The sequence below is a fragment of the Empidonax traillii genome, unplaced genomic scaffold (assembly GCF_003031625.1).
Source record: "Empidonax traillii isolate 1590-97213 ecotype Southwest subspecies unplaced genomic scaffold, ASM303162v1 scaffold725:size316836, whole genome shotgun sequence".
Classification (NCBI taxonomy): domain Eukaryota; kingdom Metazoa; phylum Chordata; class Aves; order Passeriformes; family Tyrannidae; genus Empidonax; species Empidonax traillii.
The window spans coordinates 166,881-238,969 of record NW_020955918.1 but is presented as its reverse complement, the minus strand read 5'-3'; the positions used below and the strand labels follow the sequence as shown (position 1 = coordinate 238,969).

General features: G+C 38.7%; 3 protein-coding genes across 3 annotated transcripts in view; 2 read left to right on the top strand and 1 right to left on the bottom strand.

Annotated features, from left to right (window-relative positions):
- Nucleotides 1-8,021, top strand: part of SLC9A2 (solute carrier family 9 member A2) — a 32,501-nt gene extending 24,480 nt beyond the window's left edge. The window contains exons 8-12 of the mRNA XM_027900422.1: nt 289-450; nt 1,033-1,129; nt 2,023-2,154; nt 4,006-4,096; nt 6,142-8,021. Coding sequence (XP_027756223.1) covers nt 289-450; nt 1,033-1,129; nt 2,023-2,154; nt 4,006-4,096; nt 6,142-6,512 — 853 coding nt within the window. The 3' untranslated portion in view covers nt 6,513-8,021. The remainder of the gene's footprint in view (nt 1-288; nt 451-1,032; nt 1,130-2,022; nt 2,155-4,005; nt 4,097-6,141) is intronic.
- A 7,526-nt stretch (nt 8,022-15,547) lies between these two features.
- On the bottom strand, nt 15,548-23,745 carry MFSD9 (major facilitator superfamily domain containing 9). Its single transcript, XM_027900423.1, has 6 exons — nt 23,631-23,745; nt 21,646-21,733; nt 20,285-20,328; nt 18,966-19,095; nt 16,976-17,185; nt 15,548-16,448 (listed from the first exon to the last, which is right to left on the bottom strand). The coding sequence occupies exons 1-6, from the start codon at nt 23,730-23,732 to the stop codon at nt 15,664-15,666; spliced, it is 1,359 nt and encodes a 452-aa protein (XP_027756224.1). The 5' UTR covers nt 23,733-23,745; the 3' UTR covers nt 15,548-15,663.
- A 9,976-nt stretch (nt 23,746-33,721) lies between these two features.
- On the top strand, nt 33,722-54,277 carry TMEM182 (transmembrane protein 182). Its single transcript, XM_027900420.1, has 5 exons — nt 33,722-34,080; nt 34,504-34,603; nt 35,947-36,045; nt 44,205-44,342; nt 53,283-54,277. The coding sequence occupies exons 1-5, from the start codon at nt 33,940-33,942 to the stop codon at nt 53,504-53,506; spliced, it is 702 nt and encodes a 233-aa protein (XP_027756221.1). The 5' UTR covers nt 33,722-33,939; the 3' UTR covers nt 53,507-54,277.
- Nucleotides 54,278-72,089: the final 17,812 nt, after the last annotated feature.

The following is a 72,089-nucleotide window of genomic DNA, read 5'->3' as shown; positions in this document are numbered from 1 at the left end:
ACAGAGAATTAAAAATAATATTTTCTAATAACACATAATACCTTAAAGTTAAAAATTGCTGCTATGGAGACTGTCCATTATCATATTAACAAAAACACGTTAAAACTATCTATCTGAAGTAAACATGAAATTGACCCTGTCTTATGTTACTCTGCGTGGGTTGTTAATATGAACAGACACATTCCCAGAGAATAAACTCCTTTAAAATTGCATTAAGTAAAGTATACTGGCTTTCCTTAACTATGCACAGTAAAATTAACTGGCTGGGCTGGTTTGCCTCATGTACAGGTTTAAGAAGTTTGACAATAAATACCTGCGAAGACTTCTAATCCGCGAGAACCAGCCTAAATCCAGCATTGTTTCTTTATACAAGAAGCTAGAAATAAAGCATGCCATCGAGATGGCAGAGAGTGGAATGATAAGCAAGGTCCCTTCATCGGGCTCTCTCAGGTAAGCAAGAGATACCATTGTGGCCAAGCATTTCCTCTGGGTCACATAATTTATTTCACAGCTCGGTCTGTAGGCAGTATAACCACTTTGACATAGGACACTTTGTGTCTGAATATCACCAGAGCAGTAAGAGGATGTGAAACAAGACCCTTTTCTTTGTAGCTCACTTGGTGAGCTGTGCTCTTCCGGAGTGTGCAGTTTTACTGGGACAGCTGCTCACTGGAACATTGATTTGCTGTTTAGAACAGAGCTGGTCTTGAACATGTGCCTGCCCATCTGCTGAGAATAGCTACAGGGGAAGCCTGAGGGGCATTTTGAAAAGTACCTAAATCAAACTTAAAATTTAATGTAATTTGTGTCACATTTTGGAGACTCAGTTTTGCTTCTTACCACTGACTCAAATGAAATCAAGATTTCATTTCTCCATGTTATGTTTTCACCTGTTCCTCGGTTGTTTTGAACTGTTGTTTCCAGCTCTAACAAAGGAAATAGTTAAAATGTAACTCCCAGTCATAAATATAAAACCAATCTTTTTCTCTCTCTCTCTTTCCTCTACTTTTTTTTTTTTTCATCCTGCAACAGTGAATATCATGAAGGAAAGATAAAGCCGCTTTCTCCCACTGAAATGGAAAACATGCGGGAAATTTTAACAAAGAATCTCTACCAAATACGACATCGAGTAAGGATGAAGTTTTTCGTTCTTAAATATCCCACTGATCTTTAAATATGCTGAATATATTCCTAACATATCTTTGGGCTAGTACATCTGCTCTACCACACAATAATAATTAATGCTCTTATTTACCTCTGTTGCCTTGAATCTGTGTGCTATCATATATACAGTAGCATATCCATACTCCTTAGTGTAAATAGTTTTCTTGATCTTATACTACTGATAAAGCTTAATGTTTTTGTCATATTACCTCCAATATACTTATAGTATTAAAATAGGCTCATAGGTGCAAATTCGACCCAACACTGTCTACTTATATCAATATTTTGGTCACTCCATGATATGGGATTAGATTTCCTATTTGCCTCCAGTTGTGAAGTCGTTTGTATTAAGAACAGAGGTGATGAGCTGGAAAAATAGTGAACTAAAAGCAAAAGGACATTTCACATTTACCCTCCTGTGGCTAAGTAGTTTGAATGCCTGAGCCCTTGGAAAACATTCAAAAATGGAGCAAGCTTCAGCTTGCTGGAGGTAAAAATGACTTCCCCTTAGGTGACTCATCACTTTCAAATATGCGTCCTTGACATACTGACCGAGCTACTACAGTGTGGGGGTGAACACTGTATTAAGCCAGCTTTTTCCATTTTGTCTTTCATTATAAATATCAGCAGGTTAAATAAAAAACAAAGCAGCAAACAAAACAAGTGATGGTGAAGCAGATGACTAAAAAAATGCTGGCATAATTACTCTTCTTGTTCCTAATCATCTGCAATATGATTTTGTTCACAAGGATTTATGATGCTTATTAAAACATTAAAAGCCTGTTTTGCCCTGTTCATATAGTTCAACACATTTGTCATCATGCTTTTCAGGCTGTGATCACTGCTTTTGTATTTCAGACAATGTCCTACAACCGACATAGCCTGGCTGCAGATGCAAACGAAAAGCAGGCCAAAGAAATTCTGATCCGTCGCCGGCACAGCCTTAGGGAGAGCCTGAGGAAAACAAACAGCCTGTCAAGAGAAAGACCGGTACTTGCATTTATTTTTTTTTTTTCAATATAGAAAGCAATTCTTTGTAGCTAATTGTCAGGCAGAAAAAAAGATCTTCTGACAGGCAGAAAAAAAAATCCTGAATTTGGAAGACAACTGTACATATAATGTCACCCTTCCACCTTGAGTTGCACACATGGGCCCCTTATTTGTGTTGAACACTTCAGCAAAGCTTCAGTCTTGTAGAATGTGATATGAAAATGGGATCTGATGACATAATTTTACCTTAGAGAAGTTGAACGGGCTCTGTACACAATGTACTTCCAAGGTCAGTATTCTCTATGAGTATTTTGAAGATGTGTGGATAGTTGAGATAAAAGATACTTTAAAATAGAAAAACTATTTACAGTGTGCCCCAAATTATGGGAAAGAGATCTTTTAATTGAGTCATTCAGAATGAACTTTTCACTCGAAAAATGGTGTAGTATTCATAAAATATAGTCAGGACTTCAGGTTTTGACACAGAATAGGGACACACCTTCTACCTACAAGAACTGCTGTGGCATGATAATATTTGGCTCTCTGAAGCAATCCTGCAATACCCCCACTGTAAACTTCTGGCCGTATTTGAATGGAGCACAGTGAATCAGCAGGGAAGCTGATCCTTCAAATCATATCAGGTATCAAGGAAATTAACCATCCTATAAATACATATTTTCATGTTACAGTAATACTTAGTATCTGTTGTCTTAATGCATACACTTGTCCATCAGCTGAGGCTGGAATAATGCCTCCAGAAGTGCTGTATCTCATTACGAGGGCTACTGTGGTGTTAATTGTGGCAATAAAACTGTTCCTGAATGATTTTTTCCCTCTCAACCACAATTACATATGTTGTCTTTGTCATACAAGTATATGATTTCTAGGTGGAATAATCAGGAGACTCAGTATAATTTTTGTGTCGGGGAAGAAACAGGGTGACTTAAAACTTTTTAAAATGCACAGGTTTTTATTTTAAAAATAATTATTTATACATAAATCCACCATAAAGGGAAGAAGAAAAAGAGAAAAGAGAGGAAAATAAGAAAAACCCAAAGAGGAAAAATATCTCACGGAAAATAAATTTCCTGTCCTTTGAATGTGCCACAATTCATGGTACAAACAGAGGAGAGAGAGAAGACTGTAAAGTTTTAAAAAAATCTTTGTAACAAATTTAGGAAAGGATGTCCTTGAGAAACTTTTGAATTTAAAAAAAAAGCAACTTGTCCTGGAAAGTACCTCTCATGTTCCAGGAAGTATGAGGTGTTCTCTGCTCCCAGGGTCTTTAAAACTTATTCTGAGGAAAACAAGAATTTTATGCTCTGAACTGGTAAATGATCACGCTAGTGCCTAACTTCTCCATCAACTTCACTGTGACTAGTCAACTGTATAAAGTCATTTATATGTATAAAGCACTTGCAGAATGAGAATACAGATTAGTTCTTGTGCCCAGACTTCAGTCTCAACCAAATTTTTGCAGCTGACTAATAAAAAGTTTCTAACATGGAGTTGCATGAATTGCCATGCTTGCAGTGTTTGCCTTCCTTAGGAAAACCTGTAGAGGCAAGGTTGAAGTTAGAGACCATACATTTATTAACTCTGATCTCAGAGGGCATATCACTAGGCTTTCATTTGATTAAGCTGTATGAGATTACTCAGTCTTTGCCTTAGTTAGCACAGCAATCAGCACTGAGTGTGTAGTAAAAGATCACATATTAGCTAATCCCAAACTACTTCCCAGCCCTTTAGCTACATAAACCTGTTCAAGCCTCAGATGTGTATCTTAACACACATTATGCATGTACACTGGTCTGCAGTAACTTAACATTTTTTGTATTTTTTCACACGCAGGCTGCTGCAAATACAAAAAGATTCCTTTCACTTCCTAAAAATACTAAACTCCCAGAGAAACTACGAGTGAGAAACAAAACATCTTCCAGAGGTAATGAAAAATTTTCTGCTGTCTCTTACTGTGCTGCAGTCATTTTGCATACATAGAAGGAAAGTTTTTCAAGGAATGATGTAGAGAAACCAGAATATTAGAGCATTAAAAGAAGTGGGTCCTAAAGCAGGAATTTGAGTGTGGAGAAATGCCCTGGACAGCAGCATTTTGTGGGGCTTTCTCACTTCCTATTCCATAGTGGCGTAGTCTTCGCAACATATCTCCTCCTGTGAGCAAGCTGCAGCCTGAAACACTTCTGCACCAGGAATACTGCTATGGCTCATTCTCCTTGTCTTTATTCCATAATGTCCAGATCTCTCTCTTGGATTGTGAGGCTATTTGGTTTCTATTCTCACTGGGGTCAGGGTGGAGGACACTGCTGTGAGAACCAAACCAGAGAGGAGAATGAGAACACCAGGTCTGGTTTATTGTTCTTGTGAAGAACTTCTCAAAATGCTCTGAGTTACAAACAAGTGCTTAATTCCTGCCCCCCGCCCCCTGCCCCTGTGTAAATTCACAAATGTTTTATATTGGAGTTCTTGAATTCTAACAAAAAAAAATTAAAAACAAAATCTGAAGGAAGACGTTAGGTGTGGAAACTTTGCCCAATTCTGTATATTACTTTTGATTATTACTGGTTGCATTAGCATGCTTATACCGTGCTCAGGAGCATTTCCTTTCATGACAATCTACTATCATGATCTCTTGCTGGGAAGATTAAATCTCTGCACAGTTACTAAAATGTCTCCACCCTAATTAGTTTTTCACTCTTCCCAGTTAATTTAGCAATAGAGCATGGTTTTGTCTTTTAATAATTACATCTTTGCTCCCCTGAATGTAGGATGCCGTTTGTTCTGTAGTTATGTCTGCAGAGGTCACCTACTGTCACCTAGAATTAGAGAGGAAATGTGCCTCCAGATTATTCAATTGTCAAAAAATATATTATTTGACATACTTAGGAGGGGAAAAGCCTGAAAACACAGTCTGATGAAGACCTTCCTTGATATATAATTATCTGGGTGAATGGACAATTACATGGCCATATATTTTGTTGACCCCTTCTTCACCTTTTTAAAAGAAATAACATGAAGGCTCCTAATGGAAGTTGTTATTATGACAGTTGCACAGTACAGTTCTTTATTTTGGTAAAAAAATAAAATATCATATCTGACTTAAGACTAAGAACAAATCTGAAGCATTCATAAATTACTGTTAAAATAATTATCAAATTACTCAAATGTGCAAGTTTTGATGAAGATGTTAATTCATTTTACAGAAGTCTGATGAAGAGATAATATGCACGTGTGTACATCCAGGCATTCTCCAGCTTGGTTTACCTGATAGTGATCTTCTATGAGCATTCCCTTAAACAATCATGCCATCTTTCCCTTGACCATTTTCTACCCTGCTGTGAGCGGGAGAAATAATCTGCTCCACTTGCAACCTGTAGGATTTGCCATGTGTATTTTCTTTCATGTCTGACGTTCAGGCATATTAGGGATAGGATATTTCCTCCCACCTATACACTGACCTTGAAAGATCCTTTGCTTGGTAGACTATTGATGCTCCTTTTCCAGTCACATTTCTAGAGCCCCTGTACATGTTAAGCTCTGGAAGTGCCTCTCAGTTTAGATTTCATGGGCTGTGAGAGTAAGAAATCTAATTTTTGTATCCTGCTTGGGTGTAAGCAAGGGATAGACCCCAAGTACCTCAGAAAAAGACAGGTTTTCCATGTCCAGAGCCAGAACTGGGGAAATGTCAATTTAAACAAGGAGGCACTTGGCAATCAAGGAGCAGCTGAGTGAGGCCTTTCTAAAAATCCCAGTTTTGAGGGGAGAGGTATTTGTAAGTCAAATCTGTCCTTTATACTGGTTATAGTTGAGTTAAGAGGCTTTTGTTACTAGGTCTAATCTAAAAGCACTGAATTTAGGAAAAACAGGAAAGCTTTCTTCTATGGCTATTAGTGCTCTGTATGCTGTTATTTGTATATTCCTGGAACAGTTATATTCTGCACTTAAAATTTTAATTTTGTTTTCAATTAACAGTGGGTGACAGCAGTGACTCTGAATTGGATGCCTCTACTACAGTGCTCAATCTAAGACCCAGAGCAGGGAAAATCTTGAGAGACCAGAGACTGAGACAGCAGAGGCCACTGCCTGAGTTTAGGGTGGAATGGAAGAATGAAGTTGATGGGAGCCAAGATGGACGAGGAGAGCAGCAGGAACCAAGCACCTTGCCTCAGCCATCCATTGGGTTCAGGCAGCCACTGCTCACAAGACCAAGATTTGGCACTTTGAGCAGGGAAGATTTGACTGCAGACCACGGGTCAGCAAGACCTATGCCACCACCACGGTTAGTTAGGCAGGCGTCGCAAGGGGAAAGGCAGAGAAACAAGCCTGAGAACCAGCCGTACTGATTGTAGCCAAAAGAGAACTATTGCTAATAAATCATGAACATAGTGAATTGGGATTCTACACTATCTGATCAGACTGCGGGATCCATTAAAATAACCAAACAAGCCTCAGTTTGGGTCTAACCACTTCCATTTGAGTAAAGTCAATGTCTTTAACCAAGTGAAAGGAATACTGGAGCAATTGCAAAGCTGAAGATTAAAAAGAATCATCTCTTTTATAAATAACTTATGGCAATGCTTTAATTTAATTACATTATTTCCACTATTAAGATAGTATGGAAATGTGCCTTATTGCATTGTATTTTATGGAACCAAGTCTTGGAAGTTCAATACCCAGTTATCCATTGAAAATTATTGTTCAAAGTCCAGTGATGAATGGATTCTTAAAAAAAAAAAAAAAAAGTGTATCATTTCATATTTTATTTATAATCAATAATACTTGTTTTAACCAGAGCTTTAACATGAGTAACACTGAAAATTGCACAATGCACCTATCATATAGACTTCTAAAGAAGAATAAATATATTCCTGAAGCCTAGTTTGTTCGAGGACCTGTGATGAAGAAAAAGAGGAAGAAGAGAAGGAACAAGCTGTAGGGGCAGAATTGCAAATACAGCTTATAAAAAGGACTTGCAACAGAGACAAGACCTGAATAGCTTGAATTTTTACTTTCTGAATTTTTGGCAATATGTTACCTTTGAAAGGTACTAAGGATCACCAAAGAAAAACTGAATTACCTTGGCTTTCACTAATGTCAGCAAGAGCTGAGAGCAACTAGCGGGACACCAGAAGGCCTAAAAAAAGAAAACTTCAAGTGGATAAATAATGTTCTTAATCAAAATTGCTTTTTGCACCTTAGTTTCTTGGTTGCAATGCAAATACAGCAGTAGAATAGTTGCAGAGCACTGCACATAGACAAAGCAAGCAGTCTCCTGTTTGAGTCAGGGACCACAGAGATTCAAGAAAGCTTGCTCACTCATGCTTGTGACCCTGGTCAACTTGTTTTACTTTTTGTTTCCTCATCTATAAAAGGGGAAAGATAATCTTTTCTTTGTCTGAGCTATGCACTCCAAGGAACAGAAATGTTCCGTCTAATTTGTTTTTACAGAAAAGTAGCTGAGAAGGGCCCTGGAATCAGATGAAGTCACTGTGCACCTTAATTAAGATGGACTTCTTGATCCTAGTGCCAATGGCTGCCATTTGAAGGCATATGGGAAGGGAGGGTACAATAAAATAATCTCAACTGTAGCTCTCAGGAATTTGCACTTTCTGTCCCACTTAATCTAAGTACTAAGCTTGCTTTAGCACAGATACACATTTCAGCACAATGCAGAAATCATTTTCATCCTACTTGTTACAGCATTGAAAACTTTCATTGAAGAATGTACACTGTGAAATCATAACTATTCTCTTTCATTAGCACATTTCTAAATCTGTGGGCAATAAGATTAATTTTTTTTATTATTTAAGCTTGTTTTGAAAGACCTATTAAAAATCAGTTTTCTTTTAAAATCACAGGGTAGATTTCTTTCATATGATTGTGGGTGGGGTTGATAAATGGGGATTTAAGACTTTCTTTCTTCTAACAGCTTTTCCAAAATATTTATTTCATGTATGTATTGGAAATGTCAAATCTTCCTAAGCTCATTCCTTGGCACAGGTCTTTTATTATTTTTTTTCTCTGTTCCAGCTGCACAGGTTTTTTATTATTTTTTTCTCTGTTCCAGCTATGGAAGTTTCTGCTGTGTGGCAAAATGCAAAGTCTAAGCTGCAGAGGGATGGCTTTGTGAATGCTATAATCTCAATCGAAAGCTCATGGCTATTATCAACAAATTATTTTTGTGGAAATCAATACTTACCTGTCCTTTCATGATCATCTCTTGTTTGGAAATAAAATTGGGTTCAAGCAAAGCCAGCAAGTTTTAAAAACAAATTTAAATTTGTTTTTCAACAGGAAAGTATGTTTCATCAGTAAAATCGTCAGTGAATGCTCTGTCACTGCATTAATTGGGATCATGTTTAAGTAAGAAAAAAGCCTTGAGTTTGGATTTCAGTTTTGAGACCACATCCTCCTTGCAGATCAGAATGCTTATATTAGGTGCTTTATATCAGGTCCATCTGAATAAATAAATGTGAAATGTTGCACACTGACATTTAGGTTACTCTCTGTGGAGTTTTCTCATCCATGTGCTGGTAATGACCAAGCATTTGGCTTCTGTCTGGGGAAAACTGTCTTTTATTTTTTACAAATGGTTGTTATTTTTTATGGCACAATTTTAAATAATGAATGCAGGTTTCAGGAACCTTACTGCTATGCTGGTTGCCCATTAGTGCAGTGCATGCTCAGATCTTGGTACTTAAAGTGGGTGTCCCATAGTGGAAGCACAACAGATTGAAGGTCATTTTTATGAAATACAGTTTTAAACTCTTGGTGCTTCAAAACATCATAGCATGTTGTTACCTTTCCAAATCACTTTGGAATCCACAGAATACAAGCATCAAGAGCATCAAGGCACATCTGCAGCATGATTACACTGTGAAGCAGAATTGCAAATCTCCTGGGACTCTGTGTCCTTACAAGTACGCTCTGCCTTCCTCACTCCTGCTCCTCCCACCCTTTTCAGGCTCTGTTCTGCTACTGCTGAATCAGCTCCTTGTCATCTCTGGGAACTGATTTCCTATGTGTTCTCTTTTTCAATAGCAATGACAGCAGCAGGTGACACAGTCAGTGTCTAAGGAAACCCGTCTCATTCAACTCTTGCTCTAGTTCAGGTCAGAGTTTACCTTTTTATATACTTTTTTTTCTTTTCCTGCAAGGTCAAAACAAGTTAGATAGCACTTTTTGAGTTTGCAGAGGAGACACTTTATCTTGTGTCAACGAGAGTTTGTCTGCTGGAGATGAAATGCCCAATAAATCTGTCCTCGAGCACCATCTGATGGGGAAAGTCATGTATTGACTGGGGACACGTTTCTCACTTTTTCAGGAAACCACATGTTCAGCAGTGATGGGGAAACATGCCAAAGCCACATACAAATGTTGCTTCCAGATGGACTACCCAGCACAATCTGTAGTACAAGTATTTTAGTGTGTTTTTGATGAAACAAGTCCAGTTTTATAGTTTTAGGGAAAATATATATGTTCCTCTCTGCATTAGGGTTTTCTGAGAATTTCTTTCCCCCTTCAGCTGCTGAGTGGCCTATAAATTGAAAGTAAATACATCAGAAAGTAGGTATAGCAAGGGCTAGAATAGATAGACATCCAGTTATGTTTTAAGTAGATATATGAAAGAGAAAACACTATTTTGCCATGAAGGACAAAATTTTAAGGGCTGTCCTACTTGGTACTGAAATATAATGCAAACTTCACTGAAACCAGTTCAACAAAAGAAAACTGTGCTGCCTAACAATTTAAAAACTTTAAAATATCCTTCTCCACTAATACCACACAGAAATCACATGGAAAAACAAAGTTTAAAAATTTGCCAAAATAATATGCCTGTTGTTATGAAGAGTATCCTGGGCTCTCTGGGAGCAAACACACTTCACCCTTCACCAACTTTTTGAAGAATTGCCAAGTCCACCAATTCCAGACATCAGCTGATGCTGCAAGAAATGCACCATTTCCAAAATTGTCCAAGTTCTGCCAACATCTCCCGGCCTATGAAAAAAAGATGAAAATTTGTGAAATTGGCTGGAGCAATACTTTTCGCACTAGCAGAGCTCTGATCCTATAAAAATATCCCTGTAAATATGCACAAAACATGGCATCTGCAATACACAGTCCCAGCCATGCCAACAACAGATCAGAGGCTCAGGCCAGAAAACATGGAGGAGGGGGTATCAAGTCCAAGAATGAGTAGGAGGAACCACTTTAGGACACAGTATAGGTAGAAATCATGACTACCTAATTCAGGTGCTGTTTAAATCCAGATTAGTAGAAGGACTACCAGTCCTTTTTTTTTAGCCTTTTTTTCAGCAGATATAACTTACACTTTCAAGATAAACCTGCAGCTGTGCTTGACACTGTCTGTTGTAACAATGGCCATGAAGACTCTCTTAAAACTTTAAAGTCAAAGAGTTTCATCTCCCTCCTGGCCTACCTATTAGATGGCCAGACCATCTAATAAACAAGGGGAGATTGGTTTAGCATTATTCCTTTCCCAAGATGGCAAACCCTGATATAGTTCCCACAGAGCACTTACATGTGGAAACCTTTTTATCCTGTGAGACTTGGCAGAATATGAGGGACATAAATTGCAGAAGGGAAAGCAGTAGTTAAAAGGCTTTGCTGGTGACCCTCAGCGGTTCATGTGCTCAGGTTTAAATTTGTCATTTGTTACAACAGCATCCTTATTGCCACAGGTTTTGTTTCAAGAAGTAATTTTTTTTTTTTGCCACAAAAAGGAAAAGTCATTTTAAATACTCCAGTTTACTGTATTTATTTTTCATCTATTACACATTTGGAAGGATGAAAGACTTTCCTATTGTGAAGCACATTTCAGAAAATAGTTCTTTGATGCTGCGATTTAAAATAATTAGAAATTTGGATTAATTTCTCTGAGTTAACACATAAGTTTCTCAAGACTTCCCTTTAAAACAAGCTCTACACTCTTTAATTTTTAAAAGCAGTCTGACCTTCACTCACAATAATTTAATTCTCAAAGCTCAGGCTCCAGTATACTCATTCATGATCAGCTCTTTGTGAATGAATCTTCAATATTACAGCAGTAACAGCACCGGCAAGTCTTGTGTTTTCAAATGCTAAATTGCCAAGCTATAAAGGATCATTTACTCCAGGGCATCCCACAACACCCATAACCAAATGGGGACTGGCAGCACCTCCACATACCACAGAGGTTCCCATCAGCAGGAATGTGATGGCACTACAAAGTAGTTGAAGTAACAAAGCAAGTCAGTTCATAAGCAACACTTGTCCTGTTTTGTTGCTGCCTTACCTGCTCAATAATCAACCTGTTTTCAGAAAATGAGGATGGTAGTAACCTTTGTGATGATGCTGTGTTGAGTAAATTTAGAGGAAAGAAAACCAGATAAGAAACTGAATTCTGCAGAATTGATGTACTGGGTTTGCATTGCAAGGTTCTAGTATCAGGATGGCTATAGAGGTGCTTCTCCGAGAAGCTGCCAAAAGCTTCCCCTGTGTCCAACAGAGCCAATGCCAGCCAGCTCCAAGATGGACTCGCTGATGGCCAAGGCCATCAATCAGTGATGATAGTAATGACTCTGGGATAACGCATTTAAGACAGAAAAAAAAAGAAAAAGTTATTGTGCAGAAGTAATTGTGGCCAGAGAAGAGAGGAGTGAGAATATGTGAAACCATTCTGCAGACCCCAAGGTCAGTGAAGGAGGAGAGGGAAGAGGGGCTGCAGGCACCAGAGCTGAGATTCCCCTGCAGCCCATGGTGAAGCAGCTGTCTCCCTGCAGCTCCACAAGGGAGCAGATATCAACCTGCAGCCGATGAAGGAGCCCTGTGCTAGAGCAGGTGGATGCCCAAAAGGCTGTGACCCTGTGAGAAACCTGCACTGGAGAGGGCTCCTGGCAGGGACTTATGGACCCAGAGAGAGTGGAGCCCATTCTTGAACAGGTACACTGATAGTACTTCTGACCCTGTGAGGGACCTGTTCTGGAGCAGCCTGTTCCTGAAGGAGCGCACCGTGTGGAAGGGACCCATGCTGAAGCAGTTCATGTACTGTAGTCTGTGGGAAGGACTCACGTTGGAAGAGCCTGTGGAGGACTGTCTCCCATGAGAGGGACCCCATGCTGGAGCAGGCAAAGGACTCCTCTCCCTAAGGAAGAAGCAGCAGCAGCAACATGGGATGAATTGACTGTAACCCCCTTGAATTGCAGCAGGGGAGGAGGTAGAGCCCAGAAAGAAGGGAGGGGTGTGTGGAAAATTAGGATTTATTTTACTTCCCATTATCCTGCTTTGATTGATTGGTAATAGATTTAATAATTTCCCCAAGTCAAGTCTGTTTTGCTCGTGACAGTAATCAGTTTGTGATCTTTCCCTGTCCTTATCTTAACTCACAAGCCTTTTGTTATATTTTCTCTCCTCTGCCCAGTTGAGGAGGACAGTGATACAGTGTCTATGGTGGCCTAATGTCCAGCCAGGGTCAACCCACCACAATTGGTATGTTCATAAAGGATCTCTTCAAAGGTACACAGCCTACACCAGCATGAAAAAAAAAAAAAAATCTTACATTTGCTTCATCATTTAAAAGCAACAAAATCAATACATATGCTGCCAGCTGTTTTACAGATATTATATTCCTATATACACAGTGTTTTCAACATGGCCTAATCAAAATTGTCAGAAAAGTCACTTTTACCAAAGTGAAAACTTTTAAAAGCAAAAAGCAAAAATCCACCAAACAACCAAAACCAAATCAAGCCCCTACCCTTCCTACATGCCCAAGGAAACCAAGCCAAAATAAAGTAACAGCAAGTAAGAGAAAAATCTTAATTTCCAGTGATTTGCTGGTAGAAACTCTCTTCCTTTAGCCCATATTCAGATCTGTTTTATTACAGTCTTCAGATAGGAAAACTGGATTCAAGAAACTTCTTCGTAATTCAGTACTTTGCCCTCTAGACTGTAGCCAAAAATAGCTGCAACTGCTCCTCCCTCAACTTGAAAAGGGGAGTCACATCTCATCTCTGGGAACATCACTGAATCATCATTCTCTGAACTCGCACAGTTATGGCAACTAAGAGGCAACACAAGGGACACAAATGTTGTCTCCAGGCACTAGGAACAACAGCTTTAAGCACTTCATCTCAAAATTGCTAAGTTCTTCTTGGCTGAATCCTTGGTTCCTGTGCTTTTTACGTGAAATGGAGGCAGATTCAAATGCTCATATGAATCATAGTTGGAAGAGAAAAAATTATCTGCACTTCATATTGACTAGAACACTTCTGTACTGTGCTGTAGTTTCAGCAGAGGAAGAGGGGAAAAAGCACAATGACAAGATGATGCATGTGGAATGCCACTTCATTTCTAATAGTTTAAAAAAAAAAAAAAAATAGTGTGACTTTTTTGAACCTGGGGCTGTATAAAGAAGGTGTGTTTCTGTGGCACTTCAGAAATCATTTTGGCCTAAAAGTTAAAAACTTATCTTCTGTAATGTGTATTGCAACATGCCCCCAAGACCACAGGCTTCCATAGATTTCTCAATTTTAGTATTTAACTTCATTTTTATTTAGCTTATATGGAGCACCATTTTTCAAAATAAAACAAAATTTGCTTAGAGGGGAAAGCACATTTTTCACTTCTATATAAACCAGTGAAGTTGTAAAAATTTTGTAAAAAATATTCAAGCAGCTGTATGTGTTCATAGAAGTCAGACTTAATCAGTGCAACACCTTAGGTAAATGTTACCTCACATAACCAACAAGTATTGGAAAAATTACTAAATCATTCATATATACTAATTTTTGAAGCTTTTTTCCTACTCTTTTCCTTCACCCCTTGCTAGAGACGAAAAACAGAAGTTTCTGATTTACAGTAAGGTTTTAGGTAAAGAAAAAAATAAGGAAAAGATGGAAAGAAAGAAAACAGGAAAATTAGAGCAACAATGTTTTGAGGCATCTACCAAACAAGGCAAGAAAAGATAAGACACTTGAAAATGCCTCAGGTTCCTAGGGAGAACTGAAACACAGATTATTGTAATAAAGAACTCTGAGGTTATGTACTGGAATCATAGCAGTAATAAGACACCGATTACGTTAATTATATAAAATTGAACCAATTCAGTTTTATATATATATATATAATTTTTTTTTCCATAGTGATGCCACTGGAATATTTCAACAAATATCTGAACACTGGCAGGCACTGGAAAAGGTAAAGAAGAAATGAAAATAAAAAATGCCAAACACCATCTATGACTCACCTGGAGCAGCAACAGTGTTTGTACAGATGTGTTCAAGAAGATAACTAAATTGTTTTTGGCCAAACCCTCCCTTAACCCAACAGTTACATATACTTGACTTTGTACTTTCATCAAGTATTATTAGGAAGAGCATATGGAACCTTATCAGTGAAAAATACATTTTTCCTTTGTTTCAAATGAAATACAAACACTGGTGAGTGGCAAGTAAAATGAGCTTGAACAGTTAATAGCACAGCAGTGCTACAACTTCCAGTATAGCTCTGAGACTAACCTCTCATTAGTTAAGCCATGCAAACAATGACTAAAATACAAACAAAAATTTTTCTCTTGTCACTGAAATGTCACTTATGCCTGAGATGAGAGAGGATTATTCAATATCCATGAACTACTGCTACTTGCTCCAGCACACCTTTACAGTCATTCAAAAGAATTAAGAGGGAAATTTATTCTTAAAATGAAGGCTGAAAAATTGCACAGGAAATATTAACAAATATTTTATGACAAAATCGAGCAGTAGAAGTTATTACTAAACAAAAAACACCAGTTCAAAGTTCAGTAAAACTCACATTCAGCCTCAGTATCAGTCTGAATCGGCTTGTATTATTTTAAAATTATCCACTTTAGGTCTTCTAATACACAAAGTTAGCATATACCCAATTCTGTTACCTGGGAAAGACCAGGAATTGGCAGGGGTTGGATGAACCCAAAGTGCTTGATCATGGTGCACAGCAAGTTTTGTAGACAAAGTATGCTTCAAAAAAACCACATAAGCAAACATCTTGTTAACTGAGCTACTGTCACAGCAGACAAATGGCAACTGACCACAGCATAAAAAATTAAGGCCAACAAGCATATTGCAAATTCTCCTTCTGATTAAATAACAAATATTCACCTTTGAATAAATAACAAGAATTAATTTCTGTATTTAAACAGTCTCTCAATCTAAAGACTGTTTCAAATGGAGCTACAAGCAGGATTCGTGCTTTCATGATACTCTTTTTTCCCCTCAAAAAGGGTTAAAAATCCATTTAAAAAAAAAAAGAAAATCACAGCCAGTACAATATAGCAACATAGGTCCCTCTTACAAGTTCTAGTGGTACCAGTTAGAATAACATTTATCTAGAGTTAACATCCCTGCAGCAGAAATACTTGCCTCCACATGAACACAATGTGCCCTCTTAAAAGATCATGTAACCACTGTACAAGCCTGGCATGTCAAGATACATCTGTGCAATCCAAAATTGTGCCTACTGATTTTTTAACTTCACGTTTCCATGACTACAATATTTTTGTTTGTTTGCATTCATTATCAGAATAGCTACTAAAGCTAGTCCAACAGCTAGACTTGGAGGGCCACAAGGACTGAACTCCTGCGCAATTCCAGAAAGGAGTGGTGCAACTATACGTCCCACTGATGTCACGGACTGTCCAACACCTAGAAGTGTGCCACTGGCCTCATTCCCACCAATGGTCAATTCAAGATCAATGATACAAGTACGACCTATAGTAGTTGAAAAGGCTAAGAATGTGGAAGACAAAATGACCATCCATATGTTCAGTGCTGACGCGTACAGGAGAATCAGCGTGCAGGTGAAAGTGCTGGAGTGCAACAGAATTCTGTAAGTGTTGTGCTGATAGAGCCTTGTTATTGGTCCGAGCAGACAACCAGCCAGGACTCCAAGTGCACTGCTATAGCTTGTTAAGTATCCAGAGAACAAGGGTTTCACCCCAAATCTCTCCTCCAAGGCCAGAGTGAAATTGCTATAGTACAGCAGTATAGCCACAGACATCAGAAACCGCACTAAGAATATATCCCACAAGTTAGAGCATGCAATCTCTTTAATCTTCTTCAACACTGTTGCAACTTGGATCCATGGAGACTGGAAAACATTATTGTTTGTCACAACTCTATTAGCTGCTGATTTCAAGTGCAGGTCATGATTTGCTTTTGTTGAGAAACTATTTGTTCCCTTGTCTTGATGTTCCCGGTTGGCAGTGTTTTCTTCATTCCAGGGTAACATCCAAACAAGACCTATGTAAATCAAAAAATCATTTTATTTCATTTGATTGCATCAACTTTCCTGTAAAGACATTAGTTTGACTGTAACAATTCAAAAAAAGACTTCAACAATAATTTCACTTAAAAAATTGCAATCATTAAGGCTAGTGTTATTCACAGTATCAGTTCAATTTTTAATACACTGAAAGCAACAAAGGAAAACAGTGGGATGCCACACTCATAGCATATGAACAAATCAAAAGACTAAAGTCAAAATTTTGAGTTCCAGTCTTGATCTTTAGGCACATCAAACATTCCTATTTGTGTCTGAATGTAAAGGGGGATATAAGCAACACAAAGAAGCACCTAGAGGCTAACTGTTCCAAAATTCCCAAAATTCTTTCCACTTAGGTTCAAATTCAAAGAGTAGTATCGGTATACAGAACATTTATGCCACAGATGATAAACACACTATGAATTCAAGGTATTACAGATGGCATTAAAACCACAAAAGTACTGAATGAAAGGATCCAAGATGCAAAATGCGACATATAACTTACCACCATTCAGAAGGAAGATAGAGGCACAGATGAAGGATGTTTGATAAAAGCCACCTTCCAACTCTGCAAGGTAGCCACCAACCACAGGCCCCAGAATGAAGCCCACACTAGAGGCTGCATTGAAGCGTCCCATTACCAAAGGGCGGTCTCTCTCCGAAACCAAGTCAGAAAGCAGGGCTTTAGAGATAGACAGTGTGTGTTTGAAAATACCTGCAACACAATATAAACAAAATAACAAGCATGTATTGTTCAAAAGATTAAAGATGACAGAAGCTATCAGAAATATCAATGGTCAAAATCTGTATGATTTATATTTTTAAGATCCCATTAATCACAAATTCTTCAATGCTAGAGCCATGCAGTACACTGGGCCATGACCATAATCCTGGCAAGGATTTGGACATAGGAATCAAAATTATTCAGGCATCCGTGTCAAAGAGTGCTCCTGTAGCCCTAATGAAAGAAGAACTAAGTCATGTGTTGAAGCACTCTAGGAATAAAATAGCTGCTAATACAGGAACCTTGATGGAGTAGAAATGTCTTCTCTGTTTATGGACATAACTCTGTACCAACTTGGCTGAATATGAAGAGTGCCAAGATTATAACACACCAAGTTCATACAGGAAACTGGTGAGTGGCAAAAGAAGAGCAGAGAAGCTTAGGCATTACTGCAAGAATATTAATAATGCAATTCTTTATGTGGTTTTTCTCTGACCATGGCAATGCTGTCACAGTCACTCTGATGTTAGGATTAAAAACTACTACATCTACTACTCATCTAATCAAATTTCAACCAAGCAATTCATTAGCAAATTGTCTTTAAATTTAGAAATATTAGGAGTTCTAAAATCAAAACTATGGGCCATAACAGTGCCCTTTAGTAATAGCAATGCTTATTGTATCACGATATGCTCAGTAGGTGTTCAACTATTTTAAGAACTCTGATACATACCCTGGCACAAAGTTCACTTCTGTGCTGCAAACATACATGCTTTTTACAACATAAATGTTTGGTTGAAGCAATGACCTCAAACTTCAGCCAAATTTTCTAGTATCATTTTGAAGTATATTTTCAGCATAAAAAACCCACAACACATGTATCATTCCATTCTCCATTGCAACTGCAGGCCAAGATTTCCAGCAGTCACCGGGTATATTGTGTACCTGTTATGACTAAATTTACAATAGCCTCTTTCAAGATATTGTTGCACTCCAGTTCTCGTGAATTTCAGCCATTCAAGGTGGCATAAAAGTTGTGACAGTTGTTGAGTATAGATTTATCCTGGTTTCATCTGGATAGAGTTAATTTTCTTCTTAGATGTAGGATGAGAATAATGTTGATAACACTATGCTGTTTTAGTTGTTGCTGAGCAGTGCTTAGCTTAACTCAAGGACTCTCACCCCATCCCACCAGTGCATATGCTGGGGTGTACAAGAAGGTGGGAGGGGACACAGCCAGGACAGCTGTCCCCAGCTGGCCAAAGGGAGATTACATACCATATGGTGTTGTGCTCAGCATATAAATAAAAGGGAGAGCTGTGTGGGGGCCACTGCTCAGAAACTGCCTGGGTACTGGTCAGCGAGTGGTGAGAAACTGCATTGTACATCACTTGCTTTGCATATTCTAATTCTTTTTTATTATTATTACTATTTCTTTCCTTTTCTGACCTATTAAATTGTCTTTAATTTCACCCATGAATTTTACTTTCTTAAATTATGACTGTCTCCCACATCCCGCTGTGGGAAGGGGAGTGAGTAAGTGGCTTTGTGGAGTTTAGCTGCCCGGTGGGTTAAGTCACAACAACATTTCAAACTATTTTCAGGAAAAAGTCATGAGAATTCTTGATTTGTAGAGATTTTTCCATTACTAAGGTTCAGTTGGTGCTGCTGGGTGATGATGTAGCCATCCATATATGATTTTTTTCCTGTAGTAACTCTCAAGCTAAGACTAGAGGGAATTTAAATTGCAAGATGCCAAGTGTTTACTCACCTACAGGGACTCTAGAAATGGCAAACAGCAACACTGTGGTGGATGTTCCAAGAAGGAAGTAACCCAGTGCACTGAGAAGAATACAGGCAAGCAAGGAATACTGTCTTCCTACTATATCACTCCAGCAGCCCTTTTACAAAGCAGGAAAGAAAGATTAGTTTTTTATAACACTAAGCTATGTACAATGAACAATCAGTACTTTTAAGTTAAACTGAGAAAAGAGATCAAAGGATTGTCAATGAAAGCTTAATAAGTTTATTGCACAACATTCCTAAGTGCTCAAAATCTGGAAGTCCCCAGCAGAGTTCTGGCCTGTTGGCAGTGCACCTGTTGAAACTATGATTACACTTCATGTTATGTATAGAGCTTTTTAAAAAACAATTTCTCCCTTTTAAAAATAGTCCTGCAATAAACACCCCAAAATATTAGCAGTAGGGGCCTTCTGAAAACCTTATCATGACCAACCACAAATATCTGTTTGCATCAATGGCTGATGTGTACTAGACACTTGTTGAACATCCTAAAATGATCTTAGCTATGAGGAGTTTGTCATCTGAGCATGTAGGTAAGAAGTAGTTATGCAAAGGGAAAACACAAAACTTACAATTAGAATGCTTAAAAATCAGCATGATTTCAAAAATGAAGTTTTTTTTAAAGAAAGTAGACAATGGTCTTGCAGTTCCAAGAAAATGCCACAAGGATGGCGAATTATCCCAGATGGCCTGTGTAACAAACCCTGAAACAGTTTTTTTCATGAGATGTTCAAAATCTGTGTCCTTGAAAGTTAGAAAACTAGTACCAGGGTAATATTAGGATGTAAAAAACCAACAGCTAATAGAAAACAAAACCAAACAAAAAGCAAAGATGCAATGCATTAATTTAGACCATATGTTGAATTACAAGGCATTGCTCACTAGGCAGGGAAAGCAAAATAGATAACAGGCTTATGAAGGGTTGACTCACTAGACTGGTTTTTGGACAGGCTACTGCACTGAAGGCAACTGCTTTACCAGCACCAACGCTGAAGATAACCCTCTGTGACTCTGATGTGCTCAGTAACATATCTGAGCCTAAAACTGTATTCTAACTTTTGTCTAAAAACTGTATTCTGTTTGGGTCTGAGAAATCTGGCAATTCACTATAAATGAAACAAACATTTTTCACACAAACTAAAAACTTGTTCCTATAATCAAAAATGCTTATAAGAGCACTTTATGCATTTTCAAAATGTCAAGAAACACCATTATTAGCCTCATCGTTTTTCCCCCTACAATCCATAGAAATACCAACATGCTCTGGAATGCAGTGTTGGAACTTACCACAAATGTGCTGGAAAACAGCTGCATTACACCATAGAGAGATCCTAAACCAAATAAAATACCAGTGTTGAAAATTAAACTTTTTTTTTTTTTAAATGAAAACTATACAAAATTTTAAATGATAAAAAATGAGAGAAATTCTGGGAATAATTTACTGGAAGAATGGGAAGAGGGAGCATTAACAAACCAAAAGTGGAGTTTAGCACATAATCAAGGAAATAGTTTCAGGAATGACAAAAAAAAGTGCTGAAAACTTGTAAAACTAATTAAGGTAGAATGATGTTGCTCTGAATGGTGTAATAAACAAAACAGATATAGGCATTTATAGTTGCTTTCTCAGAATTAGGAGAAAATTTCATTACTGGGAGGGACTAATTATTTTCCACTTGGCACTTCAACCAACTACAAGGCACCACAGATACTTTGAACAAACCACAGACCCTACTTTTTCATTTTGGAGACTAGAAATTTATCAGCAGTTAAGAGATAAAAAAGAATGAACAAAGAGAAGCAGACAAAAATATCTGCCAGACTGTCTTATTTATAAGAATATAGCTTGAACCCCAGTTTTTTTTAAAGTTAAAAATCAAACTGTTGAAGACATATTTCTAATTAATTGTTGCTTAAAATAATACTGTCAAGTCAGTGTAGAACAAGAATTATTTCATGAAAAGTGCTAAAATAGAAAAGCAATATAATAAAAAACTGAATAACAGGGCCCATGTCAACCACACATAGCTATAAAGAATATCATACTTGTACCACTCCAAATCATAAACATTACCATACAACGTACTTTAAAGAACTTTAAACCCACAGAACTCATCACTTAATATTTTAAGATAAAATTCCCAATCTTCAGAATTTACTTGTAAACACTCCTTAAAGTGAATAAATATTTTGCCAAGGCAGGTGCAAGGATTTGAATCAAACTGGGACCAATCATGGCCTTTGGAAAGCTTTGGAGAACCAGATACAGAAGTACTGCTTGCAGAGTCTGTAAATAACAATAAAACTAGAAGCAACACCTCTGGCTCCCTAAATTGCTGAGCTGTGAATTCTTGAATGCTGGAAAAGCATCTGTACAAATGTTACTGCAAGCCTTCCTTGTTCTTTCCAAAGTGTACTCTTACCCGAGCATGTGCTTTTGGCTACTGTCAGTATGCACACTTGGACAAGTCTATGGGTCTAACACAGTATTTCTGCCCTTACAGTTTTACTAGGGAGTTGTCCTTACTTTTAATTGTGCTTTTAGCAAGGAAGAATTATGTTACAATGTCCAACTTGCAGTAAATTGGACTTACTGCATAATCCAGACCTTATCTTATTCTCTGGTAAATCAGTCAAGAACTACAACTCACCTATTATTCCAGCCACCGTATGACTTGCTCCGAGAGATTTAATATGAAGATTCATTAAAGGAACAACCATGCTCACCCCAAATAAATCCTGAAAAGAAGGTAAGGAAAGTTTTAATAACTTATACAAAGATGATGGAAATCTGGATAATAATAGTCAACATTTAAAAAAAGAAAAGAAGTAAATTTCCTCCATATCAACACAAGGTTAAAAGAAAATTAATTTTTCATGTCCAACGTGGTATGCTGTAACCTCTATAGTGCATCAAATACGTACAAAACATATAAACTGAAAGATACACATTGCCTCACACAGGAGTTAAACTTATGAAAACTTCAGTCCTCTCCCTCCCTCCAGATACAATCCTTCTCAAGATACACACTTAAACATTAAATATTTCTTTAATATATATTAAACTTTACCCTTTTAACAAGAAAAGTACTTGATACTATTATTTTAAATTCAAAGTTGTCCGTGATTTCAATTACCTAAAAATGCTTTTTACTTGTGCAAAGAAAGTCTATTTTGAAAAACTTCACTATTTCAACTCAACTGCAACAGAGAAGAAGCTATGATCTAAACTTACCTACACCTTTGTGTATAGCTTAAATGTAGTGAAAAGACAGAAACATGAAAAAAAAAATAAAAAAATAAAAGCATATGTGAAAAACATTTTGGAAGAGAAGGGAATCTGGCACAGCATCTAGTGTGCCTTGGAGAAGATTTATTGGAGCAAGATCACCTTTCATCAGTGACTGTGAACTGAACTAGATTACTCCAAAGCCTAATGGTAAAAATGTGTATCACTAAATTCTCCCAGTCTGTCATTAATTTATCTTTTGATGCTTGAAATTGAGACTGACAAGTTTAGAATCATCATTAAATACATCAGCATTAACAAACAGAGTACATGACTTCCAAACACCTGCAATAACACAATCTTAGGTGTCATTTGCAAACCCAAAGAGAGGTTCAATGACCTCATCCAGGTTATCAACAGAGACATTAAAAACAACAAGTCTCAGAATATACCCTGGCAGTACTGAACTTGTCATAAGAGTGCAGGTAAGATCCATAAGCAAAACCCAATAACCACCATCCTCTCTCATGGGTAGTTACTTCTCATTTCATGTATAATTTCTTATGATGAATGACAGACACCCTGTATTTGCCCGGCTACAGGAAACTTGCATTACAAGCAACAGCTCCATATTATACTACACCTCTAAAAGGACACTTTGATGATACCTGTGCGTGCTCCAGCTCGGTGTCAGCAAGACATTACAGTGCTGGAGAACCAGAGTGTGTAAAAGTAAGTTAAGAAGCAAACCTTGTTCTAACACACACCTTTTCCTGGAGTATCTGCTCCAGGACACAAACCAACTAGGTTGTTTCTACTGCCCAACCTAAGGGTAAAACAGTATAAGACAGCATATCGACAGCATATCAACGTTTCACAATGCAAATTCGAACTCACTTTGTATTCACTTTCCAAGTAATCCCTTTTAATTTCAAATGGCACTTTCCTAGGGCTAGTGAATCAATACAGAATATGACCCATCTTTAAAGTCTATCTTCTCACAGGAACGGACTTTTTTTTTTTTTTTCCCCTAGAAAACCCCGTTTTTAGTTTGTGCTTTGTTCTCGTTATTATTTTTACTTTATTTTATAAGTTTACATCAATCATGGGTATTTCACAGGGACAGCTCTCTTCGCACAAGGCAAGGCTCACCTTTAAGGGCGCTGCGCTATTCCACGGCACCCACAGGATAAAAATACGACTCGTGTATCAAACTGCAGGGCTGTTCGCCCGGCTAAAACAGCACAGCCGCTACACACCACTATCGCTACAAACATCCCAACCCCCCGAGGAGCAGCTGCAGCGATGTACCCCGGAAACCCAGCAGCCTTCATCTGGAGCGGAGAGCACTCCCCTCCCCGGCCCCGTGGGAAGGCCCCGCGGCCCTCCCGCCGCCTCCCCGCTCACCAGGAATCCCACCGCGTAGAGGCAGCGCACGAAGCGCCCGGACGGCGCCGGACACCTCGCGGCTCCCGGGCCTCCTCCATCCTCATCCTCCTCTTCCTCCATGCGGGGCGGCGGCCGCGCCGGGCGTGCGCAGTGCCGGCGGCGCGGCGGAAAAGCGGGGGTGGCGGGGCAGGGTCCGGTGTTTTTGTTTGCTGTAATCACCGTGCTCTCCGAGTTTCCTTCTTTTCAGGCGAGGAGGAGGAAGAGTAAAAAGGTCTCCGCCCCCACACCCGCAGGACTTTGCCCTTCCTGCAGCTTGCGTGTTTGTACAGGGGAGTTTTGCAACCCGCCAGCTCAGGGCCTGAGGCCCCAGAGAAGGCAGGAAGAGCGAGATGGAGCCGACAGGCAGAATATGCCGTAGGATCGTGGTGCTGGATCCCCTGCACCCTTCTCGCCGTCGCTGCAGAAAGATGGCTTTTGAGCCTGTGCACCTCCGAGCTTGCCTGCTCCACAGGGAATATCCGTGGGAAAAGTGGCCGTGTCCCACCGCCCCTGCTGGTGCTTGGCCCTCTCACGGGCTCAGCGCGGTGCCTGCACCAAGTTGTTTCTGGCAGCAAAGTGTTTTCCTCCCTGGTTATGTGGCTGGTGGTAGTGGTACTGCCCAGGGCAGACAGACATCCCTTTTTCTGCTTAGCCCGCACACTGCTGTGCTGTATCTTCATCAAAAGTCAGGGATAGCTGGAATTGTTGATGGCTATTATGTTATAATGCATTTGCATCCAGAGAAGTAAACCACCATTCTTAAATTTTTCAGATGCACAGGTGGAAGCTTTTGTCACATGCAAAATACCTTTATGTTGGAGGCAGAGGTGTTCTTTTATATAGTTGCTTTGTCAGGGATCAGTGAAAGGGCTGCAGTTTTAAATACTAAAAAAAAGAATGCACATGGGAGCAGGAGGTGCTGTAACTTGTGTTTAATTATAAGTAAGAAGAAACTTTTTCAAAATTTTGATGACTTTTAAAAGCTAGCACCAGTTTGTAAAGTTTGAGAGTGATCATTCCATAACTGACAATAGCATAACTTCGTGTTTTCAGAAGAAATAAATATCACAGGGCTGAGGATCTTTGACACATTTAGGTCACAAAAAAGGAGGGGTGAATGTGGTTTTCCTTATGGTTATGAAGAATTAAACTGAAAAAAACCCCAAACCTGTAAAGCAAGACATATTTCTAGGTATGCAGCTTATTTGTAAGATACCAAGGCAAAGCTTTAGACTAGTATATGCATAGGGACAAAGATGTTATCACTCAATTGTTTAATGTCCTAGTGACTGTGATGTTTTATAACTGGGTTAACCAATACATCCTATTAATTTATCTCTCTGAGGCCACTTTGAAGAAAAAATCCTCTCAATGAGGTTTTTAAAATTCTGGATATAACATTAATGGATCTCACAGTTGCATACAGTTCCTCTGAAACGGGCAAAATGGTGACAGGATACTGAAATATTAGAGCATCATGGGAATTGCCACTACATTGTCTGCTCAATATTGCGCTAATTTTACACTTACTCATTTTAACTCTGATAGAAGAAATGGAAAATGCTTGAAAATTTATCAGAAGAAGCTATTAAAGAGGTGAATGATTAAAAGATGTTGCAAAGATTTAGGTACTTTTCCTGGGGTCTGAGGCACATTGACTTTTGTGCAAACACTAAGCCCGAGTGAAATTTTTGAGCTTTTATGTAAATGTTAGTCTCTGCCATAAGTCTGAGAAACCAGAGTTAGCTATTTTGCATTCTGAAGATCAGAATGATCAAATATAATGGGGACAAAATATTGCAGGCAGGAATATTGAATTCCGACCATGAAAACCCTTAGTTTGTATGTTATTTCAAGCTATCTCTATGCAGAATGCCTTTTAAAGCAGAGAATAACCAAACTTTATAATGTTCCAGTAACATTGTCAGTGCAAACTGTTCACAGAGAAAATATTTTTAGATATCTCTTCCTTTAACAGATCTCTCACTGGTCTTGTCCTGTCAAACTCAGTCACATTGTTAAAAAAATTTTGCATATTACGTGATTACTTTTGCATAATTTGTAAGAAAAAGGCATTGATTAAAACGATACTATCAACATAGTACACTTCCATTACTTTAAGGTGTTTGACTTGTTACTGAATGATTCTTAAAGACAGTAAGGCCATACATACTCAGAAATGGCAAACAGCATGTGTTCAGAATTGTCCAGTATGTCTCCAGAATGTTTGTGAATGGATAATCTTCCCTGAAGGAGGGATATGTCTATGTGATGGTTTGGACACCACAGTCTAGATGATCCTTTTATTTCTATCCCTTTTTCTATGACCTAGTAGAAGCAATAGAGTTAAAATGACCAATCCAAGGAAAGTGTGCAGACACTACAGTCACTGCATAGCCTGAGTACTCAGCTTTCAAAATATGCAAGTATCCTAAGTGTAAAAGCACAGCTAGAAACAAAGCATGATGCACGCTGAGGAGCTACACCTCTCTGTTGTTACAGTCAGTGATTATGAGAGGAAGTTGGTAGTCACAGTACCTAGCCAGCCAATAAGGATGTTCCCAGTAAGCCAAGAAGCATGTTCCCATCTTTTGATAAACAGAAGAAACAGAAGTAGAAAAGCAGAAAAACTTCATTACATTTATATCAGTTCTTCAGTCTGCATACTAATACAACATTGTGCCTACATCTCTTGGCCTAATTGAAGATCAATTTTGAATACATGGAAGTGGGTTTAAATTAAAAAAAAAAAAAAAAAAAAAAAAAAAAAAAAAAAAAAAAAAAAAAAAAAAAAAAAAAAAAAAAAAAAAAAAAAAAAAGAGAGAGACTCTTAATGGCAGAGGGAATGTTTCTTACAGTGTTGGGCTGCCAGAGATCAGACTATCCTCAGCCTTAGTAGGCTGTTCTTGCCTCAGATTATTAATGGGGGGAAAACTAGTCTGGGGAGAATATCTGAGGTGCAGTTTGTTCATGAGAGGAAGGGGTGAGAGATCTGCAGGCTTTTGCTGAAAAGGGCTACTGTAGCCATTCAGTGTCACCTGCCAAGCTAGGGTTGAGGCAGTCTGCAGCTGCCCTGCCTCAGCCAGCTCTGGCTGTGTGTGCTCCGAGCCATCACATATGAAAGAACTGATGAAGTCATATGAAATCTAACAATTTTAAAAAAAAAAAAAAGATCCTTTCGTTCCTTCAATAGGGGAGAAAATTTTGAACCTTATAAATTCTTAAATAAAGTCTGTAAAATACTTTTGTAAGGCAGATCTAAGACAACTACAGCAATTTATTCCAGTAAATTGAACATATTCTTGGATTGCTACATTACCAGTGGATAAGGTCAGGACCCCCAAATGTACAATTTGTCATCAAATTTATTGAATCTAACAATGACTTAGTTCATTCGGGTTTATTGCTTCAGATCATTAGGGTAACATTCAACAGTCATTTCAACTTTTCATATACAAATTGACCCCAGTAGAAAAAGTGACAATCCAGTGGTTCAGAACATTTTAAGAGGTACTTAAATGAACTTGAGTTTGGAATCTGTTGTTAATCTTAAGGGCATTTAAAGTGTAATCTGTCTGAAAAGACCTGGAGATTTAAGGAATGTGGAAAGAAACCTTTTAATTGACTCCACCCTCAAAGCTATAAGTGCTGGTGAGTATGTCAGAGTGACTTTGAAAGTATTTATTAAAAAAACCCCAAACAACTTGTTAAAGAGAGGAATTATTTCAGGCATTGGGCCTAATTCTTCCCTGCTGGAGATTCCATGGCATAATTAAGACCACATAGCTTTCTATGTTTCTTTCAATTAATGTTTAACAGATGAATACACCAGGACTAGTTTAGATATTATTGATCCTGCTCTTGATCAGAGGGTTGCCTGGATGACTCCTGTTGACTCCAGTCTATTTCTTGTTGTATTATGGTACCCTTGTATCACACACACATTCCCCCCTCCCTATACCTAGTCTATGATTTTTAAAAGTTATTTATTTATTTTATCCTCAGAAGCTCTGTAAAAGCTGGAAGGGTACAGAAAATACTGGAGTCTGGTTGCTCAGACTTCCTGAATAAAATCCAAAAATATGTACCAAAAAGTATCTGCAGTAAACGGAGGGTGCTACAGCCTCAGAGTGAGGTTCATAATAGCTTCTTACTGTGGAAGGACCCATGTAGGACAGTAATAACAATGATGAAGAAAGGTCCAAGTCTTAATTTCTGACTATTTCTTGGGTGCAGGTGGATAACTGCTTCCATTGAAAACTGCCTGGAATACCTCCTAAAATTAGGGAACTCATTAATTTCTATGAAAATTGCTCATGGGATGTGTCATTACTTTAAAACAGTGCAGGAGACATTCATGTGTTGGCCTGGGATTCCCTATAATTGTAAAAATCATAAAAATTTGGAGCACTCACTGGGGATGGTGTTATGATAAAGGAACTCAGATACGTCCTCTTGTACCACTGATGATTCTAGTTATCTTGCTTAACTTGCAAGGACATGGATTCATCACACCTTGAATCAGTATTTATGGCACACTTAAAAAGAGTGCTTTTCCATATTTTTCCTATTGTATCCAATGTAGATTTAATATAGGATATGATGCAGAATGGAATATATGAAAGAGTGACCCACTCATAGTTGTACTAAAGTTTTCCCTTCTGTGGCTGAATAAATCTGTGATTCTTTGTAGAGTGTCAAAGTCCTGAGGACAGAGAGGGTATGAAGCAGGGTCCCTATGGGATATACACCCTGCAGCTTTGTTAATTGGGGTGCCTGCAGATGTGTAACAATAGATCCTGGATACATAAAAATGTGTAGATGTCATGCCTCATAAAGAAGATTTTTCTTGTCGGTTTATTAGAATTCCTGTTGAAGCTGTTGCTGGGATATGTGCTGCTCATGTCCCCTATTTTCTTAACATATTCTTACCTATTTTCTTAGTATAGCTCATGCAAAATGAATGACTTGCTGATACCTGTGTTCAGAATGGCTTAACTTCACCATTTCTAGGGGACTTCAGCACAATCTCTACTGAGGTTCTATTGAGTCAAGCACGTACCCTTGCTGCAAAGGGGGTGGATGTTATCCTGGTCTGCATTAGGCAAAGCATTGCCAGCAAGTCGAGAAAGGTGATCCTTTCTCTCTATTCACCACTGGTGAGGCCACACTTGAAGGGTTGGTTACAGTTCTGGGCTTCCCAGTACAAGAGACACATGAACATACTGCAGAGAGTGAAATGAAGGGCAACTAGGGTGATGAAAGGACTGGAGCATCTTTCCTATTAGGAAAAGCTGAGAGAGCTGGAATTGTTCTGCCTGGAGAAGAGAGAAGGCTTAGGGGGATTTTTATATGAATACCTGAAGGGAGGGTATAAAGAAGATAGAGCCAGGCCCTTTTCAGTGATGCCCAGTGACAGGACCAGAGACAGTGGGCACAAAAGGAAGCACAAGAGGGTCCCTCTGAACATCAGGAAACACTTTTTTACTGTGAATATGACCAAACACTGACTTATGATGCCCAAGGCGGTTTCTAGAGTTTCCAAGCTTGGAGGTATTCAAGGGCTATATGGTTCTGGGAAACCAGGTGGTCCTGCTTGAGCAAGGAAGTTGAACAAGATGACCTCCAGAGGTCCCTTTGAACTTCAATAATTCTGTGATTCTGTGGTTTGTTGTCTGATTTACTATAGTATTAAGTGGTCGTATCTCAAATTAGTTTTTCCAGACCCTCTCTTAGTAAGTGAGGAAAACAAAACAAACAATAAGAAAAGTAATTGTGCTTTTAGGACACAATTCCTTGCACATTGAAGTAGTCATCCAAAAATAGGTCAGATGGACTGTGCTATAAAAGTGATGATGTGACTGTAGAGGAAACCCGAGGTTACCAGCTTAGTTGGAGACAGCCTCCCTGCAGCTGTCTAGTGTTAGGTAAGATGAATCCCTGCCAGAGAATTAGTGGACAAGGTGTACTATATTCTGTATGTCTGCCCTTTGCTGACAATGGATCATGTATATGCAATAGATAACATACTGCCCATCTGGGGAAGATGGACAGAATGAGGATTGGTATCAGCAGGTGAGACACTCCCATTGCTGTTCAGAATGCTTTCCTTCAACAGGAAGGACTGTTACTTTCAGTAAATGGACATTGAGGTCTCAGAAGGACTCAGCTCTGAGGCAGCTGCTGAAATTGTTTCTTGGTGTTCAGTAAGACATGCAGCCAGTTCTAAAAGGCTGTTTTTAGATCATGGACATATCTGCCAGAACAGATAAGGAGCTGCCTGCCAATTCCAAACATACGCACACGACATTTACTCAATCACACACAAACATAAACAAGCAAATAAACAACCTCCTCTTCCCATAAACTAATCAAGTTTTTTTTCCCCTTCAGATGCAAAAGGAAGAAATACACAGCCTGCTATTATTTTGGTTTCATGTTTGGTGTTTTTTTTTTTTTTTTCTGTTTTTAAATACAAGGAGAGGCTCAGACACTATATTGAAGCTGGAGCTATTTAGATACATAAACAAAATATGCAGATTCAGGAGTTAATTTAGCTCTATCTTCTGGTGAATAAGCAGAAATAAAATCACAAAACTTTTGCCAGCTTTGTTAAATGAGATTGGAATCCATCCATTATGTTGGGGCCTTCAATCTTCACTCTATAAATCAACAAAATCAATGAATGTTGGGCTTAATTGGCCAAATTGATTGTTTATTAAAACTCATTTAATTACTTCATTGTCATTTTAGTAGGGATAAATTTGGCTAAGTCATTTTGGTTTAAAATGGCAGCATTTCTGTAGAAATTTAGGAATTTTGGAAAGATTTGGGGAATGACCTTGTTTAAGATTGAGAATAATGATTGTTTTGGCTTGATAACCCTGGCCCTATTTTCTCTGCCTTGAAACTTTCTCTCTTCTATTGAGAAATCTTCCGAATTTAATTTAATTAAAGAAAAAGTGCCCTGAGACTTTCTGTGAATATTCAAGTAGTGGATAACATGAATTTTTAAGCTGACATAACAAGTCTTAACATGGCTTCTGATTCATTCCTGACATAGCTGGGCATAATACTGGCGATGTTAGAGTATTTGGAAGATAACACTGCCAGAGAATGTGCCATAAATATAAAAGAGAATAATTAAATTAGATCCTCTCAGGATGAACATGCTAAACTGAGACCAGAGTGTATGTACAGTATATTAAAAATAAATACTTGCACTGCACAGGCAGTAATTCAGCTGTCATTTGAATTTAGTGAAACTTTCCATGCAAAGTGATTTCAGTGAAGTTAGTCTCATGTAGAAATGGATTGACATAGTTTCTGACTTTTCTGACCTGAAACCAGGTAGGTGCAATATGACTGGAACCGGTTGCTTGATTTTTTTTTTTTAATTAATTGTGGTTCAATGACCGATTCAGGTGGCTGGAGTTCTCCTTTTACTTCTGTGGTAACATTGAAAAAGTAATTTCAGCATTGTGAATTTATTTAGGATGAGCTAAATGGCATTATGTTCAACAGTGTATTGGAATTATTTTTTTAATGGATATCATGAAGAATTTTTTATAGTGGATTGTTTTTATGTTGTGACTATTTACATCTCTGGACTTCATAGAATAAAATTTGCGAACTTTGGGCCAATGCTTTTTAAGTGTACCCATACAACAGCAAAATGGTTGGGAACTCCAGTTCACTGAGTGGGATTCAGTTCCAGATTAAGACCTGTGCATTCAGACATCTCTGTGTAAAATACAGATCTTTGTTGCCATTAGAGTTGATGGAGGTCCAGCTAAAACACTCAGCAGTGCCTCCAGAATGACCTGACAAGCTAATGGAGACTGGCTTAACCATCTAAACAGAAGTAACTAGGATCACTTTTAATTAGTGTGAACCTGGACTGTAGTTGTCATTCAAGAAAAGTGTTGGTCTCCTCTGAGTCCCTTATCATACCTGCCTTTGACATCCTGAAGCATTTGTGGGAGATGACAGTAAGGCAACTGTTTCCCTCTTTCCAGACATGATTCCCTCACCATCATGTAGAGTCCTAGTGTCATTCAAGGTGAAAGAGGGTACATAAGACCCGTGTGTGGGGCTAGCATATATTTTAAAACAAGGAGGGAAATATGCCCTTCTGAAGTGGCATCTGAGAGCCAGCAGGACACTGTGGAAACTGGCTAAAGCAAGGTGTCTGCCTGAGTGATGGAACTGAGCTCTATGAGTCTAATCTGGGTTGTGATGAACAGACCTCTGGCTCAGCTGAGTGTGATCGCTATTGATTATAATGGAAAGACATGTAGCTCATGTGAAATAGTCTAAATTTGGGCATGTTAGTGCTGAACTGATTCCCCCCACACACACACTTTGGACACATTAGAATAGAATAGAATAGAACAACAGAACAGAACAGAACAGAACAGAACAGAATAGAACAGAATAGAATAGAATAGAATAGAATAGAATAGAATAGAATAGAATAGAATAGAATAGAATAGAATAGAATAGAATATTTCAGTTGGAGAGGACCTACAAAAATCATCTAATCCACCTGCCTGACCACTTCAGGGTTGACCAAGAGTTAGTGTTATTCTAAGTTGCAAGTAATCATTTTTTATTTACTTTTATAACACATTCTGTCTTCTTCTTTTTCCCAACTTTTTTTTTGTTTATTTTCTTTAATAAAGAACAATAGAACATCTCTTTCCAGAATGATGTTTTCAAACAAGTCTTTCTGCTATAGCAAAATGAACTTCATCAGTGGCTGTCAGGAAAAGCAAATATGGCAAAAAAGAGTCTGTTTGAGTATTCATTTGCTGCTCTGCATACACTGAAACTCTGAAATGCAAAAAGGCCACAAAATGTCAGATATGCTTGTGTATGGAATTAGGATAGTATCATGTTTGAATGAAATATGACTCATAAAAAATGTGAATATGGCATTAAGCAGATAATGTAGTGTTACGGAAACACTGAGGGCACAGCACTTGTTCATCTGTCTAGAAATGAGAGGAGACGGTAGAAGCAGTATTTTCCTTGCTCTCCTTAAGCATGCTGCTGTATTGTCCAAACAAATACTGGGATATTGGAAGTAGAAATCCCTCTGAAGTCCTAAGTCTTTTGCAATAGAATTTGTGACAAGTGTTTCCGGAAGTAAGCTGGCTTCATTATTCTCTTGATCCCAGTACTTACCAGCATGCAATGTCAGTGGAATATTTTCTATTCTGCTGATAGAGAATGCCAATGAAATTTTATTGGGTAATGACTGCAGGATCTGGTGCACAGTATAAACTCAATAAATCTCTATAGTACCATGACCTGTAAACCACTAGAGAAGACTGGGAAGGCCTGCTTGGCATGAAGAGAAGTTGTGGAAAAAGTGTAGAAGTTGTGCAGTGAGTATTTAGAATTTAAATGTGCTATCTCATCACTTTCCATAATGGGCAAAGCATGAGTATAAGAAAGTGTCTTCTTTTTTTAAAAAGATGGAAGTTTTTTTATGAGGTGCTGGGAGGAATTTTTAACAGCATTCATTTTTGATAAGATGAATCTGAATAAATAAAGTTTTTAAATGCTTTCATATTTAGTGTTGTTAAAGCTATTATGTTAAAGATAAGATGTATTTTTTTAAAGATAACTGTTTTGCAAAAATAGTTAGGATTTTCAAAGGCATCTTTGCAATTTGGCTATCATGTTTTAAAATTCTATAAAAACCCCTCAACCTTCATTTTAAACTGTGGCATAGTAACTTCCAAAGTGTTGTAGGTGTTTCCTTCCCTGCTAGCAGCTAAGGAAGCATTCACCAGCAGGCCTGAACTCTGGAAGTCCTTGCTCCTACTACGTGCTCTGTAATGCAGTTCATGTAGATGGACAGAGCCATTGCAACTCCATCTCCGCTGATCTTGGTGCACCAGCTGCAATAATATTTCAAGTCAATCCCTGATTAGTTAGGGGAAGGTCAGCTATTTCTGACTGGCCTCACCCAGACAGAGAAACAGAGTGAAGCTCTGCCATCAGTGTCCTAAAATAGAAGGCCCTTTTCATCTGTCAGACTTGAGTCAGCCACATGGAACACAAATTCAGAGACACGAATCGACTCACAGCGCATTGGGAAGAAGGACACAGACAGAAAGTCAAGTGAAGAGAAACTTTTTCAGATATGAGCTTTATTCTCTGAACAGCTTTTTAGTCACTTTCACAATAATTTTTTTTTTTACTTTACTGCCAACCTCTCAAGTAATTAACCATTTAAAAAAAACCCAAAAAACACAAAACCCCAAAATCTTTGAAAATGAAACTGAGTGTGGGGATATTTTTTGGAGGCTTCTTTGCAGCTCTGGGGGTTTTGCTTTTTTTGGTGGCATTTGGAACTGATTATTGGCTTCTTGCTACGGAAATGGGAACGTGTTCAGAAGCACCTGAAGATGCTGGGGTTAGTATGGACTTTTTAACTTATAATAATAATTGTATATGTAAGTTTCTTGGATGTGTTTCTTTTCTAAGAATTTACTTCTGTATGAACTTTTGAATATACTAATTTTGACCACCTGGAGGCTTACAAACCTATTTCAAGACCTCTTATAATCAGTTGTAATCACTTCTAAAATGATTTTTTCTTTTGTGATACTGTTTTTGCAATAGGATATTATTTTCAAAAAAAAGAATATCATACCTGATATTCATTCAGGTATGTCTGTTTAGATATGCTATAGCTGACCTACATTCACGCAGGTGTGTGTCGTTATGGTAGTTTTTCTTACCTCAACATCTAATTCAGGTTTAACTTACTTCATTCAGCCTTTCAGCCAAAATTGCATGATAATGGTTTTCTTTTTCTTTTTTCCTTCATCTGTAGGGAGAGAAGGCCACTTTCCATCATGAAGGTTTCTTCTGGAGGTGCTGGTTCAATGGAAATGTAGGAGATAATAATGCCAGCATGTGGAATTTCTGGTATAGTAAGTAAATTTTTCTTTTAACATTATCTACAGTAGTTTGCTCTCAAAATTGTTGGGGTTTGGTGGTGTTTCTTTTTTTTCTATATTGTGAATCCTTTGATTTCATATGACTTCTTTGGTGATCATGTTCTTCAGCTACCCTAAAATAAATTCTTGACACACACTTTTGTAATCTATACTAAAGGAAACCCCAGGACAAAATGGTACAAGTTTAACTATCAAATTACGCTGTGATTGTTATGGCTGCTCTGTTAACTGAGTCCATTCTTATCTACACAGTCTCTTGCCATTTACTGTTGAACAGATGGTTTATTTCTGTTATGGAGGGAAAAAAGACTTTAGTGGTCAGTGGGGACTATGAATTTTTGCTTGGATAATTTCTCCATCAGGTTCTAAGAGTGGGTTAAGGAAGGAATGGGCAATTCTACTGTGAAAATGGTGTAGGACACACCATCTCCAGAATTCTTCTATTAAATTCATGGATGACACTTTGCTTTCTTTCACTACATGCCAAGATTCTGGATGATCAGATAGTATTTCACAACCAAAATCCCCCATGAAGAAGTCAAGCAAAACTTCTTTTACTGTCTTTGACACTCCCTCTCAGATAGAGCGCGCCCTCTCTTTATTGCAAAATTTCCATAATCCTTGTGAAAAGCAGGTGCCATCATACAAATTTGATTTTAATAAACCATATTTTGTTGTATATATTCCTTATTCTTATGTGGCAAATGTAATATTCACTGTAGTTAATTTCCCCTTGTTATTTATCTGGAGAATTCTATGGTCAGAAATATGAAATTTAAATATGGTTTAAGTTATAGTCAGCTTTTATCTTTAACCCGGAAGTGATGTTTTTATAAATATTTAATATAAAGGGTGTAGTTACCCTTTTCTGGGGGATATTAATTCCATGGAATAAACTCATATTTGTGGACACTGCAGAATTTCTGAAGATGCTTGATACTTTCATTGTCCTTTCACAAGAGAACAGTAATTTCGGGAATTTTTTTTTGGTAGGACATGTAGTAATGAGATGAACATAATTAACCTTCAAAGGAGAAAGGTACATATGGCTAAAAAAGCATACATATGCAGAACATATAAATTTCAGTATAACCTTCAGCATGGCTAATTTACTGTTTCCATAGTAGAAATCTGTGTTGCTCTTTAAGAAATATCTTTGTTTGGATAACAAGACTCATATCTCTTACCAAACCAAATCCACTGTAAGCTGTTGCCTAGGAAAGAACCTATGGAACTCAGTTTGCCCATTTGAAGAGTAGACATAAAATATTGTTGAGGCAGTAAAATATTAATCTTCAGCTTTCTTTCATTTTTAGCTAACCAGTCACCTTCTAAGAACTGTACACATGCTTACCTGTCACCATTTCCTCTTCTCCGAGATGAACACAACTCAACTTCCTATGACTCTGCAATCAGTAAGTATTGTTTTTGGTGCAAATGGATACAATGTCTATAGTTTCAAGAAAAGAATTTGGATGCTTCGGAATAAAACAGCCTTATCACTCCACACAGTTTAATTAATAGAGTTTTGGCGTTTCATACTTCTCATAATTTTACAACATACATATTTAAGACACTATTTAACAAAGCACTTAAATGAATGCTTAGCTTTAAGCTTGATGGCAGAATTGAGGTAATTTCTAAAAAAAAGCCATTTCCTTTCTAGTGCTTTTTTCTCTGACATGGTAAGTATGTTCCTTGGGCTGAATGCATTAAAGAACTTCTTGTCATGTATTTCAATAAGGCTGTTTTGGTGTTTTTTTCTGTTAAATAAATAATTACATGTGGAAATACATTGCATTTTTACTGTATGAGGAAGGACGAGCAGGGCCTTCATGCTGTCTAAGTTTATTCAGCTAAGTAAGTCAAATATAATTCACTGAGAAAATCTAGTGCTGTAACAGAGAAACATATAAATAGATGTATGTGAAAGATATACGATAATTAAAAACCTTATGTTTGAATAATGCATAGAAAGCTCTGTTTTTACAAAACTTAGAAGCTACTTAAAAATATTGGGCACATTTCATCAGATTGAGAGCTTTATGCAAATATTTTTGAAGTTAATCACTTCTGATACCTATTTCATATGACCTTTTATACAGTCTATGCTGTGTGGATGCTACATTCCTCTGCCCTTGTTAAGTGACCCCTCCCTATCCTGAAGCTGTAATTATGCTTTTGATAACTTTGAACTGTCCTTTGGAATCCAATTTTTATGCTGCAGACACAAAAAAGAAAATAAATAGGAATTATAATTGTTCTGTTAATCTTTAAAAACTGTGAACTGTTTGTCTAGGAAGAATTCGGACCTCACCATTCGCAGATCTAATCTGTAACTTTACAGCACATCTAGAACAGTTTATCTTTCCATTTGAAAGTGAAAGAGTCATCAGCTCCTAATAGTCTAGACAGAGTTTGTATTCTACCATTCACTCATACATTCACAAAGGTTCCTCAAATTATATTGCATGATTACACAGAAGTGGACAAACAAAGAAAAAGGAAAGGAGAAGGAATATCATCAAAAGTTTAATTAATTTTAGTTAATGTTTACCAAAAGAACCACTGATCAAATATAATTTTCCTATCTATATTTCGTATTAGAAGATTAAAAATAGGCAGAATTGTATTATAGATTCTGGCCCAGGTAGAGTATATTCAGAGCCATTCCTGCTATATAAATAGATACAGTTGGATTGCTTTCAAGCTCATTAAAACTGAAGAGGGTTTGGGTTTTTTTATCCCTACAGTTAATTTTCAGCATCCAAGCTGAGTTATTTACTAGAGCAGGTATGCTTATTCAAGAGTCTTTCACAACTTTTTATGAAGAAGTTTATTCTTCAGCTCTTCTGTTAGTTCAAAACTTGTTTCTACTTTAGTCTAGTTTGACAGTCAGTCCTGCACGTGGTATTTGGCAAACAAGTTTTTAAAACCTTGCTGCAACTGCAGTGGCTAAATTAAGAAATGCTAGAAGGTTATCTTCTTCTTGACTCACAGTGGAGGAAATGCTTCTCTGTAAAGCCAGTGGCAAAAGGCCTTGGTTTGGTTTCGTGAAGAAGAAGATTTCATCAATGATTTGTATATCCAGTTGTCTTCATCACCTAAACATAGAATAAAAAGGCACTACCAAAAATTGAGGTTATTGTCCCTTTTTTCAGTTCTGCTATTGTTTCTTGATACATGTTTCATGGCTTATACTTTTCTTGATATATTCACTTTTGGCGATTATAAAAACCTAAATCTCCCACACAAGTTTATCATTGTGTTTTTAGTCAAGTCCTACCATAATTAAGTTCTATTTTAGTTAGGAGTGGATAAGAAGAAATATTCTCTCATGAAAAATAATTCATCTGCTCTTTCACAGAAAAATAAACAGATGAATAAAAAGCTTTAAACTTAATTAGAAAAATCAGACATGTATATGCAACACATTTTCTAAAAATCTCTAACTTTCTGTTAACAGGATTGTTAGTTTCTGAGCAACCAAAGGTGTGTGACTTCTTTTACAGTCTGTTTAGCTTAAGAGACTTAGGGACCCTTTTGGGGGAATTTCAATTAATTTTCCCTAATGGAAGCACAAGTGTGGCTTGTTGTTGGAGTGCCATCTCACCATCCAGTTAGAAGAACTTAGGCGAAGATAAGTTGCTTGAGGAACATAAAATGTCTAATGATTGTTGAGTGCAGTGTCTGGACCATTTTTTCTGTTGACATAACTTCTTTGGCTTTAGTATTTTTAGGAATTTGACTTAGAGCTTTTCTGGGCCAGAATTCAAAACTGCCTCATCTATTCTCTCAGCTTATTTACATATTGTTCTGTGAATGATTTATGACATGTGTGATAGGTCCCAAAAGACTGAGGACCTTGAAGTTTTGTGTTACAATGTGCTGGTAACACTAAACATTCCACAGCACAGAGTACGTCTTACACATCTTTACAACAAAGGGTTGGTTCATCCTGATGTACAAACCTAGACTATGAGCTCTTGCTGTCAAGAATTATAGCCTTAGACAAAAATGTAAAGACAGAAAAGCCTACAGTGCTTATATTGGAGATTTGAATGCATGCTTTAATGTATCAGATTTCTTTTAATCATTACTGTTAGATGCATGATGACCTTCAAGGGGTTAGATAGCACAGTTTTGACATTGCAGCTGGCTATATCTTTTAATCATGGTTATAATGGTTTTGTTAATTTACTGGTTTTGTTAAGCATGGGGAGGACTTCACCTAGCTGTCGTGTAAGGTGTGGTCAAAAGCTGTGTGAACCATCATTTATCATTCATGTCCTTAAAGAAATTTCTAGGCCATGTCGTTTATCTTAACCTGAAACAGGCATTTAAATGAACTCAGGGAAAGCCCGATTAGTGACTTTCTGTAATGGTACAGAGGTTTTTAGTGATAACTATTACCATGTGCAGTTCTTAAGTTGACTTAGCACCTCATTGTGTTGCTAGCAGATTTATTTATATGATTCACAAACATAACTACAACCTAGGAATAAAAAATTTAAATTTGACCATACAATTAAAGTGCCACGGTAGCAACCTCTACATTCTAAAATAAACATAAATTTGTATAATCATACCCAGATTAGTTACCCCAACAGGCTATTTTGAAAACCTAATAATATACTACTTAAATTCACCCTTAACTAGATTCATGCATAGTATCTTGTAATTAGATTACTTAATACTGAGGGCTATCACGCTTTTCTAAAACTCTTTTACTAAATGTTAGTTTAATACTCTGATTTGTAACTGCTAATATTTTTATTCCTATTAGTATCCTATTTTGTCCATTACTGGGCATATTGCCAGCATTTGAAGTAGTGCCTAATATAATGTATAATACACAATGTTTATAGAACTAAAGAGAAATTCTGATTCAGCAACTTTTAAATTTAAAATGGTGAGATCAAATTTGTTAGCAGGTTTATTGATGGCTTGAAATTAATATAAAGAAATCTAAAAAAATATCAGCAATGAAATCTGAAAAAAAAAAAGTTATACAAGTGAAATGTTAGCAGTAATCTATTTCTATGGGGAAAAAATGATGTTATGTAATACAGTCATATAACTGCCCATGAGAGATACTGTACATTTGGTAACTCTCTGGCCTCTGAGCATCAATGAAGTAAGAAGTACTTAGGCAAGCAATGTATCCATACTGTGAATATTGTATTTGTTTTACGGTTAGAGTTATTGAAAAAAATGTTAGTACTAAGGGATAGTAAACGGTGTTAAATGACTCTGAGAAAGGTCTTGCAAGGTTTACTGCGTTGCCAGGTGTGTCTCTTGTGGTGCTGCTGAGATCTGTGATCTCATTTACAGTTGTTTATCTGCAGAGAAGATGTTCCTGATTGAGAGCAGTTCAGGTGTTTCACCTTTCGTGTATTTTATGTTGGGATAGAGAGGGAAAAAGAAAACATTCTAAAATACAATCCACAGTCAGATCACAAGATTGCTTTTGGGATGTGAGCTTGTGGGTGATAATTCAAGGCAACTTTTTAAAGTAATTTTGCCTATCCTTAGTAATGTTTATGTGGCACTGTATTTACACATCCTTCAAAAGGTTTTTCATCTTTGTAGTGCTTAATAACTTGTATTGATATTAAATTCAATATTAAGTGTCTGGGGTTTTTTTTTGATAGGCCACAGAAAATATATGGACTGATGGCTGAGTTTTGAAAACACTTGAAGCAAGCAAGGGCAATAAAATACCTGATACGGTTTCACAAGGCTGATGTTAGCAATAGTAGAAGGGTGTTGCTTTGTGTCTTTATCTGTCCTGTTTCTGAATAACCATTATGGAGCTTCAGAGGTGTGCATGACTGCTACACAAGAAGTGTGTGTTGTAGGTGAAATACCTCTGTAACTTTTTCAAATATATTGTTGCTTCTCTTTCATATCATGCCCCGGTAACATTTTAAAATATGAATCTGTGACTTCAGTTTGTAACCAATTCTGGAATCTACTATAATAAAAAAAGGAAGCTTTTGATAATTTCCAACCATTTCTCCAAAATTTTGTCCCTAGCTCAAACCCGGATACTTTTTCTAGCTTTCAAATAATGCAAAAGTCTCTAGGGGGACCTAAATTAGTATCCTTAGAGAGAAAAGAAAGTAGCAAGGGAAAACTACAAGTCAGGAAATTTTTGAGGAAAATATTGCAACCATAATGTTCTCATACAGATGCAATGGTACAGAGCTCAAAAAAAAGCATATTGTGTGTATTGCTTTTTTCTCCTAAGTGTTTGTTGTTTTTTGTTGTTTGTTTGGTTGGTTGGCTTTTTTTAATTATTATTTGTAGGCCTGTGTGTCATTTCCAAGGCAAATGTTGTACTCAACAAAGGGGCAGGTCACCAAGACAAGTTACAAAACCTTCTGTTTAGCACTCTTGCATTACAGAACAGTGGTATGTAAGATTTCAATCACTGTAGATATGCTTACTTTGGACTCTGCAATAGTGCTTGTATTTTATTTCTTCTGTTGTAGGAAATACTTGGAATAATTCATGTATTTGAGGTAGGTGTCTCTAACATATCTGTGACGTACCTGGAAGAGACAAGGGTACTCCTTGTCATCTGGACCAGAAGATGGGCTATCCTATGAAGTACTGCAGTGTGACTTGAAATGGTGCAAACTTGTATTAACACTTTTTATAGGTCCACTGAACCATTATTTCTTGAAACAGACTGTTTGGATCGTGGTGTCAGCCTCTTTATGGGATATAAAGAAGCATAATTCAAAGCAGCATCTTCTGTTGCATTTTATCTGTCATGGTTCACCTCAATCTCAGAGCAGCAAAGTCTTTGACTTGAAAAGCAATTTCATTCTTAGGAAGGTTTAATTTCAACCACTTCTTTTGTGTTTGCCTATAGATGCCAGCTAAGTGAAATGACAGCAGTAGGTCTGACTCGTAATTTTGAATGATTAGCCCTGTAGGAAGTGATCTTCCCATCTAGGCAGAGAAGATGAGAAACTTGATCTGAGCAAAAATGATCAGAGTATAAAATAAGTGAAGCCATCTTTGCAGAAAAATGGTTGCTTTTTAACTCCCTTATAAAAGGGAAAGTCTAAATGCTTGTAGGGTGTTTCTTCAGACCTGTGCCACAAATTATTCAAATGACTTACTGCCTTTCAAGTTAGAGGAGGCTGTTTTTCGCTTGAAAAGTCACAGATTTTTGATCAGACTTTGTGCAGGTCAACTACACTATATTTTTTAATTGATGATTAATGACAGAATTTGCTTGATAAGCAAGAATTAGGAGAATCAGAATTTATCCATGATTCTCTAGAGTAAATAATTATTTCTAGAGAAATAGAATGAAAGCTTCTCTCAAGTGATAGCTAGGTCAAATCAGTATTTCACACTTAATGCATAAAATAGTTACACTGTTGGAGCGGAAAAATAGTTTTTCTCTTGTATAGTTTCAGGGAAGTTTAAACAAATTTTCATCAGTTACATTTGTACTCCTTTTGTGCTCTGTTTCTAAGAATGTTTGAGTATCAAATCAAGCTTTTCTCATGAAATTTCACTGAAAGCAAACTTCAAAGCTTCCTGTATGAAGAGCAGATAATGAAACTGGATGCTGATTTTGTAATGCTGGAGAATCTTGTGTCCTCATCCATTCAGAAAATAGAAAGACTGCTGCGTGACTTATGTGACTGACCATAATAATATCAAAGAAAGCTTTTTCAAGGTCCATTTTGGCCAATGTGTCCTATTATATAGCATGACTTTGAAGTACCTTGGGCCATCCATGTAAAAGAGTTGGGTGGTTATAGACTGATTTAGTGATATTAGGCTTTAAACGAGGAGGTAATGTCCCGTGGACTTGGGGACTGCAGTGAAGCTTATCAAAGTAGCCCCATGAGTAAAATAATATGAAATTGCTTCAGAAACCCAAGACTGAAGGACTTGAGAGATTTACCTTTCCAGGTCTCCACTCACTGTCTATTTGCATTAAGTGAATCATTTAACTACGTGTTTAATGTTAAACAGGTGCCTAAACCCTTGTAAGAGGTAGAGTACTTAAAGTAAAATGCACACTTAACTGCTTTGCTGAGCCATAGCCTTATTTCTTACCTACTATTCCCATAGTTTTTTGTTTATATGGAGTGAAAACTTATGTTGGATATGAACCAAAACACAATTTTAACCCTTCTGCCAGCTACTTTCAGATGCATTCTTTCTTTATGTGCCCAAATCTGCTGTGGCATCGGTGTGGTGGAAAATTATGTCTCTGAATGTTTGCCTGGATTGAAAAGGATGCTATTTGAAAAGTATGGCTAATGTAATGTGGCGAATGTAATCTAGCTAATACATTTACAAGGATGGTGGTGAATACTTTAACAAGAGTTAGGCTGGTCAAAACTGTATACTTCTGGAACACATTAGTGGAAAACGTGAGCTTCGTGTACCTTCACATTTCAGATGAGAGCAAACCCAAATTATTCCAGAATAGCTGTCTTTAACAAGCTGTATGAATTTGAAACTTTCAGGATATAAACAGTATAATAGTTGCTTGGTTGTGTTTTGCCATAACAGTAAGTAGGTGCTGTCAGATGATAAGTGGCAGTTTCTTTTGTGATTCACTTTTCCTGACTTGCCAGCTGGCTTATATACTTTCCCTCAGTTGGGTGGAAATGTTTTTCACTGACTGAATTGTCAGTGCTTCAAGATTTTCAGATCTGACGATGAAGATCCTTACAACTCGTAATTTTACTAATGGGTTGTGTTAATGTACCAATTTTTAAATTCATGGGAGAAATTTATGTCACTCTTGTAGCATTTGTAAAATGATGACTTTGTTAAATGGATGTGCAATTAACCAGCTAAAAACTAATTGTTAGAAAGACTCTTTTGGCCAGAGTATGTCACAAAACTCTCAGCTCATTTATCACCAGCTGCATTCATTAATTCAGCACTGCTTGGCACTGTCTAACAGGGGCTTCTGAAACATCACATTTTAAATCTAATAAAATACAAAGATCTTTAGAGCAGAAGTAGGCTGGTTTAAAACACATAAATGTTTTTCAGAAACCCTGTTTACATTTCTCAGATTCTCCCTGCTCCTGATTTAAGTTTCTGTCTACTGAATATGACTATACATAAGGAGTATTATCCGGTTGTAAATTGTAGAGGACTTACAGATTGTTATTGGTGATATAGTCTGAGCACTAAGAATGTCAAGATGTTGCAGCTCTCTGCTTTTCCCAGAAAATTTTGGTAAAATCATATCAGTCCAATCATTTATCCCAAAGAATCACTGCTACAGCTTTGGTGTACCGTTTTTGAAAGAGTGTAAATTTGGTCAAGTTGCTATCTTACAAGATACTGTTAAATAATCATCAGATGGATTTCATTCATGGTAACTTAAAATCTATTTTCCACGATCATCAGAGTGGCATTCAAAGCTAATTTGGGTGACATGATATATAATGATATGCAGATTAGAATTAATGTTTCATTTGTTAACAAAGCAAGTGATAAGAGAAAAATCATTGTTAGCCAATTTGGGTAAATTCTAAAAAGCATTGTAATTTTTTTTCCTTCTCCTTTTCTCCAGTTTACCGAGGTTTCTGGACAGTTCTTATGCTCCTGGGAGTGCTCACTATTGTGATGGCTAGTTTCTTCATCATCTGTGCAGCTCCTTTTGCCAGTCACATTCTATACAAAGCAGGAGGAGGCTTTTTCATCATTGCTGGTGGGTATACTGTTTGCTCAGTGAATTAAAGAATAGAAAGGATGAGTTATTTCTTCCATTTTCTGTGACCAAAAATCATATTAATCATGGTTAAAAAAAAGAAAAAGCATATGCTTCTGTTCTTTGGCTTGTGGAGTACCCGCCTCGGAGACAATTCTTTCCACAGTTATTTAGTCATTAAGCTATTCTAAAAGCTATTTTTGGGTTAAGATTAAAAAAAAAAAAAATCCAGGACAAATCATGAAATTACACTGCAATTTTAATCTACTTTTTCTAATCAAGAAAAAGAAAACATATTTAGGGATGTTGCCTCATAGGGTTCTCAAGGGCTTTAGCTAAAGAAAGAAGTTTGTCTTTTATCAATGATGCAAAAGATGATTACAGTGGACTCTGGAGGAGTGGGGGACAGAGCACATTCATGTGACCAGTATAGGAGAAATGTTTAGGATGTGATAGGAGTAAATAAAATGCTTGTCATTGTTGTAAGTCATTGACAATAAAATAGTTTTCATATGAGTAATTAGGAGCTCTAAACCTCTCTGAATGAAAGATAACAAGTAAGTGAATTCTCTCCTTCCTCATAACCCACATGTACTGTGGAGGATGCACTCTCCCAGGATTCAGCTGATATGGGCAGCTCTCTGGCATGCTTTTGGTTAACCTTGAAAAGTCTGTGAAGATGTCACACTGGTGTGTAAGATATAGTTGTATTGGATGTAAATGATAGCACGTGCTCCATCAGTGTTCTTCTTTATTTAAAGCCTGGTGAGAGGCAGCCCTGTGAGAACATATTATGTTACAGGGTAGAGCCACCTGTACCGGGACCAAAAAGCCTGAGCTCTCTTTCTGCTTCTCTTACTGACCTGCTGACCTTGCTTACCCGGTGCACCTCACAGCTCTTCATACACAGCTAGTGATTATTATTCCTTTCTAAAGGACTCTCAGTGAAGTGTGGGAAGTATTTTATAATATTTTAGCTGAAGAAAATCCTGCATACTTGCATTTGATCCCTTGAGAATTACTCCTCCATGCTTTAAAAAGACATACAAAAATTATTCATAGTCTGTTGGAAATCCTAAGATATTTCAGTGCATTTTGTCACTAATTTGCAGGGCAAGAACCTGTGTGAGTCCTGCTCTTTCTCTGCATTTGTAATGCATAAAAAACCTCAGCTGTCACTAGAAAGTAGCAGAGGCTGAGAGGGAAAGGACGCTTGAAAGATGTTCTGACGGGCAGAGGTGCAAAGTAATGTGTGCGCTCAACCCTGGGTCAGTTAATCTGCCCTCACTTAGGTAGGGAAAAGTCAGATCCCCAAGTCTGCAGTAGCCTCCCTCTGCTTTCCTAGGAGGCTTGCAAGGGGCAATAACATTCATTGGTAATAAAAATAGCAGGTGTGTAAGAAGTTCCCCCAGCTGGGGATTCATTTCATACGAAAGAGAGGCCTAATTGGATCAGATGAATGCGATGCCGAGGAACCCTTACACCTCTCTTCCCTTTACTGAGGGAATCTGGAGAGACTGTTTCTTTAGGTGTGTGAAGTTAAGTGAGCTTTATTACCCCAGTGTGTGACCTTGGGTCTGTGTCTTTGCCCCTCACCCTTTGTCCCTGTAGAGCAGATGTTCTTCAAGGGAAATCCTGATTTTTTTTACTCTCTCTATATGTAGTATCTTTCAACTTCAGGACTGTTCTCAATCAGGGCTTCAGAGAAGAGCTGTATTATTTTTACTGTTACCATTTCCATTTCCATTGCAGTTGTTGAAAAGCAAAGGTCTTTAGCAAAATCCTGCTATGATTTGGTAAAAAATACTGGTGGCAGCAGAATATAGGACCTATTCAACTTGCTCCAGGCCTTATTGCTTGGGTAGGGGCACATGGTTCCCAAGCAAGGTCTTCTGCACCTACTTCCAGTCCCACCAGCAGGGCACAACTGCTTGGGGAAGGTACTAACTCTAAATGTCATTATCCTATCCAACACTTCAGATCACCCACAAAAACACTAAAAAGAAGTGTGTTGCTTTCATCTCTTCTTACAGATACTGCCCATAGCCAAGGAGTTTATTTATACCATGAATTAAAAATCATGCTTATGAGTGTGACCATACTGACATAAGAAGTCCTTAAAAATAATTTACATTTTCAGTAGTTAAAGCTATGTCCCGTGGGATGTTTTGGGCAACAACTTACTTTCCTGGGGTGTTACTGATCAACGGCCCATCATGTGAAATGGAGAGTAAGAGGGATTCTCAGACCCAAAGGTATGACAGCATGGAATTGCTGTCTCTCTCTCCCAATAAAAGTTCCTCACAATAGGAGGAATAATTAATATCTTAAATCTGGGGTACCATGGGGACAGAGCGAGATAAGGTAGAATACAGAAGAGTGTTTTAGCCTGCCTCTAGAAGTCAAGATGGTGTGCTCTATTGTGTTCCTGCTGCCCTGACCCCTTCCTCTACCCATATCCTTCAGGACCAGAGAGCCTGTTTGTTTACTGCCTGCCAAAGAAAAACAGGGTATGGTAGGAGAAAGTGATGAGAAATGGTGCATATTTACCACTCATACAAACGTGTGATCAGGATGCAGCCAGGGTATGCATCTACTTAATGACAGACCTAGTGGCAAAATGAGAAGATGTAATGTGACAGATTATAGGTGAAGTTAGAGTTCTTCTAAGACAGAAACCAGCAGATTGATTTGAAGAAAAAAAGGAATTATATACATTGTTTTGAAAGAGCCTGGATGCTGTCTTACCACAAAGTTCAAGCATCTGTTATACTGGAGAAAATAATCTTCTGAGAATGAAATTAGACAAAGTGATTGTTCTGTGGAAGTTAGGAAGGTGATAGGGAGATTATTCATTTTCCTACTTACATATCTTGAAAAAAGGTAGATGAAATAAATTTAATACCTGTTATTGGACTGAAATATCTTTATCCTTCTTCAGCCTTAACTGACAACTTAGGCAGCAGATAAAAGCTCTGCCTCAACTGAAGAGTAATTGTAGCATGGTCTGCTGTGATGCCTTAGGGTTCTGGAAACAGCTGAAGATATTATTGGGAATGAGATTTACGCCAACTGTTCAGCCATCTGAAAGCTGTTTTATATGAACCAACTGCTTAAATTTCTATTGTCAATAGTAAGAAAGACTCAGAGGGACACCTCACCTTATCTGGCATAAGGCAGATGGACTTGCCATTTAGAGGAACCTATGGAAGAAGCCTAAACAGAGATCCTAAGTGACACAAATAAAGTTGGAAAGGACCTGTTGTGGCAATCAAGACTGACCTCACATTTACAGCAGGGCTGGCTTCAAAGTTAGATCAGGCAGCTCAGAGCCTTATCCAATCAAGATTTTAAAATCTTCAATAATTGATGTTCCACAGCACCTTTGGGCACTTGTCCCAGATTAACCAGCTTCATTGTGAAAAATGCTTTTTCCTTGTTTTCACCTGAAATTATCCTTGATGCAGTTTGTGACCATTGTGTCTCATCCTTTCAAGTCTGCAAGTCTCTGAAAAGTCTGTCCCCATCCTCTCTATAACTTTATTTAGAAAGATGAAGATTGGGTTCTTCTCTAGACTAAAATTCCCCATCTCAGCCTCTTCTTGTTCTCCATCCCCCTAACCATTCTGATAGTCATCACTTCAGTTCATCAGTACATTTCTTTCACCAGGAGTCCCCAAACTGGACAGTTTTCCATATATGATATCACAACTGTTGAATAAAGGAAAATAATAGTATTTTCAAACCTGATGATGGTGTTTTGGCTAATGTGGCTCTGTATGAGGTTAATTTTTATTTCTGTCAGACCTCACTGAATTCTTGCACACTGAGAGGGAGCATTCTTGTCCTTTAAGAAAGCTGGCTGTGGGGAGCAACTGGTTCTTCTGGGCAATCTTTGCCTTCCAGGGCAGTCTCTCTTGGGCTCCTGCCTACCAGTTTCCTGCACAGACTAAAGTCTGTTCTCCTAAGTTCTGGGTCTTTAGTCTCTTACCTTCCACATTCTTTCTAGGACACTAAACTTTGCCATTCCTTGGCCATTATAACCACAACTAACACCATCCATCATCTTCCTGACCCATTTTTTCTTATTTATGAGTAGCATATCCAGCAAAGCACTTCCGTTTAGTTGGTTTGTTCCACACCTCTTTCAAAAAGTTTTTCTTGATGCACTCTAGCTACTTACCTCCTGGATTGCTTGCTCTCTGCAATGCTACTCTTCTAGAAGTTATTGGGGTGGCCGAGTCCCTCATGAGAACCAGCCTTTTCCTAATCCTGATCTTTAAGAAAGGCTCTGCTCACTTCTCTTATGAGTGGTGTAGATAAGCTATGAGAAATGGAGCAGAACACAAAATTATTTGGTGCAGCTTTCCTTATTAATCTTTGTAACCTCATGAACCACTTGAGGCTGCAGGTGAAACTACAGCTGCTATACCTGTAGGGGAAGAGTGCATATCAGTTCAATGATACCACAGTCTGACTCGAGTGGCGTCTTTGCAGCCTCACCTTCATGTCTACAACATCAGAGACTGGTCCAAGAGATACTACAGTACTGCAAACTGCAAGAAGCCTTATAGTTGCTTCAAAGGTCATAGGAAAAGAAGGGAAAGTGGTCATAAAATAATCACTTACAACAGCCTTCTATGAAGTCCGTAATTACCTTGCATCTCTTTCTGCCTGTGTGGTGGTAAAAACTGTCCTATCGTACTGATGTCAACAAGCAATATTCCAGGATGTGCACAGAGCATTACAGAATCACAGCCTGGTGAAGAAGCAAGATTAGAAGCACAAGTATGACTTCTGCTTCCAGCCAAAAGAGTGAAAAAAAGCTGATACTTTATTGTATATCCTAACTGAGGACAAAAATCTGTCTTCAGAGACATATGCCAACTCCTGTAACTCTTACATGGGATTCTCTGCATGTACTTCGGTTTGGAATGTCAACCAGTCTTTTTAAATAAAGATCACAAAAGGCCAAGGTAGGTGGTAAAATCTGAAATGAGGATAAGAGCAGAAAAATGCAGTTGAAAAAAAAAAAAGATACACGCACACACACACATACAAGTTTTCCTCAAGTGAGAGAAAGAGTTCTAAACTTCTAGGCACAAGTAAAAAGCTCACATCATTCTTTCCAGCACCTGTTGTCTTCTTGTCTGCATAGTAAAAGATTCATGCCATAAGCAGCCATTCACCATTGACAAGTGAAAGGCATTTCTACGTGGGAAGAATCAGTACCAAAGGCCAGCAAACTGCTTCTTGAATTCACAGACATTTCTAAAGGTTCTGCATTCTTTCTCCTTAACAATATGCACAAGTATTTGTTTGAAAGAAATTCAAAAGAATGAATGCAAAAGACAGAAAAGTGTGACCTCAGAGAAGTCCCATGTCTTATCACACTGCACAGAGCTGTGTATCAAACATGTGTTTATTAAAAAAAAAAAAAAAAAAAAAAAAAAAAAAAAAAAAAAAAAAAAAAAAAAAAAAAAAAAAAAAAAAAAAAAAAAAAAAAAAAAAAAAAAAAAAAAAAAAAAAAAAAAAAAAAAAAAAAAGAAAAAGCAAAATGGAAAAAAAAGAAAGAAAAAGGAGTCGGAAGGAAGTATTTATGTGTCTTAATCTCTCTCAGACATATTTCATGTTCTTTGAGTAATTTTCCCCGTCATTCCTGATTCATGCAACTGCTGGTTCATTTTATATTCACTAAGAGGCAAGGGCAAAAGGATGCCTGCACACTATGCAAGAGGTCTAAATGCTGAAAATGTAGAAATACATAATAGCACACAATGTTCCTAAAAATATTTGCTTCATGAAATTGTGGAATTTTTTTGAGTCTCATTAATTTTGTCTTGGCTTTGAGAGTTCATGACATTCCCAATAGATAGTCAGTGCAAGACAGCAGGAACAGATTTCTCAGAATAAATATATATTTATTCTTTATTTTTAGACTCCTGTCTAAGTGCTTAACTCCTGTGAAATCACAACTCTGTCAAAATCACAGAAAAGGAGCACTAATGAATAAAATACTGTTGGAGACAGCAGGACATGGTCAGTTTTTACTTGGCCTAATTCTACTGTTCAAGATATTTCTTGAACACACTAAGTAATACACCTACTAATTAGTCTCCATTAGCAGGTAGTGAGAACACTTAAATACTCCTTTAGTGCCCTAATTAGCCAAAAGGATTTACATGCTCTTCCTCTCTTTTTCTTCCCTTTAAAGAAGGAGATTTATCTCTGCTTGATATACATTTTTTTCTGCAAATTTCCATACCCAACAATTTGCCACTCGCAGGTATAACAGCTTGCTGTGAAATCACACCCGATGGATGTTAGCTTCCCTGAAGTTGCTTTACCACGTGTGGTAGCACAGTGTGGCAGCACTGGCCTGCTATTTTGCACCTACATAGTGTTTGCTCTAGTTTAATCACTTCGGTGTTTCTTCAGACTGCCTGAAAAGCAAAAGGTGACTGTTTTGAGATTAAAGCACCTCTGACACAGTCTTGTTTTAATGGCAGATGTTTCTGACTAAGTGGCCTACTTAACTTTGATTCTGCCCAGGGTGCCAGAGGGCATTCCAGGTGTGCAAGGCCTGGTTATACTTGCTTGCTGCTGTAATAAGGGAATATGCACCACTACTTTTTGCTATTATTATTGTTTTGGACTAAGTTTTCCCCAATTTACAGAATAAATAGAGGACTAATTTGAAAATGCATAGTTACAGCCAGCTGAAGAGGTAAATTCCATGTATCTTTCCAAATCTCTGGGCTATGTTTGTTTCGTGTGCGTTCAAGTTTTGAAACCTTGAGCAAAATCCATGTATCTAATAACTCCATTTATTAATTTGGCCCTGAATCTTTTTACTTTTTAAATCAAAAGCTACTAACTGTGTTTGGTTCTAATTTTCTTATATTGCCTATTTTATTTGTTATCATTAGACATTCTGTTTTAGGAATCTTCTGCTCAATTTGAATTACATTTGGAGAGTCTTCAATTTAATTTCTCATTCTTTATGTCTGGCCTTAAGGTGATCTTTCTCTCTGATTGTTTCACTGATTTTATTGTTAATACAACTGCAGTACTAAATTCTATCAAAATTGAGTTTCACTTAGGTAAAATACTTTCAAAATTGAATTTTTGCTTTTTAGAGTTGAGTGTGGTTTTTTTTTTTTTTCAAACTGTGTTAGAAATTGGAGCCCTAGCAAAAAATATAATCCTGGAAGTGTATTTCACAGAGAGAAAATGTGTCTGCCTCCTTCTTTATTTAGTTTTTCTACTTTTCTTTCAGCCTCCTAAAAAGTGCAGATCCTTTGGAAATTTCAGTTATGTTTTGATTATGCCTCATGTTAATTACTTCAGCTCTTTTTTTGATGGGCTTCAGAAGACTGTTTACAAGCATTGAGTCACGAGCTCTCATCTGTCAGATGTTCAGGATATATGTAAGACTATTACATTTTGACCATAGAGCATCAACAAGAAGGTCACCAGATCAGCAAGTTAAGCTGCTGCATCTAACCTGTCTGGCTTTGTCTGAATTAAATGAGAGTGAGGACAACAGCTGCTCCCTGCTTAGTGGGCAGAAAGGATGGGGAAAGGAGGTTGTGAAGCAGCGTCTCAGGCTGGGGATGGGGAAAGGTAACCATCAACAGTTACCAGGACATGTGGGTCTGGAAAAAAATGCCTGGCCATGGGTGCTTAAAAGTTGTATTTCTGGGTGTTGCCACAAATGTCACATTTGTTCAAGGTTGCATTGCAAGTATTTAGGAGGATGGTGAGCAGGTCACAAATACCCTTGACTTGTACTCTGCAGCTCTACAGTCTTTAGGCTCAAGTTTGACAGGACTATACACTGGCTTGTGGTTTTAATGAGGCACCTAAAAATCCTGGGATAAAAACATGATGGGGTTGTGTTCCTCAAATATTTTAATTTTGGAATAGATAGTCCTGCTGCTGTAACTATGCTGGGACAGCTGGAGCCCAAGGAGCAAATGGGTACAGGCTGGAGCATGCAAAAAATTTAGACTTGTGCCCTCAGTTTTCCAGCAAATCTTTTGCTGGAGCATCTGTGCTGCAGGCTTGCATTTCTCAAGTGTCCACATTGCTCTGTAGTGAAATGAAATATTAGGAATGCAACTGATACTTTGGAAAGCACTTTCTTCTTACATCTCCTGGTATATAGAAAATTGGACATTAAAAAAGTTTATAAGGACAAGTGCTCCTATTACTGTCATGTGTAAACAATCCAGAGGAGTGGTTGGGAAAAGGCTGTGAATTATGTGGTGGATTAATTACAGGAAATTGTTGTATAAAATTTGAGGTTAATACTAATAATCTGCTTCATAGCTATTATTTAGTTATTGTTGGTCTTTGTTCCTGTAACAATAGCTTCTTTTCTAAATGTGGATAATTTTGAATTAAAGACATCTGAATTTTTCTGCAGAGTATTTGAGTAGAATACGCTGAAGGTTGTATGTTCCAAGCAAAGCCCTTTATATAAGAATAAATATGCAAATGCAGAGAGGGGAAGATGGTAGAAAAATTTCCCATTCCTTTCCATATCTCATCCAAAAGACTGATAAAAACAGTGTTAGAGTTTGAGACGTAAAAGTAGATTTTTTTTCCCACTGTCCCATCCCATTCCCCCTCCCTCCCCCTCTTTGATCTCTGAATTCAAACCAGTAAATACCTGCCTGAATTTTGTCCTTAAAGTCTGCCTACAAAAACCAGATATGTCCTTTTGGAGATATGGGAGTATGCCTTTCAGTGCAAATCAGAAGCAAGATGGAGATAATGGTAGTTAGAGGAAGCCAAAGGCAAAAATTGTCCAGTGGTGGCTGACTGTGCTTTGCAGACAGGGCCCCAAGCCCTGGTGGATTTTTAGGTATTACAGTAGATGCACCTATCACCTGTTTCATACTCTGTTGTTAAAACCTGGTGTTTCTTTTTCAGGTGTCTTGTTTTCGCTGGTAGTCGTGATGTATGTCATCTGGGTCCAGGCCATGGCTGATCTGGAAAACTACACAAACATGAAAAAAATGGATTGCCCAGACTTTGCTGTTTATGTACGTTATGGCTGGTCTTTTATGCTGGCTCCTATAGGAGTATTTTTTGCTTTATTAGCAGGAATGCTGTTCCTATTGGTAGGGCGTCACATTTATTTACATTCAGACTAGTTGTACACTGCTGAAAGGAATACAGGAATACTTGTGAAACTTCGTGATGAGTGTAAACTGTAACACAATTTTATACATTATTACCATTATGGCAATCCTACGTATGCAGGCAGATTTCTGGAAGTTCTTCTACTGCTTGTTTAAGGGTGAAAGATATAAAACTCACTACAGGAAGAAACTACCTCTGGTCTCAACGAGTTGTTTTTAATTCTTTAGCAAGTACACATGAGGTTCTCCAGATTGTACTATTTGCAGCATTTTTTTAGGTTTGCAAACAGGTTTGAAAGACAATTTTTTTTTTGCAAATAAAAGCCTATCATGAAGTGGCCCAAATCAAGATTTTATACATTTATCTTTTAGCATTTACTTTGTGCTTCTGTTTGTAGAGGCACAAAGCAGAGGAGAAGGCAAACGTTCAAACACAGTAATTCAATCTACCTCCTCTCCTATTTTCCACTAGTTGCCTTAGCTTTAATGGAAGAAAACATGTCTGCACTTTATAAAAATAGAGTGCAGTTGTTCCTGCAGATCCATGAGAAGAGGACATAAGAGAAGACAATTGCCGTGAACGTGTAAAAGCTTAACTGCTTCCACTGCCCATTTCTCTTTTCTGTATGCATTTGAAAGCTGTATACTTCTGTATTCTGAAGTCCCTATGTGTTGCATGACTGTGTAAGCCAAAATGCTGTAGTACAATCACTAGCTGAAGTTATGCCAAAATTGTATTTTGAATTACAGCATTAAGAATTTAATTAAGTTTTAACCTTTTTATTTTTCTGTGGAATAATTGGCTCCTCCAACAAATATTTTCCTGGTTGTGTAAAATTACTTTTTTATTAAAAAAGGTTTATTGTCAAGACAATATCTAGGACATGAAAATGTGTGTCTTATGCAGCCTTCATTTTCCCAAATTTTAAAAATATGCATTATAGACCAAATCCAACTTGCCTACTAGGCTTCCTAGGGAAAGCAATGAGCCTAGCTAAGACAGCAGGGGAGGTGGATTTGGTTCTATACTGTAGGAGTGGCTGTTTCTCTGTGTGTTTATGTGTGTGCACGCATATGTGTTTGGAAGATGGGATAAGGATGAGACTGTATGCATGGTATGGAAAAGATGGGGTTGAGTTTTAACAATAGGGAAACTTTGTCTGGCATTGGGCCCAAGCTGACATTAAATCCATCTGAGAGTGTGCTGGTTTTCACTTTGTAACTCAATGCAGAATAGCTGGGGACTGATGGGGAAAAGTAAAGACTGCATGTTGGCTTCTTCTTTTTCGTAATGCTTAATTCCACAGCTGTTATGAATACTAAAAGCATCACTAAAACGCAGGAAAGGAATGCCCACATAGAAGATGTGGTGGGCCAGATTGGATATTACTTCCATTTTGGGAGCTTTTGTGATTGGAAGCTTTCCAGCCTTTCCTGCTACTTATTTATTTTTCCATCATCAAGATTAGCTTTGTACATTTTAGAACAGGAAGACAACAGGGGTGGGAGGTAGGGAAGCTGGGAGGTTTGGAATAATTACCAAATCACAAAAATATTTTTATTGGCAGCTAACACAGTGTTTTTAATTATCGTGTCAGAGAGTATGATAGATGAATTTTAACCAAATATTCATAAGCACATATATATATATATATATATGAACTCCACATAAATGATAGCCATCCGGAGAACATTAGGGTTACACTATAATGCCATGGGTTAGTTAGGAAATGCTGAAATTAACCCTGGCCTTGTGCATATGGTATTATTCATGCCCTTAATTACACAATCACATACTGTTTCTCAAATAATACAATCTGTTGGTATTTACCCTCTTTACAGTCTAGGATACTCACTGGTAATTGTGAAGATAAATTCAATAATCAAGAGTTATTGATTAGGTACTCCTCCCAAACCCTGTCTCCTTCTCTGCAGGAGAGAGTCATTCTGCATGAGAGCTTAGAGGGGGCAATACACTTGAGCCACTTTCTTGCAGCTTTTGGAAGCTGGAGGAATTGAGTGGTGCCTCAGAGCTGGACCTCTTCCAGCAAACCTAACCATGTGTGCAGCCGCAACTAATAAACTCTGCAAGGAATGAGCCAAAGTCTCCCATGGCGCCCTTAATTCAGCCCATGTGCATCTTCAGAACTCTCTCCATTATGCAGCTAAATTAGTTGCACTTTTGAGGGCAAGATGTCCTGTCTTGGGGGCAACGCTTTGGGTCAGACCGTGGATGTAATGGCCATTGAAGATCCAAGGTGTTTCTGAGGATTTCCTTAGAAACATCCGGAAGCCATCCTGGCCTCAGTATAAATTACTTGAGTCCTCATTAATTCTTCACTCAAACTCACACTTTGGCAGTAGTCTGTAGCTCTCTCCATTCGCTTTAATTGGATTCCATCTTCTCTTAGTAGCAGAACTGAAAGTCAGGTTCCTTCTGAAAAGGTGGGGAAGGTTGCTTGCTCCCTCCAAAACATGTATGTAGGTAAGCACATGATATGTAATAGGTAGTCATTGCAGACCAAGGAATGGTGTTGAGGGTGGTGTGGAGGCATTTCTATATGGACTAAAACCACGGTCTAATTCTTGTTCTTCTGATTTCATTAAAGAAATCTGTGCAGGAGAACATGTTTGTAAGAACTCGTGGAAGACAGACCAGCTAAGGAGACTTGCTCTGTGCCATTCTTCCAGACATGCTTTTGTCTAGAAAGTCCCTGGCAGGGATGCAGGGATTGTCATGAGAACTGTGTAAAATATTGTAAAGGGAGTTTGTGTTTGGTTGATGGTTTTTTTGTTTGTTTGTTTGTTTTTGTTTTTTTTTTTAAATAATTGCCTCTCTGGCTTAATAGCCTGTCATCATATTGGAAGAAAAGAGATTAATTTTTCTAAGAAATGTGTTTGAAAAAGTGATGGCAAAAGAAACAAGAGTAAGTAAGAAGCATTTTCTGATTACTTTCAATCTGACAATAATCTGCTTGTCCAGTGAAGACATGGCAAGGACCGTGATTGCCCAAAAAGGAGGCAGTGAGAAAACAAGTAGAGGAAGGTGAGAAAGGAGGGAGAAAAAGGCAGGTGGGTATCCCTCTGTGATTCACTCTGCCATCCTGCTCTGCAACTGTTGCGGATTCCTGGGGGATTCACTGTCACAACGTGGTGAAGGCATCTGCGGACAAAATCAGTCAGCCTCGTTGAGGCTGCTGCTGGAGTTTTCACTGGAGCTGACCTTGGTGAAATATGTGGCTATTTATTGGCATTTACAATGGTGAAGCAATGTTCTCCTCTGAGGAAATGCAAAAAAAAAAGCCTGCTTTGCTTCTCCACAGGGTGCCTAGCTGCAGTAACTGAGACTGTACTCTGTAGTGTGCTAGTCAACTGCTAGTAGGAAAACTGGAAGTAGTATCTAATGCTGTCTCCATTCTAGAAAAATCTTGGCTGCAAAGCATGTTGTGCTTATTATCTTTTAAGAAGTCATACTGAACCTCCTAAATAAGCTATTTACCCTCGGATGAAGCAGCTGGTTCTCCTCTGGCTCTCCTGTTCCTATCTGTCCTTCTGGCAGTGTGATTTCCAGGCAGTGAAGAGTAGATAAAGTATGTTCACATGAAATTCTGCTGTGTTGACTTACAGTAAGTCTTGACTGATGCAGCTGAACTTGGTGGAGACACTGAAATTGAAAACAGAAGTCAGTCATCTATAATCAAAAGTGGCAGAAGGGATGAAGAATCACGAGTGTTTACAGCACTACTTTTCCCTCTGTGTCTCTTGCTCCATTACCAGTTTAAGATCATTCCTTGTCTGTGTTTCCAGACCTTATGTGCCTTATCTACCCAGGGGGCACATTTGCAGTAGTGATAAGGAGAGCCATTTGACATGAAGGTAAGAAGGAATGGAGGGTTGGCAGTGTCTCCTATATTATACATCTCCAAACTGCACTTGTTTTTTCCTCTACGTCCCAAAGAACCCAGAGGGGCTCATGGAGTGCTGCGAGGCTCTTCGTTTACCTGTGAGGATAAGGACAGGGCTTGGAGCACGAGTCACCCCATGTTATTTCCTATAGATCTGTTCCTTATCTGTTCCTAAAATCTGGTAAGGATGCATTTGGTACCAACTGTGGAGGTGGAGGGGGGCTCTGCACAGGAAAGGTGCCTTTCATGCTGAGAGGCAGTCAGTATGTACTGGGCTAATTCAAGGGAACGGTCTCAGTGCTCATACTTCACATTTGTCACACTGTTATCCCCTCCGCCCTTGTACCTGGGTGTGCAAGGAGATGTTATCTGAAATGACCTGCATTAAACCGGTTAAGAAAAAGAGCTTAAATTAATGCATCTTCGAGATGGAAACACATTTAAACCAGAAAGAAACCCAGAAGGATAATGAAAAACGTTCACCCCTCCTTTTCTATACCACATCAGATTGACTAATCCTCTGTTATGTGGCTTTACTTTGAAACAGATCATTCTCGTTGCAACACGTTTAATGCTGCCAGCCACCACATGGTTATTTGGCAGCTATTTAAAGCTCAGATCATATTACTCTGTCGCAGTGCTAGGCACCCATGTTCCAACTGGTATACAACTGATCTAAAGAGAAATCAGCTTCAGGTTTTGTTCTCTGAAATTAAATGTGATGGCATGATCTCTATGATCCTTTCCCCCCCTTTTCCTTTTTTTTTTTTTTTTTTCCTGTATGCATTATTACTTTTTGGAACAGCATTTTGCTAGCACCACAGGGGAAATTCGGTTAGGTTGTCAGCCTGATATAGTGTATTATCAGATACGTTAGCTTTTCCTCCCTCTTACATTTGCTTAAGAGCTTATAAACCACAGAGAATAAAAAGTACTAAATAGAATGAAATGACCTGTCAAGGGTAGATATAGTATTTGTGAATGACTTAAAAAAATTCCAGCAGCTTCAAGCACTCCAGTCTCACTGACTGTCTGCGCTATCTTGAAATTTGGCCTCTTTTTTCCCCCAAGTAAAGCACTTTGAAGGTCACTGATCTCTGATGACTGCCCCTTTAAAAGGACTAATGTTTTCTTCCAATATTCAGTCCAGGGAGAGATTTTATAGCAGAAGAGGATACCATTATGAGATTTGACATAGATTTGAATCCTGCTCTTAATATCATGAGCCGAATCTTGAATGTTACAAAGCATTCAACATTACAAAGCATCAAGACAAGGTACTCCCAAGAAGAATTAACTAATAAATACACTGTACGGAATTCAGTTATTTTATTAATGTGAAATAGGAAAATTTTCCATAGAAAATAAAGTGACTGATCCTATACCCAGGTCATTGTTAACTCTGATTGATGTATTAAATTCAGGAGCTGGGATGATCAGCTTGCATTTAATATCTCTCAAGAAATATGGGATAGCGCTTTCAAAGAAGGAAACTGAAGTTTTGCATGTACTCTTTCTTTACTCCTATTTTCCTAAGTCCTGCCCATGTTGTTTATCATCATCCTGCCCCTTCCCAGCAATTATGACAAAAGGTTTTCAGGGTTTAAATCTTTGACCTGAACTTTAAATAAGTTGCTAGTCAAAGCAATATTCCTGTATATGCTGGGACTAGTGCTAAGTAGCTCGTTTCTTTGGCATGTGCATCACATAATCTGGTACAAAAGCACCCTTTCAGCCTTCCCTTAGGAGCAGGCTTTAGCGAGGGAACTGTTAAGTCTCCCTTGAAGCACCACATGCTTTGAGGCACTAGTGTGCTGCTGCCATGCACACAACAGTCCTGCACATGCCTGGTGATGAGAGGAGCTGCACAGCTACATGAGCTGCTCCAGGACCCACACTGGGGTCCAGACATGGGAAACATTTACAGCTTTAAATGTAGTCTATGTAGTAATGTAGCGTGGACAACTAGCTCGTTTTTCGAGCTCGTTTTTAGCTTCAGTAAGACAAGTAAGCTTAAGCTTATTGTGCCAGCTGATGGTGACTATGCTGTGGTGTGCAAGACAAAGAGAGGGTCAAAGAGAGAGGCGGAACAATAACCCGGATTATGCTCTTTGCCTTCCCTGCAGAAACAAGGCCCAGTGTACCAGTACTGTGGTCACATCATTATAGCTCCAAATGCTTGTTTTGTTCTTGAAGTTGCACAATACACCATTAATTTGTTGGTTTCTCCGGTGTTAGTTGTGCCTCAGGAAATGAGCCTGGTGGGATTCAGAACAGAATGTGGTATGTGTAGGTTGTGGCTCTTCAGCTGAATTGATACAGTACTATATAAAAGCTGGGCAAAGCTTCGTATTTCCTTGGAAGATGCTTCTGATAGACAACTCTCTGTATCTACAGAGAATGCAATACAGAGAAGGTACCTGCTTCTACTCACTATCAGGAAAAAGAAGTTCCAGCCTGATAAAAAAAAGCCAACTCCTATCAGCTTAGTTTTTTTAGCTCTAACAAAAACCTGGTAGTACCTTATTGTACAAACAGTACTAGAAATTTGTCACAAGGCAAACTGTGCTGTACACACTCAAAAGTGTGATGTACACACGCAAAGACAGGATTGTGACAATTGGTTCTAGTGCATGAGACCCTCTTATAAGTCTAACCTGTGATTTACCCAGTGAATATTTGGATAACCTTTCTGCACTAAGGAGCATTACTTGTAATTCAGGTGTATGGGAATATAAAGTAATTATATTCCAATTATAAATTGCTATTAAAAAGCATGTCTGACATTTTTTTCTCTGTAGAAAAGAACCAAAACAAATTCTATGCATATTTCAATGGCAGTGAAATACTCTTCAAATTGCCCTTGGTAATCTGTTCTCATATCTCCACTGCTCCAGTGAAATGAATACATCCCTTGAAGACTCTGCATGAATCAGCTATGGGCTCTTTAATTTAATAAAGAGTTTCTGCACTCAGAATGGGAGGAAATTCATGAACTAGAGAGACTGAAGTGGAAATCCCAGTTAGAAGTTAATGCCCTACATCTTGGTATGTGAAATTCCTTGATCAGAAATATGTTTGGGTCAGATCCTTCTTCTAGGAGAAACAAACTGCCTGTTCAGTTACTGTCTATACGTCTAGATGCAGGAATACCTATGGATGCAAGAGTGTCTAAAAGCTGCTCAATAATAGAAAAAGATAGGGCCTTGAGAGAACAATTGAACAAAAAAAGCAGTTGGCCTACATCAGTTTTTTAATGTACCTGGATTCTGCCTGTGCAGAATGCCAAAGGTGTGGCTCTAAGTTTGGAAAGAACACTTGTACAACAGGAGTTCTGAACTACTTCAGTGGAAGACAAGTGGCTGACAAAATCAAACTCTTTCCTCGTGAGACGGGAATGCCCACCACTTTCTTTCTCTGTGTGTGTTTTTTTGAAAATTGTATTTGTTGTTTAGCTAAGAGGAAACATGGGTGACATTCATGTCACCCCTGTGCAAGCTGTAGACAGGATGGAAATGCCCTCGGCCGAGCGGGTGCTTTCTCTCGCTTGGCCATTCCTAAAGGCAGGCTGGAGAAAGACGGCGACCAAATTTTCGGCGAGGGTATGGGTGGTCCAGGGGTGTGCTGCTGTGGCGATGCCTGCCCCGCGCCAAGGGGCCGGCCGGTCCGCGGCAAACCCGGGGGCTTTCCAGCAGAGCCGCGGGGCAGCGGGGCCGAGGCGCAGGGGCCCGGGAGCGGCGCGGGCTGTGCGGGGGCTGCAAGGCGTCCGGCGGCCACCGGGGGGCTTCCTTTCCCCTCGAAAGGAGCTCCGCCGGGAGTCGCTTCCCGAGAAAGCGGCTTGTTAGCGCTAATGAGAGCCCGGCTGCTCTGCTCCCGCGGCGGAGCTTTTGCTGTTAGCTCAGGTTTTAGCCATTTAAAGGCATCCCGGTCTCCCTGTTTAGTTTGAGAGTCTCACATCTGTCATCCTTCACCTTCACCTATCGGAGGCTGATACACTTAAACACGTTTTACTCTTCGCGACACTCTTGCATAATTACAACCAAACCCATTTGTGGAACGGGACAGCCCCAAATGCTGGGCTAAACACTTTTCAGCCTGCCAGGCTCCTGTTCCTGCGGTGCTGCTCTACTTTTTGCTGTAAACGGGTGCTTCAATAATGTCTTGCTTAAATAATTATCCGTGAGAGTAATACCTATTAATAACTATAATATATTGGGGTTTTTTTAAAACACATTCATTCATAAGATCTCAAAGTGCTTTTTAAATGAGGTCAGTGCAATTAACCCTATCGAACCACTGCTGCGAAGAATTTCCAGATGTGCTCATAACTGATGCTGTCACTGTGCATCAGCCGGACAAATGGTCCCGTTTCTAACACCTTTAATCCAATCTGGAACCAAAACCAAAACAGCAGGAAGCCTCCATATTAGATAAGGTTTCTGCTCTCAGAAGCTGCCACTGCCTCGAAGGGAGGAAGAAAATATCCTGGAAGAATTTGGAAACTGTCCCGCTGTGGTTAAAGTAGTTAGGGATCACTGAAGAGCTGAAATGAGGAGAAGCAGCAGTTAGCAAAAACTGGAAGAGGTGAAGAGAGCTAAGTTTCTTGAATAATGTGTAGCTCAGAGAGCTGTCACAATTTTTGAGATAGTCTTCTGCCCTTCCTTGGTGATCTGAAAGAGTGAGGGGGCTAAAGACCTAAAAGGAGGCCTCCAATTTTAGAAATGTCTCTCCTCACCATAATCCCTCCACTTTTATAACATTTTCTACGTATGACATTATACGAACTGCGTAACTGACAAATCCTTCATTTGCATTAGATTTAAGTGGCTTCCCTCCCATCACTCCTCACAGTTAAAAATACATTACAGAAATTACTATCCTGCCTAGGAAAATGTGTGATGACTCTGGTGTCTGTCGTTTATTTCTAAAACATTTTGGCACTTTTCCTCCTGAGTTGTCTTTTCCCTTCATCTTCGAGTAAGGGAAAGGAAACTGCAGGGTTAGGGCAAGATTTTTCCATTTCCCTGGTTATTGCATGCATGCATTGCAGCCACACGCCAGGCATGACGGGATCTAAATGCTGGGCAGGAGCAGTGAAATCCTCAGGAGGAAAGGAAAACGGAAAGCACAGAGAAGGCACAGTTTGGGCTGCCATCAGAGTGACCGTACTGAATCAGACCAAAGGTACTTGTCCTGGAGCTTTTCTTCCTACAGTGGGCAATATTTACAGAAGGACTATAAGCAAACAGATAGTGGATTATGACCTTTCCTTTTGTACGACCTCTCAGCTTTTGCAAAGGGGACAAATTCAACCCTGCTTTCACCTCCTTGCTACGTGGCTAAATTTGGCCCTCTGTATGCAACAACCCTCTGATCTCCTTCATTCCTTTCTTTCTCAGGCCTCCAGCTGATGCACCAGCGTCTCATCTCAGGGGCTGCTCATGTGGGGTGTTTCTGAGCATTAATCACACCAAAGACATCCGTTTTCTCTCTGATAAGAGCCTGGCTCAGTCTGCAAGGAAAAGAGGGGAATCAATCTGCCTGATTGCTGTAGACCCTTCATTTTGCACTGCTCAGCCCCTTGCCAAGCAGAGCAGCAGGGGAGACTCCGCTCAGTTGCTCCCAGCAGGTGTCACTATGGAATGGGAAAATGCAGTTCTAGGGCTGGGAAAGCAGCGTGGCTGCAGGCAGAGCATCCTCTGACACTGTCACCGAGGTAGCATGTCACTGCATCCCGGAAACTTTCACAATTAGATCTGAAAGAGATGCGCTGCCACCCTCTGCTTTTCCCTTCCATCACAGCAATCACAATAGTGGGTCAGAGGAGTTTTGGGATTTTTTTTAAAGCATTGCTTAGCAATGAATGAAGAGACACCCATCTTCATGGATCGCTACCCTGTGTAGTAACACAGCACAATAACGTATAAAGTTTCCAGAACTGTTGGTAATTACTGATAAGCCCAGTTCAGCTCTCAGTTACATACAAAGCTGGGTAAACAAAGGGAGGAAAAAATTAATTAGAGCCCGTGTTTGCTAAAGCCGGTTAGTGATTCCATCTGATCACGTTCCTGCTCCTTTTATTCCCTTTGCACAAACATTTGGGTGGTCAGGTTTTTCTGGCACCTAGGTGTGCAGGGGGAGCTTTTGTCTGTGCAAATAGTATATCTCTCCTAGGGCATGGGCCTTTCTGTCAAGTGCTTGCCCATGCTCTGCCCTTGTGTTTGCAGCTGGGAAGTCTTCGTAGGCCTGGAAAGGTAGAAGTTACATGGTCATCTCTCCCATGCAATACCAGGAGTCTCTACATCAAGAGAAATGGGGTAAGAGAGAAGAGAGGAAAAGGAGGAATGGGAGAGAGTGGGAAGGACACTCATCTGGAGATATTTCACTTGTGTTTTGACACCAGAGTACCCTTGTACAGTATTTCTTCTGTGACAGTAAGCACAGCCTACATGAAGAGGTAGAGAGGAATCCAGCATCTCACAGAATGCATGCTCTGAACACACTGATGGGCCTGGTTTGGATTGCCTCACTTGCTTGGAAAACTGAGGTGGACTCAGTTCTTAAAAGTTTTGTCCCAGCCCGATGGTAATCCTAGATGAGTGCTATGTGGCAGCTCAAACACTACATGGGCCACTTGTCTCTTTCGGGTTCCTCATCAGGAACTTGGACGACATCTTTCTGTTCTGAGGGATGAAGGGTGTTGGAGGGTGTTGTGAAGGCTCTAAAAACCATGTTCTCCTTCATGACTGGTTGAACCCCCTTGTTACAGTAGGTGATCAGACCAGAATATCTCCAAATGTCCTTTACAACTAAAATAACTCCATAATTCTTTTAAGGTGGGGTCACATTTACTTATTGATCTCTTTGAACAGTGCCCTTATTTTTCCTGCGTGCCATTTACCAGTTTTAAGCAGTGCCAATGTGTGTTCTGCTCTGCCATTCTCAAAGATCAGGAATGTGATCAGAATGACTGTGACATCTCCTCAACTGATTCTAAATATTGTGTACGTCTTTCCTTCTTCTGCCTCCTCAGAGGAACTCAGATAACTCTGCAGCTGAGGACCATGATTGGTCAAGGGTAAACAGAAAAGGACTTGAATGCCCTTAGCATCATCTCCTGCCATGCTCCATTCCCCGAAGTGCTCCTTTAGAATCAGTTCATCAGTGATTTCTTCAAATTCATCTCCGAAGTGTAGCAGCCAGTTTAGGCAATTATGGGTATGGCTTGATTTTTTGCTGTCAGTGAACACTTTGGTTAGACCTGGCATCTGCTTAGACTCATGATGTGTTTCTACCCTTATGAAGAAATGTTTGGCAGATGGATCCATAAAATCCTACACTTAAATGCACCCCTTTTATTGCTGTTGTTCATGCCCTCGTGTGCGGAGCTGTGTTTTATGGGGTGTTGGGGAAGGCTCAGATCAAAGCTAATGTGATTTACCCATGATACTTTCAGCAACAACAGGAGTTCAAAAGATAGGAAATCATCTATGAAGACAATTGGGCTTTACATATCCTTTCCTGTACTTTATGTAGAGTTGGAACCATTAAAAGAAGGGTTCTGAGCAGAGGCCTAATATTGTTCCCATCTAACTTAGCCTGCAGGGTCTCCCCTTGTCCTCCAACCACAAGCATCTGCCCTGGCAGTGTGTTTCTATTAGGAAAAAAAATATTCCCATGCTCTAATTTTTGTTTACTCTGAACACAGTTGCTGGATGGAAGCCATTCTAATTAAACTGCAAACTTCTTTTGTAGAGAGCTCAGATGTTGCTGAAATCGATGTCAAGCATTACACAAGACTGTATCATTTGCACTGATCTTTTTAAGTTCCACTGGCATAGAGGAGTAGCAAAAAATCACCACTAAACCCCAAAACAAAGCCGCCAGATCTATTTACTGTTACACTTCGGCTGTCCCTAGGGTTTCTGTGGAATTTACAAAATCAGGAGCAGAGCCTGACGCACAATGTCAGCTGGCAAATGTGGGTGGTACTTGGGTGTAAGATAAAGATTCATTTAGAAATGCAGCAGAGGAGAAGAAAGCCTCCTCCTGTACCCAGGACAGCCCCTGCAAATCAGGGCTAAAATATGATATCAAGTGCTTGGGCAAGTTGTACCTCCTGCATAAGTTACAGAGGTGATGCTACTTTAACACACATAGTTGTACAGGGTGTCCAGCAGAAGACTCTGAGACACTTTGTGAGCAGTGTGGTAGAGTCTGGGACACCAGCCAGCCGATCTGCGTACACTCGCTCATACTCAATTAGCAGGTTCAGGCTGTGTATGTAATCCACACTGACTGTGGTGCCAAGGCACCAGTTGCCCTCAGTAGCTAATAATATAGAACTGCTAAGTACAGTTGATTAAGTAGGTATGATTTATTCCATAGTATGTTCCCTACATACAAAATGTATGTTTTTTTGCTAGCGATGCAGGCTGTTGCTCCCAGAGATGTTCTTTGTGATCCTGATCTCAGGTGCTGCTTCCTTCTCTCTACTCTGTGCAAGACTGTGTTCCACACCTGGGGTTGTGGAGGCCATGACTAGCACAAAAAATGTGAAGTTTTCTTTTGAACCAAAACCTTGAGTGTGGACTTGTGATGACTTGTGTTTTTTTTTTTTTTTTTTTTTTGTCGCTGTCTTTGCAATCTCTTACCTTCTAAACTAGGATCCTAGAGATCTACAATAGTAGTTCTTTGCTGTTGGAAAACAACAAATGTACAGGATGAGAAGGGTCACTTTTCTAGGCTAGCGTCAGGATTTCTGTGAAAGCTTCATGACCATCACTCATGGTGATCCCCAGCAGCGCTCTCTCAATGCACTGAAACAGCACACAGTAACCTAATGCAGAGATTCTGGGTTGGCTTCGATTGCTCACAGAGGCAGAGAGCTATGACTTGTATTTCCAGAGGATATATGGGAAACACTTTACAAATAGAAAGGTTCTTGTTTTATAAGCTTCCAGTGAGTCCCCTTTCAGAGAGAAACATGTTTTTCAGACTGGGCATCGGGTTTGAAGGCAGATTTGTTACAACTGCATTGTTAGTTATGGGGTGAAGAAGGATGCAATGGCACTTTATAAGGACACTAAAAATCATTAAAGAAAAGACAAAATCAAAACAACACTGGAGTTATTTATAAGTGATAGAGAGTCATCTGAGAGTTAGTGTATGAGCAAACCTTGCTTTCTTCTCTGTCTCTGCTTGCTACAGTAAGTGGCAGCATCTGCCATTTGTCTGGGTCAAGGTGGAATACTCATTTGGTTTTGAGGAGGAATCAAACATTTCTACAGCACATCTCGTCTTAGTTAAAGTGTTATCTTTGGGTTGCAAAGAAACATTTAATAACACACTGTAAATGAGATGTAAGTCCACTGAAATAAACTCAGAGCAGTCTAAGCAGAGACCAGAAAACAGTGCTACATGTTTCTTTTAAAAAGAAAGGAATTAAAATTCAACAGAGAGAAGAAACAGCAAAAGAAGCTGGGAAAGATAGTGAAAGATAAGGATATAATTGAATGATCTGGTAATTATATCTGCACTAAGAACCATTTATTGATTTACCTATTCTTCTCTCAATGGCTAGAAGGCAGAAATTAAACTCTTCCAACCTTCTCTGTCATTTGCTGCTTCTCTCATCTGCTTTCCAGTTTCAAAACCAAAAACTTATCTCTCCCTCTGCTTTGGACATTTGTAATGTTTATTTCCTTGAGTTGGCTTCCAGTTCAAACAGCAGTGGAGAGACCAGACAGGAAATATTAAAAGACTAATCTGTAAAATTGAATTATTACTTTCTGGAGAAAATAGAAGGCCATGAATCCTGTGTGCTGGGGATGTCACTTGCAGTGATGAGGATGGTGTCTAGAGCTGATGGTCTATGCTGCTGGACACCTAAAGCACACAGCCCTGTGCCACTTATATACTACTGGTATAGGAATAATTGCCCTACACACATATCTCAGGATATATGTCAGGCTATTGTTCCATATGTCAGGAGGGCATGTCTGATCATAACAGTCTATAGGCTGACTTAGAACAAGGCACAAGGAAGTTAGGTGGGAAAATAGGAAGAATTAGGAGAGCAATAATAAGATCACACAGTAAGTAACTGCCTACATGCACAATTAGACAGTTCCCAGCCATTTTAAAGAGGAGTTGTGTGAATAATTGATTTTTCAGTTCACCGGTCAAACTGAAGAAAAAAACATTCATTTTGGATGGACCTGAAGCATTAAATTTTATTGGCTTTCTTGGCAAAATAAAAAAAAAAAAAAGGAAAAAAGTTAAGAAAAGTGACTTAGGGTTGAAGTCGAAGTTAATGATTCATTTATTTGGAGGAACTGAAATGCTCCTTAAGTATATTTTAAATTTAGAAAAGTTTAGAAACAATAACTTTTAAACATAAAGTTTAAATATTTAAAAATATGAAAAAAATTAATGTTTTTTTCCCAGTCAAAATTTTTAGCCATATCAAATTCAGAAACAATTTTGACCTGACCTATTAGCCTAGTACCTAAGAAAACTGGTTCCCTCTGACCTTCCACCTTTCTTTCACAGGCCAGTGCATTTGATGGAAGATAGGTTGCAAACAACTTCTGAGGAAAATTATGATTTGATTTTTAAATGAGGATTTTTAACTCACTTTTGTTGGTGATAAACAACAAAATTCTAAATCTATTCCTCTCTTATAAATCTAAGATTACATAGAAAATATTAAAGTGAAGAAATTTTTTAGTTATTTATTTTTGAAATTGTTTAGTTTTTTATTTTTAAGTAATATATAAATAGCATAGATAAGACTTAACAAATGTAGGAAGTTATTGTTAAGCATAAAAACCATTACTGGTAAAATTACTAATCACCAGTCCTGAAAAATAAATCAGAATAAAATAGCCTGTGGTGTCAGAGTATTCAGATAAACATCATGGGTTTTCCCTGTAGTTCAAAAGTCATTATTCCTTTGGCAAGCTGGTGGTTACCCTAAGTGGAGAGAGCAAACTGGGGGTTCCCGTGTGGAGCTGAAGATGAGTAAGACCATTGTCTGGTCATGCTGACGGCCCGGGTGTCAGGTCCCAAGGCTGGATCTCTCTTTTTTGCTCCCTAAGGAAAAACTGGCATGCCTCCTGTGGGCTGTGCTTTCAACCTGGCTCTTCTTCCTGCAACAGTTCAAAGATCAAAGAAAGAGCAGAAGCTATTTCCCAGGATCCCAAAAGACACCCATCGGACAGACCCTGCGGGAGATGGCTGGCAAAGGGTCAGAATTTAGCAATCATTTTGTTTAGTAGCCAGTTTCTCCCAGTTCCTTAAGATTCATTATAATGAAAATAGTTTTTCTTATAAATACCATCTACTTTTTATTGGTCCTTTCTCTTAAGTGTGCTTTATTTCTTCCCATTTTGCTTTGTATACACTTCAAAGTTCCTAAATTGGTCACTTTTTCTTACATCAGTGAAGTAACTTGGAGCAAGAAAGGGAAAGAACTTGTCTGACATGCTTCCCACACGTGTCTCTCAGAATCACTGACCTGGTGTATTTGGTGCACTGGGCCTCTGCGTCAAGGAGGTGAGATCTTTGCTCACAGGGAACTACATCACCCTCTCCTCACGTGGGCTCAGCAGAAGAGCACAGGCAGTTATTTATGGCTCTGAAGCCTAAGCAGCCATTCAAAATGAAGACACCTTGATCTAGTTAGGTTACAGAAAATAATGGGCACTATACTTGTGCTTTGATACATTTGCTTTTCTTTTGATTTGTCTGAAAGCCTCTCACTCTCTGTCTTTCTTCTCCCTACTGTCATTTTCCTTTTTTCTCTTCCCATTCCCATTTCAAACCTGACTTTAGGAGTTTATGAAGGAGAACCAGGCCCCAGCACAGCCATTGATCTTAAAGGGGATCAGGTTTCTGCCTATATCACTCTGTCCTTTGGGTGCTGCTGAAGCAATCAGGCAAGTAATTTATTTTATATTAAAAGTTTATTAGGAACAACCAGTCTTGTTTTTCCTTATGTGTTTCTCTATTTTCTTCTCCAGAATAAAAATGGAAAGAAACAGTCACAGCAAGATGCATTCATAGAACAATTAACAGTGATAAAAATAGCAACCTCACTGTCATTAATGACCGCACTCTGATATTTCTTTTTGGGCAATAGATCACTTTATCATGACTTCTGTGGTTCTCTGTGCAGAAGGAAAAAAAAAAAAAGCTTCTCATGGTATATAAAGAAATTGAAACCTGTTTATTTATGACTGGATAAGAATGAGCTGCCTCATTAATGTGGTATAAAATGGGTATAATTCAGCATTCCATACAATCCTCCGTGACGTGTTGACAGGTGCTGTCATGCACTATCACTTTTAGGTTATTGCACTCTAATAGACTACAATTATAGCTCATTTAATATGATATGACAGTGGGGAAGCACGTGTGAGGTTACAAGCAGTTACACTTAGAAAACAAGCTGGTGGAAATGTGTTCAGCTACAGGTAAATATTGCAGGGTGCAGATCCCCTTTCCACTGTCACAGAGCCCAAATCTCTGCTGCTGCAAGACTCATACATACAGTTCTAGCAATGAAACATTTGTGCCTTGCATTTTCTCTTATTTTCCCCACAAATGTCAATATTACTGCTTTTCAGTTGTGCCTCCTAATGTTGCTCCAACAGTCAAAACCACAGCAGGGGGTGGAGTAGGCTTGAAGAAAAGCCGAAGCTGTAAGTAGCACAAGATTTATAACAGTTGGCAGCCCAACATCTCATCTCATACAAACAACTCGGTTTCCTTTTGGCGGCCTGCTGTGCCACTAACAAGGCAGGCTATGGAATTCACCCACTGGGTGATAGGGAAAGGCATCACGAAGCACACACCAGCGTCATTTTCATACGGTAGGAGAGTAGCAGAAAACTTGGACCCCGCGCATTGATTTCATTCATTAAAGGGGAAAACTGCAGAACTGATGCTGGATAGAAATATTTTTAACTGGTTAAAAACAAAAGTCCCCTCAGGGAGGTTAAAGATTTCTTAGCATTTGCAACCTGAGCATTGCAGGCTTTTGCCAGGGCAAGTTTCACACTGCAGTCATGTAGGTGGTAGTATAAGACAAAAAGACGCCAGCTAGTCTGTATTTTCGTCTAAACGATATACTGACTTTGCTACTTTCTTGCTCCAAATGTATTTCAGACATTGTTTTAAATGCTGAGGTCGCAGCTATTCTTGCACACTGAGCAAATGTATGATATACTCCTTCTGGGAATGGCCTCACACTAAAATTCAGGGGTTTAAATATAAAAACCTAGACGCTGACTCTGTGCAATATTTTCATAAACCCAGCTTTCTGGCCCATGCAGCCATGGTGCCTCAACAGCTGGGTCACACCAGATGGGTCAGGATGCTGTCTCTCTGTTTCGCGCTTCTACGGAGCCAGAGTAACACTCCTCAACTGGTTTGTAATGAAACATCTCCTTTGCATTACAAAGAATGTGCTTGTTCACTGAAACTCTTTCCCCATCAGCAGCAATCATACGCTTGGCATACCTCCTGGAAGAGTACACACACAGCCTCCTCTGCTCCTCCTCTGCAGCATGGAAGGCTTCGCCTGGTGAGCCATTGCCTTCCTCCCTCCCTTCCTGAGCAGCCTCATGTCTCCTTCATAATTCAGTTTTGCCTGCCATTCTTTACTCATTTCGAAACCTCCAAATCCATGTCCTCTGTGTGCCTGCTTTGGCTCCTGCCACGGGCTCAATGAAGGGGAAGAAAGGTAACTCTCAGGTCAGGTCCATGACTGGACTGCTGCTTCTCTGCCAGTGGGAAATGATTCTCAGCCAGCCCAGTGTTCCTGACAAAGTGGGCTTTTCTGGACATAGCTACCTTTCAGGGGAGATGCCTATGCACACTTCAGCCTGATAACACTAACTGGTTGCTATGTCCTGTGGATTTGCCCAAAGGATGCATACTGAAGACACTATCTCATACAAACCCTGTTAAACCAACTGTGCCCTCTGGTTTTTAAGGAGATTGCAGTCCTAAAGAAAAGATCACAAATAAGTACCCTTACTAAAAATGGTAGCATGTTATTTTGCATCTTTTCATGCCATTTTATGCCTCCATCCCAAGGGAAGAATTGAATTAATGCAGTATACTGAGGCGCTGGAGAGAAAATACGAGAAGTGCTGATATAATCATGCAACACTTGCCATTAATATTATTGCTAATTTGGCGCAGAACTCTGAAAAACTCCTGTCACTCTTTGGGGAAGAATGTCCTCTGCAGAGCAGTGACACCTGAGATCTGAATTACTTGGTTCCTTCTGACAATCTCCTGTTTATTGGCGCTGTTGTTTTCAAATTCTCCTACAATAAAATAAAACTGTGAATATGAAGACAATATTAAGATAAATAGGACTAAATAACCCCCTTTTTTAAGTAGCTCTTTGGCATTTCAAAGAGGATTAAACCAAACAGTATCTAAATATTTCGACTATATTCATTAGTAATGGATGCTTTTTAAAAAATGTTGATCTCATGTCACAGTTATCAGCGCTTGTCTTAATTGTTGTGACCAATCTCAAATCTGATAGCCTTTTTTTAGTTATAAAGTGCTAAAATTTCAAGGCTTGTTTTAGTATATGTAGCAATGTCACATGGTTAAGGTCTACTAAGAAAGTGTGAGTGCTAATGTCATCCCAACAAAGTAAATTC

Excerpts from the sequence above, each read along its gene's own strand:
- TMEM182 (XM_027900420.1), top strand. The coding sequence starts at position 33,940 with ATGAAACTGAGTGTGGGGATATTTTTTGGAGGCTTCTTTGCAGCTCTG. Across the intron at positions 34,081-34,503 it reads AAGCACCTGAAGATGCTGGG|GGAGAGAAGGCCACTTTCCA; the intron begins GTTAGTATGGAC and ends CTTCATCTGTAG. Across the intron at positions 44,343-53,282 it reads AGGCTTTTTCATCATTGCTG|GTGTCTTGTTTTCGCTGGTA; the intron begins GTGGGTATACTG and ends TTTCTTTTTCAG.
- MFSD9 (XM_027900423.1), bottom strand. The coding sequence starts at position 23,732 with ATGGAGGAAGAGGAGGATGAGGATGGAGGAGGCCCGGGAGCCGCGAGG. Across the intron at positions 21,734-23,630 it reads TCTACGCGGTGGGATTCCTG|GATTTATTTGGGGTGAGCAT; the intron begins GTGAGCGGGGAG and ends CCTTCTTTTCAG. Across the intron at positions 16,449-16,975 it reads TATCTTCCTTCTGAATGGTG|GTCTTGTTTGGATGTTACCC; the intron begins GTAAGTTATATG and ends TGATTTACATAG.